The 72,089-nt window shown below is 45.4% G+C and overlaps 1 protein-coding gene across 1 annotated transcript; it reads left to right on the top strand.

Annotated features, from left to right (window-relative positions):
* The first annotated feature begins 32,846 nt into the window (after window positions 1–32,846).
* On the top strand, window positions 32,847–45,809 carry ARRDC4 (arrestin domain containing 4). The gene is made up of 8 exons (XM_054042532.1): window positions 32,847–33,177; window positions 36,356–36,425; window positions 36,893–37,040; window positions 40,277–40,379; window positions 41,055–41,311; window positions 42,317–42,476; window positions 42,830–42,984; window positions 43,110–45,809. Exons 1-8 carry the CDS (start codon window positions 32,850–32,852, stop codon window positions 43,164–43,166), a joined length of 1,278 nt encoding a protein of 425 aa, XP_053898507.1. The 5' UTR covers window positions 32,847–32,849; the 3' UTR covers window positions 43,167–45,809.
* Window positions 45,810–72,089: the final 26,280 nt, after the last annotated feature.

Raw genomic sequence — 72,089 nt, 5'->3', positions numbered from 1 at the left:
GCCTCATCGGGGCTGGCTCCCCGTTTGTCACCAGATAACCTCCAGGACCCCTCAAGATCCAGGTTGGAATTGTCCTTCCCCCAGGTCGGCACCCAATAGACACCAAAAATTGCCCTTGGATCACCATCCCAAACCACTTTAGCTGCAAGCAACCACTGGGCCCGTTCCCTCTGGACTGCTGGAGTTATTCCAACCAGATCCTGTGGTGCAAGAACAGGACCTGGCACTGGTGCAGCAAACTGCCTCTTCATCCTCTCTGGATGACTCTACCACTCTAGAATCTTCCTCTTCCTCGGTGCCAGAGGATTTTAAGGCATATCAGGACCTCCTGAGATGTCACCTTGGGCATCCAGGCAGAATGCCTGCAGGAGAATACACATAAGCTGCTGGATATTCTCTAATCATCAATTCCAGGGAGAGTCCTCCTGATAAATGAGGCTATCTTGGAGTCTGCAAAGGCCCTCTGGAATACTCCAGCTTTGATGCCTCCCATGGCAAAGCATTCAGAGAAGCGGTACTTAGTTCCCAGGCAGAGTTTTGAGAGTTTCTACTTCCACCCAGCCCCTAAATCTCTGGTGCCAACTGCAGGAAATGTGAGGGCACAGCAGGGAAAGTATAAATCCACTCCTAAGGACAAAGGGTCCAAGAGGATAAACTTGATGGGGAGAAAGATTTATATCTTCTCTTCCCTGCAGATGTACATTGTGAACCAACAGGTATTGCTCTCTAAATATGACTTGTTCATTGGGCAGCCATGTCTAAGTTTGCAGACAAGTTGCCAGAAGCCACCAAGGAAGAATTTAAAGCATTCATTGTAGAAGGGCGTATGGTGCCCAAGACCTCATTGCAGTCAGCTCTGGACATAGTTGATGCCTCAGCCAGAATTATGGCATCAACTGTAACCATGAGGAGCAGCATGTAAACAAATTGGACTGGCCCGCCAGGGGCTTACCCTGGCAGGCCGCGTGTCAAAGGTTGCCGATTCCTGCACTAGAAGAAGAAAAAATGGTTACCTACCTGTAACTGTTGTTCTTTTAGATGGGATGCAGATGTAATTATATGGCCAGGGGAGAGGCTAGGGCTGCAGGGCATGAGCACCGTCCCTACGGGTTCTGCTAGGCTAAATTCTCCAGCTCCCATGCACTGGGTGTACTCACACCTAAGTAGAATACACATCTGCCTCACATTTCAAAGAACAATAATTATAGCTAGGTAACAATTTTTTGCATGCACAATCACCATGTCGTGCATACCCATGGCAGATTATGGTCATTAGTATGCTCTCAGTTTGTTATATCCGTCTCATGTCTTGCCACGTACTTAGATTGGAGACTTTTTGGGGTAGGGGACATCTTTTCATTCTACATGTTTATAGTGTGTAGCAGTGGGCCTTGATCCCAGATTAATACCTCTAAGGACTGTTCCAATAGAAATAATATTAATGATGCAGCACATGCAAATTAGGCACATACTTTCTGCATGCTATTATTATTATTATTTCTATTGTGGTAGCACTTAGGAGCCACAGTCATGGACTAGGACCCCCTTGTGCTAGGCACGGTACAGACACAGAACAAAAAAGACCATCTCCACTCTCAAACAGCAAATCCACAGCTAAGCATCTTCAAAATTAGATCCACATCTGAACAAGTAAAGTATACAGTCTCATGCTGGCCATGTTTCCTTTGAACTAGGTCAGGGGTCGGCAACCTTTGGCAGGGTAAGCACCCTGGCGGACCAGGCCGGTTTGTTTACCTGCCGCATCCGCAGGTTCGGCCGATCGCGGCTCCCACTGGCTGCGGTTTGCCGTCCCAGGCCAATGGGGGCGGTGGGAAGCGGCGGCCAGCACATCCCTCAGCCCACGCCGCTTCCCGCCGCCCCCCTTGGCCTGGAGAGGCGAACAGCAGACAGTGGGAGCCGCGATCAGCTGAACCTGCGGACACGGCAGGTAAACAAACCGGCCCAACCCACCAGGGTGCTTACCCTGGCGAGCCGCATGCCAAAGGTTGCTGACCCCTGAACTAGGTCAATTCTGCAGACCCTGTTCAAGCAACTTTACATTTCAACATATAATAAGGGAACGTACTTCACGAACATTAATGCAGTCAAGAATTAAAGGCCATTAATGACTGAGACTGAGGGCAAAGGCTGATTTTTCTTTTCTTATTTATTTTTAATTTCATACCTTCAAGCTGTTTAAATTTTGCAATCTAACAACAAAGATGTAATGGGAGGTTACTGGAATATACAGGGGACAGTAGGAAACCCTGTGAACACTAGATGGCACTGCCAGGAAGGTTAGCAGAGCTTATGTAACTAAATGAAAACCAGATTTATGGATGCCACTCACATGACATGACTTTTCCCTTCCTTCCTCCCTCCCCATTTCACTGCTCCTTGTTCAGTGTAAAACATCCCTATTTCCCAGACCCATTCTCCTCCTTCCAAAGGGATGTGAGATGAGCAGCACTAGTTTGTACTGATACCATTCAAAGTACTTAGTGTTTTATATCAGGTTGGCACATATGCAGAGAACATCAGACTGATAATTGCTAGGCTGAATATTCTGCAAGCTGTAAATTCATACGTTTAAAAAAATGGAACTAGCATTGACCGTGTTTCCATGTAGTGGATTGAAGCATCAGAAACAGTTAATGACACTTTAGGTTTATAGATTTCCCCTCCCCCTCTTACGCAGGGCTGTGTGTGGTACTTCTTGGATAATTTCAAGAGGCCATATGTTGCCCTCAAACCATGCTTGGCTGTCCCCCGGATGTCAAGGGGAGCTGCACATGCCCAGTGTGGGTGGTGTGTTCCCCAAAGCATTTCAGCAACAAGAAAGAAAAGACAGTCACATCAGGCCACTCCAAGCCTTTTCTGTTTCTGATGTCACTGCCCTGCCTAGAACTGTAGGGGGGGGGGGGTCACAAAGGTAGCAAAACCAGCCTAATCCCCTTCCACCACCCATGCTGTCACCAGTTACCCTGGGAAGATGCAATAATTGCCTCAAATGTTTCTTGGGGTCCACGAACAAATCCAAGGGGCCTTTAATGTGACAACATTTGCCCTTTTTTTGTCAGTTCTGCCTATTGCACACTAATAAAATCACAGGGCTGGCTCCTCAGCTGTGCCAAGCTTGTGCTCAGTGACTAAGTAGGCAAAGGTCATTTTTCCCCACCACGTAGCACTGTGAGGAGCTCAGTGTAAGAGCACGGCTGGCTGAATGGGGCCAGGGTAAGAATTGGATCTGTGCAGCGTTTTCCCCATAACACACTCATGTTAACAATTGGAGGGGTGAGTGGAGATCTTTCACCTCCTCTTCTCCGGGCTGTCTCAGAGCATGGAATCATCCTTCTCCCAGCTGACCGCTTTAGCTGTTAACAAGGCCTGTATTTAATGGGTATGTGACCCCTTTATTTAGCCCTGAGGCCATGTGGGAGTAATAAACTTCCCCCACAAAGGGATGTAGCAGCTGGCATACAGCCTCTGCATGCCCAGCCGCTCCAGGAGGTCCTCTCACTTATACACAATGCCTCTTCTTTCTGCCCCCAGAGCAACAGTGCTCTAAATACCTTACCACAGGCTGTACCTTCAAGGTATAACAGAGCCCTTAATAACTGACTAACTTCCCTATAAGTTCGGCATACCAAAGGAGAGCAGACTCAGGTTTTAAAGACCTGCTGGTATTTAATTAGAGTTAAGATTTAGGGGTTAAGGTAAATGGACAGTAACTACATAGTAAACAGTGTGAGCCCTGTTCCCTGAAGACTAATGCAGTAATGGACTTGTGTTCCCCTGTGTTGTGTGAGGAAACAGTCTTGTAACATGCTCCACTGAGCTGCTGCTCCCTCCAGCCAGGTCATTGAAATCCCTCATTAGTGCTCATTTTCTCAGGAACTTTTTGATTTTTGTTATCGTCATCATCATCATTCTTTCGTCATGATGCTCTTTTGATAAGATGCCCTCCGCTGACTGACTTCCCTCTATTATCTAGCATTACAGCTGTACTGCTCCGGCACTGCCTAGGTTTCCTCCAAGGTATTTCTCAGTTACTTTCAAATCTTGCTTTACAGGTCCTCCACCTTCTGTTCTTTTATTACTTTCCACATTTTTAAATTTTTCACCTGGATTCTTTGTCCTTTAACATTCGTCTTTATTCTCTCAGTAGGTGCCATTGTGGCAGCTGTTTCACTCCTTAATATGATTTCTTCCCGCTTCATCCACCAGATCCCTTTACTGGATTCTTTTTTTTTTCTTTTCTGCAGGTGTCTGAGTGGACCCGACTTCCCAAATGTTCTTGCCCCCTTTCCAACACCTGGCTTAAACTCTCCACCACAGCTGTTCAGCTTCTGATTTAGCCTGAGCTAACTTCTGCGTCAGTTGGGCTATCTGTTAAAGTATCCCCTGTTCCAAAAAGAGCCACAATACACCACAAAACTCAACCTTCCTCCCAACTCACATTCAGGTTTCTCAGACACTGTTGTCTAGCTTCTCAGAAACGTCTTCTCACCTGCTTTGCTGTACCTTGTATGATACTTCTCCCCATAGGCCAAATGCTAAGGTCAAATTCCAGTTGAATGCAGTGGGAGTTTGGCCTGAGGAAGGACTGAGGAAGTCACCCCTGGATTTCACCCTATGTCAAGAACTTCACAGCACTGGCCAAATAGTGCCCATCATGATTAACCTTTAGATTCAATCTCATCATGAATGAAGCACAATACAAAGGAAAACATAGGCTTGGCTCTAGCAGTATTAGACTCATAGACTTTAAGATTAGAAGGGACCATCATGATCATCTAGTCTGACCTTCTTCACATTACAGGTCACAGAACCTCACCCCCACCCCACTCCTGTAATAGGCCCATAACCTCTGGTATGGTGTTGGTGCCTTGGGCCCAAATATGTTCTCTTCTCTACACGCACAGTCCTTGAGCTAGTCCTGAAGAGCCTGCACACCAGGTCCACCACCCCAGAATGTGGCAAAGAGCCATGCAGAATGAAGAGGAGAAACTGCAACTCCTGGCCTCCATTCTGGAGTAAGATGCAGAGGAGAACATTGGACTCGCAGCTGGCCCAAGGGATACTCCTAATCATGGAGCACCAGGAAGATCCTATGGAATGCCATGATGCCTCACTATTGCCAACAAAATATGGCACTCTAGCAATTCACCTAGTAGTGTCAAAAAAACCCTGGATGATAATATTCATGCAGTGGCCCATTCTTTTTCAACACATAGTGTAGCCCAATTAAACTAATCAAAAGGCCTCATTCTCTTTTTAGACTAGGAGAATTCTCTGTATTGTTTCCAAAGAGATCTCCCTTGACACACTGTTAGCATGCATTTTCTGCATGCAAGTTTTACCATTGCTTGAGATAACAAAGAATTACCCTTACAGTTACTGTTCTTTCCCTTTTTTAGTTTTATTTTTAGAGGATGCAACTGTTCTGATGGTGTTTTTCACAGAAGAGTAAAGCAGAAGCTGATGAGATGTGTATCTAAAAGAAACACAATGTGAATTATGCCATCAGAGAATGGGGAAGGGGCAGGAAATTGTTTTCAGTAAGATCTTGTGTCAGTAAAGTAGTGAGATGGAAATGCAGGGTCTTACTCTATTAAAAACGAGCAGGAACATATTATTTTATTTAATGGAACAATAATGTTAGCCTCGTCCTAACAGGCTGAGGGTTTGATTAAAAAAAGAGGGGGAAAAAAGCAATTTGGCCGTTCGTGTTCAAAGTGTGTGTTCCTCAGTGAGGAAGAGCACAAAATGCATGCATTTTCGTTAACCCCTTGGGTGCCAGACCTGTAAAGTTCTGGAGAGGCAGGGCCAGTGCCATGATAATGCATAGGAAAACAGTGTGTGGTACACATGTTAAGTCACCTGAGTACACACTTTTTCTGAGCTTAAAGGTACCACAGAGGGAGGCAGTGCGGAGCACTAGATGGTGTCTGGGAATGGCAGGCAGGAGACTTGTATTGTGCTCTCACTTCTGCCACTCACCATGTTGCCTTGGACAAGTCACTTAATTTCTCCAACTAGTAGATGATAGAGGGATGGTTCAGTGGTTTGAGCATTGGCCTACTAAACCCAGGGTTGTGAGTTCAATCCTTGAGGGGACCACTTAGAGATCTGGGGCAAAAATCTGTCAGAGGATTGGTCCTGCTTTGAGCAGGGGGTTGGACTAAATGACCTCCTGAGGTCCCTTCCAACCCTGATATTCTATAATGATGCCATCTATTAGCATTATCGGTGGTTTGTTTATTAGTTTGTCTTATATTGGTGCTCAGGAACCCCAATCAAGACTCAAAGCCTGGAGATGAGCAGGGTTTTCTGAATGAGAATCATATAATTATTATTATTATTAGATTGTCTGCGGGATTTAAACCTCACAAACAGGAGGGCAGGGCCATATGTTTGGCCCAATGAGCTGCACATGCATTGGAAGGAAAATCAACGTCTGCCAATGTGCTTTTTGAAAAACAGCACAGATTATGCTTTGGTGCACCCAATCAGCTCCATTGAGGCTGGACGTGGGGGGAGCGGGGCGGGCACATGAGTATAAGAGCAGAAGGTGATGCAAAGTCATTAGAATACTCATGGCCAGCCCCCTCCCAGGCCTTGCACGCTGGCACAGGTACTGCATAGGACAGCCATGGGCACTGTGTAGTCCAAGCCCTCAAGTAAGGCCTGGTTGAGAAGGGTGTCCCCATATTATAGCAGCAACAGTGATTCCAAGATGCTGCCCAGTAGCCCATAGGCAGCCCAGGAAGGAAGAGAGCTATACATTAGAGTAGCTCCTGCCTGCTCTGCTTTACTTCAGGAGATGCACTAGCCCAGACTCAGCCAGGTGTTTGGAGCCTCCACTTCCAGGAGACAGAGCACAACTGGGCTATGACGCTTTAAGGGATTTTGAACTGGGCCAAGTTAAGTATGTCAAAAAAAATGGTTAAGCACAGTTGTGGTCTCCCTGTGGCAAGCAAATCATCCAATATAGCCAGCCTGGAGCTTGAGTTAGACACCTGCAACTGACTGCATCACCTAGGAGAGTGTGCTGAGCTGGGAAAATGAGGGGCAGCAGGGAAAAAACTGAACCTTTGAGCAAAGCCTAGGGAAGCAGGCCTTGCACTGGAGATGTGGTAGCGCCTGTGATTGACAAGTCCTTCCTCTCCCTCCTCATGGGGTTTTAGCCACTGGATCAGCATAGTCATAGACCCATTGGCCATTCTCCCTTATCTTTCCCACTCCATCCTCTGCGCTAGCATAGAAAGAAACACTGTGGAACAGTGACCTGGCCATTAGGGTCCTGTCTATACTAGAGAAATTTATCATGCTAAGAGCCGTGTGGTCCTCACACATCACGTCTGCACACAAGAATGCGCCAAATGGTTTCCAGGCAGGATTAGACTTGCTGTCAGTAGGGTAAAATACCCTTTCAGCGTGCACTTGTTTAGTGCCAGGACAGGGAACGCTAAAACAGCGCAGATTGAAACGGTTCTGATAGTTGTCCCACTCCTGTCCCACGGTGCACCAGCAGCCTTTCCCAATCTCTCAGGATGTGCTTCGGAACTATGAGATAGGACTTCAGAGGGCATTGCAACTGGAACAGTTTAGAACAGCACTAGTTTAGACGCAGGGCACAGCAGCAGTGGACACGTGGATGCAATGGGCACATCAAATTGTGCTTAAACCAGTGGAATCTCAGTATACCAGTGAAGATGCAGCCTAGATGGCCTGACTCTTTCCCAGTAGAGGAGGGTCCACTGTGTTGTGGCCCTTTTCTGCATCCCCTATGGTGTGGATGGGAAAGGATCTAGCCATAAGAAGACTCCTGCATACATTTTTGGACTGCTCCCACAATCGGGGTGGAGTGGGTGATGCGGAGAAGATTCAGTCGAGCAAGCAATCAGCTTGGAGGAACCGTCTTACTGCAGGTGCTTGAAAATAAAACCAAAGCCTTTTGTGATATTACTGGATTCACCCCTGGGTGATAAGAGAAATAACACACATATTCCTAAAGTACATTGCCTTCTGCTAAAGCAGGAAACCTCACACCGTGGTGATACATCTTTAAAGCAGTTCTGCAATGCCTAAGACTATCCATATATAGTTTCAGTGGTCACTGAAATTGTGTGTGTGTGTGTGTGTGTGTACTTGAAATCTAGTCATTGTATAGAAAGGAATTAAAAGATCCAGATCTGCATCTGCCTCAGAGTCCCTCTGACAATTTTGGAGACTCAATCTCTCCTAATTCATTGAAATCTGTCTCTCTGTCTGTGTCCTGTTACTGATTCAAAGACCTACATGAACAATGAGGGGAAATGACTATGCAAATGCATCTTCATAGGTGGCCCCTTGTGCCTTGTTGATGTTAGTGGGGCTCTGTCAATGTAGATGATGCAGCAGGAAAATAACCTAACTGACTATACACAAAGTGCCGCCTTATGCACAAAGGAACCAGATTGGGGAAAAACAGAAAGAAATGATTTTGTCACTAATCTTGTTCAGATATAGTCATCTTGGGCTGTGTCTGGCCTACACGCTTTATTTAAAATCCTCCCTTTGCTACCACTGGTGCAGCATCAGTGAAGGGAGTGCCAGTATAGACCCACCACCAACATTTTAAGCTCCATGCCATGTAATCCTGGTTTAGAAAAGGTCTAAACAACATGGTGCTGAAAATGCTTGTGGCCCACAGCCCCTGGTCTATACTAGCACTCCCATGGTTGGCACTAACCAGTGGAGCTGTATTGGTGTAGAAGTCTAGTGTACGCAAGGTCTTAGGTATCACTTGTAGCAATAGTAGGTAGAACAATGGCAGATTGAAATGTGATTTTTTTAATAGACACTATCCCTTTAAGAGTACACAGCATCCATACACAGCACCTTAGGCTCGAAAATATGACATCATGCAGACTAGACCTTGGATGCAACCATCGGCTGGTGAAAAGTACCTTGGAAACTTTAATAAACAAAGTTAGCCGGGAAATATGACCTGCTGCAGATCCTTCTCAAGTCAATGGCAAAACTCCCTGTGAATTCTTTTGGAGAAGGATTGGGCCCATAAGGTTTTATGTCTCATCTTAAAGAGACATGTTCCTGAAGAGACAAGTACATCCGCTCAGGAGTCTTCCGAGAGAAACATTTTATCATATGGAATGGCTCTGGGATTCAGCCTTCAATGAGAACTGTGCTTAGATCACAGATGGGATAGTCGGAACTGTACTAAATCACAGATGCGATGTTTTTTTCCCATAATACACAAAATGGGCTATTTCCACCACTTCATTTTTCCCTTCCCTGATTTTTATATTTTGCACATTTTAATTGTGTGAGTAAAGGGGGTGAAAACCCAACAACCTTTAAAAAGGTACTTATAATCTTTTAATGGTGCTTATAATTTTTTCTGTTTAGTAAATACATCACTGAAAATGTATTCTTTTGAGAAATTAATGTGTAGTTAATTTTAATCTGAGCAATTTGTTTTATGTACTTTACACACTTATCTTTTCTGTTTTCTCTGACAAGCTATAAAATTCCTTGTTATCAATTGATTTGTTGCATCAGATCTGGGAGTACTTTCTTGACTCAAATTCGGCAGCTTCTGCTGATCATCACTGGTGGTCACGTTATTGGTTGTTTCGCTTTGTTTCCAGCTGCTAAGTCACATTAAACAAAGCCAAAAATACATTAACTACTTTCCTAAAATTGCTTTTCCCCGCGTAAGCCATTGCTGTAGCTGGCACAGGGCTGTTATTCTACTGCCAATGGTATAGATAGAAGATAGTCTATTCAACCACGAACAGGAGAGAAGGTGCCCGTCAGAGAATCTCTCTATTCAGTTGTGGTTCATGCTGTGAAAAAAGTTTGAGAGCCCCATGCCGGTTTATAATTTCATGACTGGAAATGCATTCCCTCAGCTAAGCCTCACCCAGTAGTCTCATGGTTGAAGGAAGGCCCATACCAACTTCTAGCAGTGATCTGGGATTCTTTTCGGTGTCAGTGATGCAGTTTCCGTCTCCTTTGGTATCAATTATTGTAAGCATTTTGGGGGTTTTCCCCAGTTTTTTATGTTATGGAATATTGAGCTTAGTTTAGGGGTCATTATACAGAACTTCAAACTTACTGCTCTACAGAGCAGCCCAGAAGTTCAAGTCCAAAATCAATATGGCAAATCAAAGTGCCTGATCAGACACTCCATTCACGCAATGGGAATCTTCCCATTGACTTCAGTAGGCTTTCAGTCGGGCCCTTAAGAACACTGATTCTAGATTACATAAAATGACAGATGAAAAACTCTTCACCGTAGATAAAAGCTTGCTATTCTGACAATACTGAATCACATTAATGCTGAATTCAGGTGGACGTATGTTACATTTTAACAGTCATAGTCTCACTGTTCAATACTCATTTATCTTATTCTCAGACCCTTTGGAAAATGTGCACCATCATCTTCCAGCTATGCTAACTTATACATTGCCCTACCCAGGTACATCTTCAAATCTTGTTGTTAATGCTCTTAAGTCTGAGATGTGATCACACTTATTAGCACATTCTAATTGTGAGAAAACCATACCCTTGCAATTAGTTTGTGCCAGCCTGGATTATACACAACTGCTTTTCTTAGGGTGGAATTCACATGTTGTGTGCAGGGCTAGCTCAAGGCCCTACACATTACTTAAGCCCCACATACAGTGTTGTGCTCGGGGTCATCTGGCATGTGCAACCCATACACACTACATAATAGTCCAGTGCAGAAGGCTGAAATATGGGCAGGCCAGGGAGGGAGTTGCACATCCACCTCTATGCAGATCCAGTGGCACTGGTACCTTGTGCAACTGGTGAGCAGGTACAGGGCCATCCTTACCCTTACACAAAGTACACAGCTGCGTAGGGCACCAGGAAATTTGGGCACCAGATTTCCTGGTGCCCTGCGCAGCTGCGTGCTGCTCCAACTCTTCCAGGGTCCCCGCTCCTGCTGCACCCCAGCCCTGCCTCTTCCCCGCCCCCACTCCCCTGAGGACTCCAGAAGCGGTTGGGCCTGCACTCACCGCTAAGTAGAGAGACCCGGCCCCAGCCTGCTCCGCTCCCGGCTGGGGCCGGGTTTCTCCACTTCCCACAGGAAGTGGCCAGCCCCCCACACCCGCGTCCCCCATGGAGGCCTGGGGCGGGGCCCCACACAGCCCCCCTGTGGAGGCCTGGGGCCAACCTCTCCCCCCCCACTCCCTCCCACTGAGGCCTGGGGCCCCACACGAGGGGCGGGGGCTACGTAGGGCACCAAAATAGCTAGGGACAGCCCTGAGCAGGTACTGTACCCGCTACTCTGGAATAGTAGTGAGAGCAAGCAGCATTCTGGCCTTGGAACTGCATTCTGGCCTTGGAACTTCACCTCCCAACCCCTCCGCATTGCACCCCCATAGAGCCCAGCTCCTCAGGCTTTACGAGGGTGGACATAAACCGCAGTGTTTTAGACGAAGTGAGTTTGCAGTCGTGCCGCCCATGATTTAATGCATAGCCGATGCAAAGCAAAAAGATGGCCGAGCTGAGAGATCTAACAGCTGTGCAAACAGGCTCAAGGATTTAAAATTCTGGAAGCTATATCATCAGGAAAGCTTTTTAAAAAAATCCCCAATACCACATCTGTTGGCATCAAATTGTCATTATGACATGATATTTAAGATGATTTAATGGGTTTATTGCAGAGTAAGAATCTTGGAGTTTGATTAAACGATGGTGCATTAAAGGAATGTAACCCTTTAAATGACATTCTGACAAACCGGAGCCAAAACAGTTTATTGTATAGCAGGAACGCAGACATATGTACGTGTGTGAATGTGTGTACATGTATATACATGAGTGCACACACAAATTAGTGGTATAATATAGTAGAGTCACATCCCTGTGCATTAGTTGTGCACATCCCCACGCATCCTATGTGCATTAGTTACCCTTTGGAAAAATTGATTCTACCCTCTCCTGCACAATATATCTTCATTTACTAGACACGGCTTCTTTCTAATTTAATTACTTCCCACCTAAGGCTTTGAATTAATGGGTGGCTGCAAAACAAGGGATTCTTCTATTAGAAACAGCCTGGTGAAGGTGCATGGGAAAGGTCTGACTCAGTTACTAATTGAGGGTGACTTCTAAGCAAAGGTACATGTAGGGAAAGGGTGATCCTTTGTGCACTGAATTTCCATGTGGTGGAGTGTATCTTTCACCTTCAGTTCCCTGTGTAGCTCTTGGTTTCCTCTAGACAGTCAGGCTTCTCATTGCAAATCTCCTTGGTCTTAATGACTGAATAGTCTGATAGAGATTCAAAGAACCCTTCTCCTTAAGCCTCTTTGCATGTTCTGGTTCTACAAGTTGGGGCTGATAATAGGATGGGTTTCTGTCAATGAGTCACATTCTAAACTTCCTTTTGCACTTCTCCCTTCAGGACCATATTATTATAACCCAATGTCTCATATGTTAATGTAAAGCACTAGCAAAATGTGTCTTTGGCTGATCCACAGAGGCTAGCTACCTGACGTGCTCAAGTCTTAATCCTATCACTCAGCTGTGCTCTGTAGCTGGAAGTTCAGGGCTCAGTCTCTGCTGATGTCTAAACTTCATGATTGTTACACAAAACAATGAGGTATGTTTAAGCTTTGAGATGGCTATTTACGGCAATTCTGCCTGTGCTAGACATTAAAATCCATTACCTTTATTTGGCTACATCCATAACAAAGCAGTTTTATTATTTGCTTTTTCCCTGCAAAATTCTGTTTCCTACAAAGGTGGGGAGGAGGGGGGCGGAATGGGAATCAATTACTTCTGAAATTAAGTAAAGTTTGTTTCCAAATTAGAAGGGACTTCAACAACCAAGGTTTTTTTTTTTAAAGGCTTGGGTAATAAAGAATAATTGGAAGAGAAAAAAAAATCACCGCAGGTTGTATATTGCCACTTCCTCCTGCATTGCAGTTAATGCAAACCTTTGATTAGCCTTCTGAAAAGACCACACATTGAATAATTTGAAGCAAAAGGTTAATGGTGTTATTACAACTATTACCCCTTTTAAAATCATTATCCTTTTGTTTTTTGTGTCTATATTACCTTCACCTTTCCATGAACCCACTTTACCAGCTGTTTCCCTCTGTCATAAAGTTTGCTGAACATCATCCTAGGAATAGGATAAATGCCATGTTTTATCAATCAAGCCTAAGGGAATTCTCAGCTTCTCATAACCCAAACTGTAAAGGGAGATTATTACAAAGTTTCTCTTTTGATTTTTAAATTGGCTATAAGTGAAATATGTACCTAATGTCAAGGTGTAAAATGATACAATAATGGCTGCTTTTGCTCAGGAAGTTTTACAGATTGGCAACGTGTGAAATTTAAAGACTTGTACAAAAATCAAATTCAATTCTTTTTTAAAATTACATATATAAGGGGAGACAAGGGAAAATTCCAGGCAAATAATCCCAAGCAAACAGTGGGAAAATACACAAAGTTTAAACAAAAAAGGGTACTAGATGGACATATTAATGGGTCAAACTATCAACAGCACTAACATGACTTAGGAGTCTTAAGTCTCATTTTCAAAAGTGATTTTAGGGATAATCTTCAAAAGAACTAAGTGATGTTGGATGGAGCCAAAGTCCCATTGACTTTCAGCAAGACTTAGAGTCGTAAGTGCCTAAAGTCCAGATCCTCAAATATATTTAGGCACCTAATTCCTATTGAAATAAGTGAGAGTTAGGCACCTAAATCTTTTGAGGCTGTAGACCTAAGACACTTCTGAAAATGTGTGTGAGGCCCCTAAGTCACTTAGGCCCTTCTAAAGATATTACCTATTATATTGAGACACTAAGGGCCAGATTTTCAAAGGAACTCAACTCCCACTTAGGCACCTAAATGAAGTTGCTTGTGAGAATAACGGGAGATGCTGGAGCTGAGTACTTTTGCAAAACTGGCTACTTCATGTAAGCACCTAAATGGGAGGTGAGCTCTTGAAAAACCCAGCCATAAAGGCCCAATCCTACCCACAACCTTCCTGTACCTGCACCAGTCCTGGATGCTGCAAAACTGATACAACTCTTTTGTGTGGGAAGCTGGAGAGAAGGGAGAGGGCGGTGCAGGATTCCAATGACAAACTGGAGTCTCTTTATTAAGATATCCTTTACAGATTCATAGGTTATAAAGCCAGAAGGGACCACTGTGATCATCTAGCAAGACCCCCTGCATAACGCAGGTCACATGATTTCCCTGAATTAATTCCTGTTTGAACTAGACCATATCATCTAGGAGAACACCCAGTAATGGAGAATTCCCCACAGCCCTTTGGTAAATTGTTCCAATGGTTAATTACACTCACTGTTAAAAATTTTACTCCAGGGAGGTAAAAAATTAAGCTCAGTGACAACTCTTGGTCTATGAACAGCTGGTTCAATAGGGAAGGGCGGGGCAGTGGTTGTCCTTGGTGGTGTTCAGCAGTATCACTGCTGGTTTCCTCAAGCTAGAAGACATAGACATATTACTGTGAACCCACTGATCCTGAATGTGGCTGAGCTGGCATGAATCCCAGGCCTGACACATTCACTCTTTTATTGCAAATACAGCAAAGAGCCTTGGATGTTTTCCCAGTGACACTGAACATTACAGAAGCAGGAGAGGTGGCATAACTGGGTGTAACTGCAATTGTGGAGGCAGTGGAACATAGTGCTAAGTCAGGTTTGGTTATCGTTACAGCACCTATGGGCCCCTATTAACAGCTGTGGTCACTTTTGTGATCGCCCCTTCTTCAGTCTGTAATGGTCTAGTTGCTGAGCTTTGTTCTGTCGTAGACACACTGTAATTCAACCAAGCATAGCCGATAAAAAGCACAGAGGGCCTGGGACTCATTTACTCCGGCACCACTCTACACCAGTGAGTCTCAAACTTTTTTTTTCGCGGACCACTTGAAAATTGCTGAGGGTCTCGGCGGACCACTTAATGACCTTTCCAAATGTTGTTTGTACCGTTAGCTAACTATTGTAAAGCGCTTTGGATAAAAGCATTATATAAAAACAAAAAATTAATAATAATTAACTTTTTTTGTTCTACAAATAAAAGCACACAACTCATATTGTAATATCAGTAGTCTTACCTTTCTAATGCGATGGATGTGCCCTGTCCCCCCGCTGCAGCAGCCCCCAAGCTGAGGCTGGGAATGAAGGGGGTCTCTCCCTCTCTCCCCTGCTGCGGCAGCCCCTGAGCTGGGGCTGGGAGGGAGGGGGGGTCTCTCCCTCACTCCCCCACCACAGCAGCCACAGAGCTGAGGCTGGGAGGGAGGGCCATCTCTCCCTGGCAGCCACAGCCCTGGAGCTGGAGAAAGTCGCCTCTTTCTCTTGCCGCCGCAGCCCTGCATGTCCCAAATTCCCCCCACCCCCAGTTCTCACCCCACTGCCTCCTCCCACCTACCCCCTATTCCCCCAAGGCCACCACCTCACCTTACATGTGTGTTTTCTCCAGGGTCCAGGCACCTAATTAGTAGAGCCACGCCTGCGCGGCCGTTCATTCTCTTGTGTGTGGCCGCCCAGGCGCGCACCTTAGAGGGAACTATCCGCTGACCACCTGAATGGAGCTCGTGGACCACTGATAGTCCACAGACCACAGTTTGAGAACCTCTGCTCTACATACCACTACAATTACATTTACACCTACTTTAAGGCTCCTTTATGCTGAAAGAATGGTGGAAAGTGGCCTTCGGACAAATAAGTATTGGGCCCATGAGGTCTGATTCTCTACTGTTTTGCTGTCTGTGTAGTCATTTATGTTTGGGCACATCAGGTGTAAAATAACATACACTTCTGGTCTGGTCACATTTTATACTCACTTTGCACAGGAGGAAACACCAGATTTGTAAAGGTATTTAGGCACCTAAACCTGCATCTGCCTAAAGATACAGATTTAAGTGCCTAAATAGCTTTAAAAATCAGGCGCCTAATGGCTACCCAGGGTTCAAGGCAGAGGAGCAGCAGGCCCATAAACAAATGCTTTAAGGCCCTGACTAAGAAACTCAAGCATGTCTGTAACTTTAAGCATGTGCGTAGTCCCATTGACTTCAATGGCACTTCTCAGTTAGACACATGCTTAACTGCCTTGCTGAATGGGTGCCTCACTCTCAAAGAATGATGTTAACATGAAGTTAAAATATGGGGGTATCGGTGCCGAATGGCTTGTCAGATCTTGTCTTTTGAAGAGGTTTCTAGTTCAAAGACAGATGGGAGCTTTAAGGCTTTAAATAAAGGTCATAGTAAGGCAGGGGTCGGCAACGTTCGGCACATGGCTCACCAGGTTAAGCACCCGGGTGGGCCGGGTCAGTTTTATTTACCTGCTGACGCGGCAGGTTCGGCCGATCGCAGCCCCCACTGGCCGCGGTTCGCCGTCCCGCGCCAATGGGGACGGCAAGAAGTCACGGCCAGCACATCGCTGGCCCCAGCGCCAGGCAGGCGGCGCGGCTGGAGTGGCCCAGGCCTCAGTGCCAGGCAGGAGGTGCAGCTCCAGCGCCGGGAGGATGGGCAGCGTGGCACGACCCCAGGAGCACACCGCGGCCCCCAGCCTGCCTGCCCCAGGGAACAGCAGGTAGGATTGGGCCTGGGGGTGAAGCATGGGTGGAGGGGCATCAGGCTATTTGGGAAGGCAACGCCTTCCCATGCCTATGATACCCGCCGTCCATGCTCTGTGGATCATACAGATGTCACAGAAACACACTGTCTAACAAACTGAGCTGCTTTGCTTGGTAGTTCATTAACCCTCGTCTGAGTTCCTTTAGATAGTACTGGGTCATTTTAGTTAGGTCTGAATGTACGTGGTTTTAACGGTTCATGTGCATTCACCAAGTGATTGCAATAGTCACATTTTAGAAATTGAAAAACAAATCTTTGTAATAACTTCGCATTCCTAGATTATAATAACATTTACCTTCTCCTTGCCACAGCCTTTGGAGTTAGAAAATAACCATGTTGTATCATGGAGAACAAGGATTTTTTCTTTGTAACTAACTACTCAAGGTAGTCATTCGGCATCCTTTGTTATCCATTTCCACATTTTCAGATCTTGAAGACAGCATCAGTCAGCCTGTTCGTAGATTACATGTAGATCCTGATCTCACACAACACGGATACAAAATATTGTATCTGTCAGTGTTTGCCTACACAGGAAAATTTGCCAGTGTTACTTTACCAGTATAGTTATACTGCTGATTTTATACTGGCATAACTCCCTACATTGACACTTATTTGGAATAATAGAGGTCTTTACTCAGCATAGTAATTCCCCTGTGTAAATGGGCCCTATGTGTGAAGGAAGAAATGGTGAGCAGAAGAGGGAAGGCAGAAGAATCAGATGCTGTATTAATGAGAGCCCTCCTGTAAGGCCATTGCATTGTCTTGTAGCTTTTTGCTGTTGTAACAGCAGGAGTGAGGTCACTGAAAGAATTGCATCATCTTGGGCTTGATCACTTTGCTGTCAGTGGGAGCTTAGTCACCATGAAACCCTGTATCTTGAGACATACCCATTCCGTAGTGCAGACAGAACTTTAAACTGGCTATAATATTGGGGATGGGGGGAACTTTTCCAGCAAACTTGTTTAGGTAACTAAAGAAAATATGGGAAAAAATATAGGCTTTAAAGCAGTCAACTTTAGAACTTCTCAAAGCTTCCTTATGCCAAAATATTAACAGTCCAACCTTCCTAGAGTACTGAAAAGTATCTGTTAACAATAATGCCTCTACATCAGTGTTTCCCAAACTTGGGACGCGACTTGTGCAGGGAAAGCTCCTGGCGGGCCGGGCCAGTTTGTTTACCTGGCGCGTCCGCAGGTTCGGCCAATCGCGGCTCCCACTGGCCGCGGTTCGCTGCTCCAGGCCAATGGGAGCTGCTGGAAGCGGCGGCCAGTACGTCCCTTCTGCACAGGCATGGTCGTGAGGAGATTCCGTGGGTAGAATCCTGGCCGCACTGAAGTTTTGAAACTGACTTCACTGGAACCAGGGTTTTGCCCCATGATTTTAAACCCTCAGCATTACCTTTGAATTCTTCTGGCAGACGAAGGGTTTGCCGCTGTCATCCCCTCATCCCCACCTTCAGACCCCTTAAAGCCCCCAACATCCATCGGAGGAAAGGGGCGTCTGAACTACTTCCTCTACCCCCTGACTTACAGTGACTCCACAGCTTTCCCACAAGCCGAGTTACCACAAAACCTCCCTCAGAATTAGGGACGGAGGGAGGGGTCCTACTGCACACAATGTGAAGCAGCATAAGCTGCCACCAACTCTGCAGTGGCGTTTGCTGCTGTGCCCTGCAGTTTTGAGAGCTGGAGATTCTGCAGAGCTTGTACAACACCCCCAAGACCTCCTCTCTTCCCACATCCAACAAGCCTATTACACCACAGACCTAACTACTAGGAATGATCTGACATTGTAAATAACAGGGACCATTTTCCCTGTTTCCCTTTAATAACAGAGTCATTGCATATCCATTCTGCAAATCACATTGTAATGGTAGATATGGACCAAATGTTCTGGTATTAGTTAAAGCTTCTTTACTAAGTTAGACTGAGTCACAAAGGCTCCAGGGATGTTCCTCTCCTGCAGATCGCTCGTGCTGCCTCAGGCTGCTGACTCTGCTTGCCCATCCATCGTAGCTCTTCTTCTGCATTCCCTTTTGGTGTAAAGCAGGGGTCAGCAACCTGTGGCACACGTGCCAAAGGCGGCACGCGAGCTGATTTTCAGTGGCACTCTGCTACTGGCCTGGGGTTCCGTCTGCCAGCTCCTTGCCAGACGGGGTCCTGGCCGCTGGCCACTGGTCCCAGGGGCTCCACTGCCAGCCTGGGGTACCAGCTGCCGGCCCTGCTCAGCCCGCTGCCGGTCTGGGGTTCCGGCCGCTGGCCCCCTGCCAGCCGGGGTCCCGGCTGCCAGCCCCGCTCAGCCTGCTGCCGGCCTGGATGGACGGAACTTCAGGCCGGCAGCAGGCTGAGCGGGGCCGGTGGCCAGGACCCCGGCTGGCAAGAGGCCAGTGTCAGAACCCCAGACTGGCTCAGCCCGCTGCCAGTCTGGGGTTCCAGCCACCAGCCCCGCTCAGCCCACTGCGGGCCTGATGTACCAGCCACCGGCCCCACTCAGCCCGCTGCCAGCCTGGGGTACCAGCTGCCGGCCCGGGGCTTTGCAGCCGCCCCCAGCTGTGGCCCACTGGCCCCAGCCTGGGGCAGTGAGGGGTGCAGACAGGGGCAAGAGGGGGCACAGCTCAGCACCCCCACCTTAAAAATTGTTCCAGGCCACTGGAATATTTTTAAGTCCTGATTTGCTGCTTATATCAGGCCATGTGGAACAGCACACTGTGTTTGCAATTGTGCGTGCCCTTTATCACCATTTTTTTTCCACTGTGAGTTGCGGGGTACATTTGACAAAACATCAGCTCCTAAGAAAGCAAAGTCAGATGTTCATTTCAGCCTTCTTGGACAGACACATTTGGATTTATTCAAAAGAAGGACCATGCTGTTTGTGCTTTCTGTTGTGAAAGTGTTGTTTGTCACACATCAAGTGTTCGACGACATTTTGAAACAAAGCACGAGAAAACCTTTCTTGACGAAGCAGACGACAGAATCGATCAAAAAGGCAGTAGCAGGATATGAGAAGCAAAACAGTGTTTTTAAATGCTTAAGTGTAAGTAAAAATCAAGTTACAGAAGGAAGTTACAAGATTGCACAGTGCATTACAAAAAAATGAAAAACCATTTACAGAATGGGGAATATATAAAAGCAGTTTTTCTCAGCAGTTTGGTGGTTTTGTTCAATGATTTGCTAAATGAAGATATGATCATATCTAGAATAAAAGAACTGCCTGTCTCTGCCAGAACAGTTGAGAGATGCACAAGCGAAATGGCAGAAAACATTAACGAAAAGCAGACGACTGCATTAAAAGACACAGCAGTGTTTAGCGTTGCAGTTGATGAGAGCGTGGATATAAATGACGTTCCACGTTTGGCAGTTGTTGCAAGATATTCTGCTTCCGATGAAATCCAAGGGGAACTTTGTTGCCTAAAACCCCTGTATGGCACAACAAAGTGGATACAGTGGAAAGTTTTGTAAACCATTTTGAAGAATGAGGAGTTGACATCAGAAAAATATTTTGTGTGACAACAGATGGTGCTCCTACCATGGTTGGAAAACAGAAGGGATTTGTAAAGTTACTTGAACATCAAATTGGCCGCCCGACAATCAAATTTCATCGTATCATCCATCAAGAAAACCTGTGTGCTAAAATTTCTAATTCGGAGCTTAATAATGTGATGAATACAGTGGTGCGAATTGTGAATTTCCTTGTTGCTCGATCTGCTTTGACTCACAGACAGTTTCAAGCACTCTAGAAGAGATGGACAGTGCTTATAACGACATTCCACTTCACAGCAACATTCGGTGGCTAAGTCGTGGCAAGGTTTTGGTGCGCTTTGTAAACTGTTTTGATGTAATCAAGGCTTTTTTGTCGGAAAAGGGACAAAACTACCCCGAACTGGATGATGATAAATGGCTGTGTAAGCTCACGTTTCTAAACTGACATCACCGCTCACCTAAACGATCTCAACCTCTGTCTCCAGGGTGCAGGGCAAATGGTTCTGAATCTTTATGAAGCCTGGAAGGCATTTGTTGTAAAACTAGCAGTTTTTTCTCAGGATATTCGAACTTCTACTTTCTGCTACTTCCAACACATAAAAGAGCTATCGACACATTGCACTGTCAGTGTCGATGAGATTGGAATGTACATGCAAGAACTGGAATCAGAATTTTCTGACAGATTTCAAGATTTCCAATGATTTGGCCCAATGCTTCTTTTCTAATTAAACCTGAAAAGTTCAATGAAAGCGACTTGGATTTGTCTGTATTTCAGTGGATGGGTGTTGAAGATTTCAAAATGCAGCTCATTCAGTTAAAAATCTCAGAATTGTGGGCATCAAAGTTTGTAGATCTGCGGAGTGCACTTGAAGCTACCAAGAGAGATCATGGGGCCTCTATTCTGACCTGCTGGACATCCATGCCAGTGAAACGTAACTGTTTGAAGAAATTGTGTTTGCAATGCTTTCAGCATTTGGATCCACATACCTGTGTGAACAGGTATTTTCACACATGAAATCTGTCCTCTGTCCGTCTCGGAGCAAGTTAACAACTGATCACTCAGAAGCCTGTGTGGAGCTTAAAGTATCCAAATACGTGCCAGACATTGGAAAACTCAGCAAGGAAAAGCAAGGGCAAGGATCACACTAAACTGATAAGATCTGCATCTTAATTTAATTTTAAATGAAGCTTCTTAAACATTTTAAAAACCTTATTTATTTTACATACAACAATAGTTTCGTTATATATTAGAGAGAGACCTTCTAAAAAAGCTTAAATGTATTACTGGCGCGAAACCTTAAATTACAGTGAATAAATGAAGACTTGGCACAACACTTCTGAAAGGTTGCCGACCCCAGTGTAAAGCATTCGATTGTTTCTGCTTTTTGCTGAACCCCCCTGTCTTTAATAATCCATAGCAACAACAGGGGCAAACAGAAGCAGGCAAATGAACGCTCGGCCACCGTGCTGCAGAGTAGCTGCTGCACATGAACGTTTCCGTTGCATTGTTAAAGACTGTATTGTATTGGATCGTGTTGAGAGTCGTGTGTGGCCAACAGGCAGCTCTTCAGTCAGAAATTATCTAGCAAATAGTGCACTTCTGATCTTTTCAAAGAGTCTGGAGATGCCACCAGTGTTTACCTGTACATAAGAGGCCAGATTTTCAGCAGGTGCAAACTGGTGTCCTTCCAGTGAACTCAAAGGAGCTATGTTGATTCACTCCAACAGAGATTCTAGTTTATAGTAATGTCCTAAACTAAAGATTGGACCAGATCCAGTGTGTTCTGATCTGAGGTTTTGGTGTGGGTCTATTTCTAGGCCTAATTTAATTTATGTCTCAAAAGAGCTCTCCATATGAAGCTATGTAAATAGAGTTCAGACCAGGAATTGTCAGGAGGAAAGAATCCTCCAGCCACACCCATTTTTCTCCATCCATGCCCTCTGAAACTGTACACCACTCAGTGATTCCCCTGGGCAGGGAGAATCTATCCTTGAGTGGACGTGCTGGGTATACGGTAGCTTTGTGCCAGGGGCTCAGCACCAACAGATCCAAGAATCTAGTCCAATATATACTAAATAATACATTGACAGCCCCACTAGTAAATTACCTTCTAATTCAAAGACTTCCTACTGTTGGCCAGATTTCTCACATATGCAACACTACTGACATTTGTCATTTGAAATTTCAAAGCTTAACCTTGTATTAACATTACTTTTTTGCTTTAAATACTGTTAGGCCTTGTCTGGAAGGCTGCAAGAACAAACATCTGTCAAGATAAAATGTGCACAATTAAATTTTGAGGCCAATAACTCAATATTTGTCTTTCTAAATATACCAGGGATAGTGTGACACTCAAAAAGATGATCTGTGACATTAGCACATTGTTGATGGACACATATCAGACCAGATGGGCACAATGTATTTGCTTCAGCTTTTGAAAAGGCACATACTAACAATCTACAATGTGTAAATGTCACCTTAATTGTCTGAAAAATATTTGACTGGCCTTTCAGTTACCAGTTACAGAATAAAAGTAATGAAAGACGGTACGTGATAGGAAATGTCACCAATATTCATTATTCTTCACATGGTGCTCAGCTGGGGATGTCTCAGAGGACTGACACTTCATTCCCAGGGCAAAATTTTGACAGATCAGTGCTTAGTGAAAACTCACATGCAGCAAAGGGATAGAAATTTTCTGCCCCATCCCAGGTCTCCAAAATAACCTGTGGAGGGGCTCTTCTGCAAGCCTGATACAAGGTGTGGACCAGGAATCGGAGGACTTATGTGGAACCTAAACAATGCATAGTTAGGACTTCTGTTTATTGGAGTTTATTAACTTCATTTTTTGAAGTTTATTTTTAGCAATTTCTGAGTTTTATGTAGCTGTCAATCAAGGTTTTTTGGACTTTCTCTTTGTATATACTGTAATGTGTAATGGTTATTATATACATCATGCATTACTGTAGTACATACGGTAATGAGTACTCTCTTTGTAATGTGCCCTAGTGCACTTTCATGTAGTACTGTTTTAAACAGCAATACGGTAAAGCATACAAGGGACCTTACAGAGCACACCAGCCAGGTCTACATGGCCCAATTAATATGGAACACGTTAGTGTGTTTAAGAAATCACACTTTACGCTCCAGATGGACAAGCCCTCTGATACAAGTAACATTTTCTAAACACTGATTTCTTCTTCTTCTTTTTTTAATCGGGATGTTTTATCAGTGTTTTTCAGTTAACACCTAAAATCAGAAGCCCTATGCGTAGCATTTGTGCTCACTTTCTGCAGCGGGGTGAATTTCTCCATGTGGTCCAATTCTGCTGTCCTTACACTAGTATGCTACAGACATTCCCACTGAAACCCATGAGACTGCCTCCAGAGTACGGTACTACTGAACAGACAAAATTCACCCCTGTGCAGAGATTCACATGAGGCTTATGCACCATTTAAGCCCTATTTTGAGGTCTTAAGTAGGAACAATCATGCCTATCCCTTGGACTGACTTGTTTAAGTAAGTAGACCAGATTCAGTCCCGCCTTACTGGCTTCCTATTTCTCTTGTGTACTCTGTGCTGTACAGAACACATGGGAAGACATGGTCCCTTAGGGTGACCAGACAGCAAATGTGAAAAATCGGGACAGGGGTTGGGGCGTAATAGAAGCCTATATAAGAAAAAGACCCAAAAAAGCGGGACTGTCCCTATAAAATCAGGACATCTGGTCACCGTATGGTCCCTCCTCAATACTAAAGCAAAAAAATTCTGCTTTCTAAAATCAGTAGTCTGGCTATCCCAAAGAACTTGAATCACTCTCTATGTAATAGTTTTGTATATTCAGTTAGTTTGCTTGTATATGAATGATACTTAAGCATAAGTACACGTGTTACAACACAACAAATCCAATTATGAAATCCAGATTTCTTGAATTAGCATTTAGCAGTTTTTAGGAGCAGTATAAATTATGTTTTGCCCTGTGTAGAAAATCCTGATCAATTTCTTTATTGATAGGCTATTAATTAACATCAGAAAGGCTTTCTTGGCAAAGGCAACCCCCTAGTGCAGTGTTTCCCAAACTTGGGATGCCGCTTGTTTAGGGAAAACCCCTGGCGGGCCGGGCCAGTTTGTTTACCTGCCGCGTCCACAGGTTCAGTCGATCGCGACTCCCACTGGCCGCGGTTCACTGCTCCAGGCCAATGGGAGCTGCTGGAAGTGGCGCGGGCCAACGGATGTACTGGCTGTCCTTCCCGCAAACTCAAAGTACACCGCTACCCCGATATAGTGTGACCCGATATAACATGAATTCGGATATAACGCGGTAAAGCAGCACTCCAGGGGGGCGGGGCTGCGCTCTTCAGCGGATCAAAGCAAGTTCAATATAACACGGTTTCATCTATAACGCGGTAAGATTTTTTGGTTCCTGAGGACAGCGTTATATTGGGGTAGAGGTGTATTGATAACTTATTCTATCTGGGCACTGGAACTGAATCCAAGATTATTGAACCATCTTGAAACTTACATTGTCAGATCCATCTAAATTCAATGGTTTGATCACAGAAATTATTTCCAAGTTAACAGATGACAGTGGGGCTATTAGCAGCTGCTGTTGGGAAACTGTCCCTGTGGTGTTTTTACCTTGCTTCAGAAATAGCCTGAGACCAATTGTTTTGTGGAGTTTCCCAAAGAAGAAATGATCTTGGGTGAAATTTTTTTACCATAAGTTTTTGGGGCCGGGTCAAAACAATAATTACAACTGTTTGTTTGTTATAGCATTAGCCCTCTATTTAACAGGTTAACTCATATATTGAGTGGATTTGGTCAAGCAGCTATTCCCTACACATGCCAAAATAAATATGTAAGAGAAGTGAAAGGAAAACCCAACAGTCGTGCGGTAATGAATACCTTCTTGCTTCATTGATCATCTCTCTGACTTTGTACTAGCACTCAGCACTTGCTCTTTCTGGTTTCTAAAGCACAATTAAAACACAGTGCTACAATTTTCAACATTCATGTTATAATTTCAACATGTTGTTCAATTAAACTGTCTTATGTGCAACCAAATATTTGCGAGGAGAGTTTTTTGGTGAAGTTGATAAAAGGGTCACTTATCACATGGTAATTTCAATTCAGGAAGGACTTGCCGATGGATCCGTCTGAAAAAAATATTAAAAGGTAATGATCTAGAATAAATAATATTTGGTCACAGATGAGCATTTCCCATTGATTTTATATCCTGTATGGTTCTAATTATATTTATTCAAGCCCCGTAATACTTACTTATTATATATGGTATCTGTTCATGTTTGATTGTCCATTTTTATAATGCAATCTTATTTTAATTAATTTATACCAGCAAAGAGCAAACAACTTGCAAATTTTGATCAAACTGCATAATATGCGTAACTGAAACAACTTTTTTTCTATGCTATCTAATACATAGAAAATGTAGCCAGCTTTTTTCTCTTTTATCATGCCTGGGGCATATTTTCTAAGTCAGATGCATGAAATTTCAAAATATACTTGTACCTAAGTGTAACAGGGTGGCTCCAGTCTCCAAAGAGGTGGATTTTTGATCAAGAAAAAGACAGAATTGAAGTTTATTTGAACAATCCAAGAGGGGAAATTGAGGCAGGCTGCCTGTATTGTGACCCTAGGCCAGTGAGGGGCAACCTGTGGCCTGCGGGCTGCATGCGGCCCATCAGGGTAATCCGCTGGCGAGCCACCAGACAGTTTGTTTACATTTGCACGGCCGCCCGCATCTCCCATTGGCCGGGAACGGCGAACTGCAGCCACTGGGAGCTGCGGGCAGCCTTGCAAATGTAAACAAACTGTCTGGCAGCCCGCCAGCAGATTACCCTGACAGGCCCACAGGCCGCAGGTTGCCCATCACTGCCCTAGACCATGAGGGGGCACACAGGAGGAAACTGGCCTGGTTACAGTAATGTAGGCAGGCAAATACTCAATGTGCATGTGCAATCAAGTATGTGCATGTGCAATCAAGTATTTGCATGAGGCCATGGTTGGTTAAGTCTGAATTGGTCACATGCTTGTGCAAATATCTACTTGTGCACAAATGGTTCATTGTATTTGATATCAGAAATTCAAGCTGTGTTGATCTGTTTTGATGGTGGGTGCCAGGACTGCAAAAGTGCAAGTAACCAAATGTGGCCAAATTTGAGTGGCATTACAAGTTATGGCCAGGTTATGCACCAGGTTGGAATGCCACTCACTCAAATTTGGCCTGGCCACCCTTGCATCATGCCAGCAGGGAAGCGGCTCCACTGTTATGCCATCCAGCCCCAGTCAGGAGACAAGGGGCGCCTCCTCATTGTGTCCCCGCCAAGCTCAGGTTCTCAAAAGTGTGGGGAGGGGGCCCAATGGGCCGTTGTCCCCTGCCCCCATCTCCAGCACCTGTAGTTTTGATTGGCTATGTAGATGATGAGATTCAAACATTTAAAGCTTTATTACCGTTAAAACTCAAATTGTCAACATTACAGGTCAAAATATACAAAGTAAACTACTAAATTCTCAGTTTCTCAGATCCTTGGCCTATCTGTAGATTTTGACTACTATTGATGGAAATATTTTTTCATCGGTTTGTGGGTGTACAGTGAAATTGAAGTTTACCGACATTTACCAGTAAAAAACTAATCCTTCCAAACCTAGCTATAGTCCAATAGAGTTTTGAGTTATAGTGATGTTCTGGGACATCTTGAAGTAATCACGTCAGAACATCTACCTGAAAGCCAGGGCTGGCCATTTGAAAGACATTTTTTCCTAATTTAGGTAACTGACTGAGTCAGCTGGGAATATGGCATTTGAGCTAAGATGCCCCAGTTGACTTGGACGTTTCACATGAAGCCAAGCAGGTGTTCTTCAAGTCTCAGGAGTGACTGAAGGACAGGTGTGGGAAGAACGTGGACGGTGTTGTAACCCTCAAGGATATTTACTTCTTAAATTGCAAAACTCCTTCCTGAGGACAAAATGGGAAATGAAGTATGATCACTGAGGTGCCTGGATCATCAGGTAGACGCACAAAGGGCAGACTCATGTATGATCTAAAAGAGATGATGTGAATCTATCTAAAATTACATTAATTGTTTTCCTATATATAAAAGGTGTGTCCTTTTGTATTGTTGATAAATAGTTCATGCTCCTAGTTTTCACATATCTGCTGTTGTTTTTGTTGTTTTTACTTAGGCCTGGTCCACACTGGGAGGGGGGGGCGAGCTATGTCGGTCTAAGTTACACAACTTCAGCTACGAAAATAGCATAGCGGTGTCTTCACTGCGGTAGATCAACTGCTGACACTCCCCCATCGACTCCACCTACGCTTCTCGCGCCGGTGTCGACGGAGTTGACGGGAGAGCACTCGGCAGTCGATTTATTGCATCTTCACTAGATGCGATAAATCGACCCCCGCTGGATTGATCGCTCTGGAGGTAAGTGTAGACATGCCCTTAGTCCCCACTTTTAAGAGTTAAAAACAGCAGCAGGGCTCCCTTTTAAATTTTATTCCTTGTATCTTTCAATTATTACCTTACATGATAAGTAATTGTAGGGAAGGATTTAGCCTTATGGTGATCTGCTCTGGGTATCATGCCACTCCATTACATTTAATAGAGAGGGATTGGTGCACGAAATTTTTGCACGAAAGGTAGTGGGGATTGGTGTCAATGTCAACCCAATTTGATTACACTTAAGCACCTTTAGCTGTTAGCCTCATCTAGGAGCCAACTGATAACTTAAGAGCATTATGAGTTTTCCTGCTTGCAATCTATTTTTTTCACACTATCAATTTGTGTCTTAAATGTGAGAACATTTTTATAAATGTATGCTGCATTTTGCAACTAATTTATGTTACATGCATTTAAATCACAGCTAGTTTACTTGTAATTGATATAATCTTCTCACCAGTATTCTGCCTTGACTACCTCTATATATGGCTATATATAGTCAGACACTTTTTTTAAAGCCACCATTAATGGGCCAAGTCCGGATCTTCCATTTTACTTAGAACCAAGCTTCTGGTGCAAATATTCATGTTTCAGATACAAAATTCACCTGCACTGAATATTCTCCAACATTCATTTGTTTGCTGGGATATTCACAGAGAGCAAAGACAAAAGGGGGTGTGAACACAGGCAATGCAACCTTGCTTAAAAAATCCAAAGGAATATCTGTGGGTAATTTAGTAGTATTGCCCCACTCTGTTTAACATTCCAGGTGACTAAAAACTGGCTAGTTGGCGAGTGGGGAGTGACAGGAACAATAATTCCCATTCAGCACTTTTTTTGATTGGTACAGAGACCAAAACGAAGAGGATAAAGTCAAATATAGGGCAAAGCTCCTGGTCATGCACATTTACTGCAAAGAGGAAATCCCACACACTATCTGGTTTTTGGTGGCTATAATAGGAGTGCTAGGAATGAGAACATAAGAATAGCCATACTGGATCAGACCAATGGTCCATCTAGCCCAGTATCCTGTCTTCTAACAGTGGCTTGTTCCACATGCTTCAGAGGGAACGAATAGAATAGGTCGATTATTGAGTACAGTAATCCATCCTCTGTTGTCTTCTCCCAGCTTCTGACAGTCAGAGATTTAAGGACAGCCAGAACATGAGGTTACCTCCCTAACCATTTTGGCTAATAGCTATTAATGGACCTATTCTCCATGAACTTTTCTAATTCTGTTTTGAACCCAGTTATACTTCTGGCCTTCACAACGTCCCCTGGCAGCAAATTCCAAAGTTCTGTGCATTGTGTGAAATATTTCCTTATGTTTGTTTTAAACCTGTGTGACAATACGGTTCTGGCGGAACCCAACTGAGAGTGCCAACTCAGGACAAATTGCTCAAATAGGGCAGTTACAGCCCAAGGCTGGGGTTTTTTCCACCTCTAAGGCAAACCAAACCAGCCAGACTAAGAGGACTTCAGTCTCACCCCACTGGCTAACTGCAAGTCTCACAAGCAATCTCCTTAGATACTCCAGTTTCCCAGTATTACCACCAGTACCACTCGTTATGGGGACAAATGGTTATGAAAACCAATACCCCAGTAAAAGAAAAAGGTTCTCCTGATCCCAAAGGACCAAGCCCCAGACCCAGGTCAATATACAAATCAGATCTTACCCACAAATCACGCTGTTGCCAATCCTTTAGAATCTAAAATCTAAAGGTTTATTCATAAAAGGAAAAAGATAGAGATGAGAGTTAGAATTGGTTAAATGGAATCAATTACATACAGTAATGGCAAAGTTCTTGGTTCAGGCTTGCAGCAGCGATGGAATAAACTGCAGGTTCAAATCAAGTCTCTGGAATACATCCCCCGCTGGGATGGGTCCTCAGTCCTTTGTTCAAAGCTTCAGCTTGTAGCAAAGTTCCTCCAGAGGTAAGAAGCAGGATTGAAGACAAGATGGAATGAGGCATCCGCCTTATATAGTCTTTTCCAGGTGTAAGAATACCTCTTTGTTCTTACTGTGGAAAATTACAGCAAAATGGAGTCTGGAGTCACATGGGCCAGTCCCTGCATACTTTGCTGAGTTACAAGGTGTATCTGCCTTCTCTCAATGGGTCCATTGTATAGCTGATGGTCCTTAATGGGCCATCAAGCAGGCTAGGCAGAGCTAACACCAGTTTGTCTGGGATGTCACCCAGAAGCATAGCATAAGTTTGAAATACAGACAGTATAGAGCCAATATTCATAACTTCAACTACAAAAGTGATACACACATATAGACAGCCTAATCATAACCAGCAAACCATAACCTTGTCTTAGACACCCCATTTGACCCCCTTTATACAAGATTTGCATGCCACTACAGGACCTTGGTTGCAACAATGATCTATATGGTCCCAGATTATATCAATAACGTCACAACCTGTTGCCTATTAATTTCATTGGCTGACCCTGGTTCTTATGCTATGTGAAGGGGTAAATGCCACTTCCTTGTTTGCTTTCTTCACACCAATCATGATTTTATAAGCCTCTATTATATCCTCCCTTAGTCATTTCTTTTCTAAGATGAACAGTCCTTGACTTTTTTAATCTCTCTTTGTATAGAGGTTGTTCCATCCCCCTAATCATTTTTGTTGCCTTTCTCTTTACTTTTTTCCAATTCTCTCTCTTTCTGAGAGAGGGCAACCAGAACTGCATCCAGTATTCCAGATGTGGGTGTACCATGGATTTATACTGTGGCATATTTTCAGTCTTATTAATGATCCCTTTCCTACTGGCTCCTAGGGTTGCCAACTGTCTAATTACACAAACCCAAACACCCTTGCCCCGCCCCTCCACTGAAGCCCTGCCCCTGTCAGAGCTCGAGGCAGCACACGGAGACCCCCTGGTCCCCCGCTCCCTGGGACCACAGGAATGTGTAGGCCGCTTCCGGGAGCGGCACAGGGCCAGAGCAGGCAGGGAGCCTTCTTTGCCCCGCTATGCCCCCGGACTTCTATCACCCTAAAATCTCCTGGATTGGCTTCAGTAGCCTCTGGGAGATAAGTCCTGATTCCGGAAAACTCCCGGCAAAACCGGGAGGGTTGGCTAGGGTTACCATTCGTCCGGATTCCCCTGGACATGTCCAGCTTTTCTCAGTTAAAAATAGCGTCCGGGGGGAATTTGTAAATGTCCGGACTTCCTCCCCATGCAGAGTGCGCGCGGCTGACAGGGCAGCCGGCCGGATGGTGCCACTTGCATGGGGCTCCGGCAGCCAGAGAGAGCCCCTCCTCCGCTTCCCCTTCCTCTCCCCTACAGCTGAGATCACTCCCCTCCTCTCGCTCTCTCGCTCCCTCCCTCCCCGTCCCTGCATTGGCAGCCGGTGGGTCGTTCGCAACGGGCCTCCGGCAGTCTGGAGCTCCTCCCCCTGCCCAGCGCGCCGCTCCGCAGCACTCTATGAGGGTGGGAACCGGGCTATGCGCTCCGTGGGGGAGCACGGCAGCGTGTCGGGCTGCATGTGGAGCCCAACACGCTGTTCTGAGTGGCACGGTAAGGGGTCCAGGGGGTCGGAGAAGAGGCAGGGAGGTTCTGGAGGGGGCAGTCAAGAGACAGGGAGCAGGAGGAGGGTTGGATGGGTCGGGAGTTTGGGGGGGGGCTGTCTGGGGGTTGGGGGTGTAAGGTTTTGGGCAGTCAGGGGACAGGTAGGGGGTAGGATCCTAGGGGAGCAGTTAGGGTGGGAGGGGGAAGTTAGGGGACAAGGAACAGGGAGGCTTAGGTAGGGGGTGGAGTCCTGTGGGGCAGTTCGGTAGGGTTACCATATGTCCAGTTTTTCCCAGACATGTCCGGCTTTTTGGTCCTCAAATCCCCGTCCGGGGGGAATTGCCAAAAAGCCGAACATGTCCGGGAAAATAGCTTTGCCAGCATCCCAGCCCCAGTCCCCTGCTTACCTTGCGGCTCCCGCAGGCTGCGAGCTGCAGGCGGATTCCCCCGCGGCGGCTGCTGCTGCTCCCCCCAGACACCTCAGCTCTGTGTAACTGAAGAGCCGAGCTGCCTGAACGCTACCGGCTTCACGGTTTGCCGGGCAGCCCCCAGACCTCCAGACCCTGCGCCCCTGGCTGGGCGCTTCCCCTCCCAGGCTCCAGCCGGGAAGCGCCCAGCCGGGGGCAGGGTCTGGAGATCTGGGGGCTGCCCGGCAAGCCATGAAGCTGGTAGCGCTCGGGCAGCTGTTTCGCGGTTGGGAGGGAGGAGGGGGAATGCGGGGTGCTCAGGGGAGGGGGTGGAGTTGGGGCGGGGACTTTGGGGAAGGGGCGGGGCGGGGCCTGGGCCCCATGTAGTGTTCTCTTTTTTTTAATGAGGAAATATGGTAACCCTCGGGTTGGCAGGTCTCCAAAAACCAGGCACCCGGCAACCCTCGGCACAGAAGTAAAAAACCAGAATGTCCGAGGAAAACCCGGACAGGTGTCAACCCTAGCTGAACAGTGAGCCAATGTTTTCCAAAACTATCCACGATGACACCAAGGTCTCTCTATTGCAGGGGTTCTCAAACTGGGGTTCGGGACCCCTCAGGGGTTCGCAAGGTTATTACATGGGGAGGGGGGGTGTCGCGAGCTGTCAGCCTCCACCCCAAACCCCCTTTTCCCTCCAGCATTTATAATGGTGTTAAATGTATAAAAAGTATTTTAATGTATATGGGGGAGGGTTGCACGCAGAGGCTTGCCCTGGGAAAGGGGTCACCAGTACCAATGTTTGAGAACCAGTGCTCTATTGCACAGGTCGCAGGACCTGCTGCCCACCAGACATTCAGGAGCTTGTTTCAGACTCCCCCCCCCCTGTGGTCCTGCAGCTCTGCGGTTTCCCTAGTTCTGACTGGGCCACATGACACAAGCTACCAACAAGCTTTACCCTGTATGCCCCGCCCCCTGTCGTAGCCCCGCCCCCTTGACTTCCCCTCCCAGCCTGTTTACCCACAGCTTGGGCACATGGTAGGTGTGCCCGCTGATTGGCCGCGCTGCCGCCTGTCCTCCAATCAAAGCTTTGTTCACGCGGCCCTGCTGCCACCCTATTGGCCAGACGTGGGTTATCACGCAGGGTGACGCACACGAGGCGTGTGCCGGGAAAAGACCCATGACTGAACAGGGAGGCGGCAAATAGTGGGCCAGGGAGACGGAAGGTGACCAATAAGACGCAGCGGTGGGTGGGACTTTCCCCAGCTGAGCGCCAGCCGAGTCGGACGGGTTTAAAGCGACCGGCGGCAGTTGGTTTCCCCGGCAGCCGGGGGGCGATGGCGGGGGAGGCGGCCGGGCCCGGGGCCGGGCGGAGGGTGAAGGCGCTGGCCCTAGTGCTGGAGGATGAGGCCCGGCGGGGCGGCTACGCGAGCGGGGACACGGTGTCGGGCCAGGTGCTGGTGGAGCTGGCGGGGCCGCTGCTTCTCCGGGCCCTGCGCCTGGAGGCCACGGGCCGGGCCTGGGCGGCCTGGAGCAAGGGGTCCGTCCGGGTCTCCTCTGCCCGGGCCCGCGGGGGCGCGGGGCGGGGCGTCCCGGGGCCCCGACGGGAGGCCGAAGTGCGGTATCTGGACATCCGGCAGAGCCTCCTGCGGCAGCCCCCGGAAGGTGAGGGGGGGGGAAGGATCGGTGGGGGAGGGGAGGGGTGTCTCTGGAAGGGAGGGATCAGTGAGGGGGGAGGGGAGTGTCTCTGAGGGGGGAGAGGAGGGGGTGTCTCTGAGGGAAGGGAGGGATCGGTGGGGGGGCAGAGGGGTAAGGTGCTGGGGGAGGAAGGGGGTATGTCCGAGGGAACAGGACGTTGGGGAAGGAAGGGGAGTGGGAGGGGTTAAAGGAATGGGGGGGGCTAAAGGGAGGGGGTGGGAGGTGCTGGGGGAAGGAGATATGTCCGAGGGAATGAGGGGGGTCTAAAGGGAGGGGGTGTGAGGTGCTGGGGAAGGAGATATGTCCGAGGGAATGAGGGGGGTCTAAAGGGAGGGGGTGTGAGGTGCTGGGGAAGGAGATATGTCCGAGGGAATGAGGGGGGTCTAAAGGGAGGGGGTGTGAGGTGCTGGGGAAGGAGATATGTCCGAGGGAATGAGGGGGGTCTAAAGGGAGGGGGTGTGAGGTGCTGGGGGAGGGAGATATGTCCGAGGGAATGAGGGGGGTCTAAAGGGAGGGGGTGTGAGGTGCTGGGGAAGAGGGTCTGAAGGGGTGAGCAGGGAGGGGGTTCTGTAGGAGGGGTTGGTCATCATGTTCTTCCTGCACAAGGGTCTCCTTGTGGCGCCAATAGTTCCCTCTGGTGACGTCTCGGATTTTATGTTGGTTTGTTTCTGTGTCTTCCTGTTCGCCTTCTCTGCCAAGCCTGTTGGGGAGCCAACTGCTCTGGGGAGGTAGTTTCCCTTAGCGATAGGGCTCTTAGCAATCTCCAATTAGCATGTCAAGCTCCCAGTACTCTAACTTTTGCAATAGTCATGGGTTAGTTGCAGCCTCTTTCACAGCTTGTCTTTATTTTCAGTGTATCATCAGTTTGAAACTCAGGAAGTGAGTTCCCAAAATAAGTGTGAGGTTTCATGGGTAGTTGAAGCTGGGGAAGTGAGAGATGAGGCTCCTGAGCTGCCCTCCTGACTCCTTGGGGATTTTTGCATTTCTGATATACTTCTCTTTCAAGCTGCTAAGAAGTATCTAGTAAAATTGAGTAAATGTGTTTGTTTGATAAATACAGATGCTTTGATTAGATTTCTAAATTAACTTTTTAACAGTTCAGAGCAATATCTGATAGAAGCCCTCCTTTCCCACTCCTTGAGTGTCTGTAACACTGCAGAAAATTGCCATTTGACTTTCTCTGGGTCCATAGAAGTTGGAAAAATCCTGTCTGCCTTTTGGAGGGATTTGAGGTTTAATAAACAGTAGCTTGCACCTATTGAGAAACATTTTATGTGCTGTCAGCTTCTGTTTGAAAAAGTCGAAGTTGTGTTTGACTTGGTCCTCATTGACGCAATTTAAGGAGACTTGTTCAAGTGACTGTGTTAGGTCAGTGTTTCCTAAACTTGGGACGCCGCTTGTGCAGGGAAAGCCCCTGGCGGGCTGGGCCGGTTTGTTTACCTGCCGCGTCCGCGGATCCGGACAATTGCGGCTCCCACTGGCCGTAGTTCGCTGCTCCAGGCCAATGGGAGCTGCTGGAAGCAGCATGCCCTGAGGGACTTACTGGTCGCCGCTTCCAGCAGCTCCCATTGGCCTGGAGCAGCGAACTACGGCCAGTGGGAGCCGCAATTGTCCGGACGCGGTAGGTAAACAATCCGGCCCAGCCCGCCAGGGGCTTCCCCTATACAAGTGACGTCCCAAGTTTGGGAAACACTATGTTTGAAATGCTGCTTTGTATTAACTATTTTTGGGTGTATTTGGAGCAATACACGCAAAATATACTTAAGAATGGCCATACTGGGTCAGGCCAAAGGTCCACCTAGCCCAGTATCCTGTCTTCTGACAGTGGCCAATGCCAATTGACCCAGAGGGAATGAACAGAACAGGTAATCAAGTGATCCATCCCCTGTCACCTATTCCCAGCTTCTGGCAAACAGGCTAGGGACACTGTCCCTGCCCATCCTGGCTAATGGCCATTGATGGACCTATCCTCTATGAACTTATCTAGTTCTAAAGTCTGCCTCTTTAGTCTGAACTTTCCCTTTTTTCCCCATCCCTTTCTTGTGTTCCACCTGAATTTCTCCTGTCTAGCATTACATTTGTTTGATTATGTAGTCACTCGATTACAGTCTCAGTTCAAATTCCACGTGATTTGGACTTGGGCACCTTAGCGTGCCTTGTAAACATTTTTTTTCAAATCCTCAGTAAGGAGGCTCTCAGAGCAGCTGGCCTCCTTTTGATATCTTAAGGATATTTGATTATATATTACCGTGTTTGTTCAAGAATATAGGTCAAAACATATAGAAAAGCTTTATTTGGAAATGAGACCATGCTGAATGATTGAAAGTTTAAATATAAGGAATTTCAAACTTGTTGGATAGGCTCTTTAATGACACAAGAACCAAGTTCTTGTATATTTAATGGTATGGTATGGTATGGTTTTTGAACGAAAAGGATATTGTACATTTATTTGAGGTGATAATATGAGTAATTTTAAAAATGATTTTTCCGAAGCTACATTGGTTCAATTTAAAAGAATGCTTGAGTTTGGAATATTGAAACAAAATAGAAATCTTTCCATAAAATGGAGGAGGGGGAAATCCAATAGAAACACGTGTTCCCCAACAAATACGATGCTGCCATGTTTGTGACTCCGCAATTGCAGCATTGTGCTACCTCATGAGAATCAAAGTAAAGCTGGCATGTCTGTTTTCATTGTCTAAGCAAAGTGAAAAGTAAATATAAGGAGAAAATTAGAATTTTTAAATACTTTTCATATAAGATCTTTTGTAATAAAACTAATGTTTTAATATTAGTAACCTGAGTATATATTGAACTTTTGTGATCAAGCTTTTCTATCAATAAAAGATGGTTAGATTGCCAATTATAAAAGTGGATTAACCCTCTCCTCCCAAAAAGAAGAACCTTATATAAGTACTTATGGGAAAATTTTATTAGAATGTGGCTAGAGTTAAGTATTGAAACTTAAGATCTACAGATTTCCTTAGTTTCATTAGTTCAGCAGTGAATTTGGTGAATATACAGGGTCTGAGCCAAAGCCCATTGAAGTCGGTGTGAGTCCCTTTTGCAGCTGAACAAAATTCCATAAATTATATAAGCTATTTTAATAAATTTTTAAATAGAATATAACCTCATTCTTCTACAGGTGAAGATGGCTTATTCCTGTTAGAAGCTGGAAAACATGAATTCCCATTCAGCTTTCAACTTCCACAGGAGTAAGTAAAACAATGTAACTCAAATGATCATTTTGACAATTTTTGCTCTTGAAGAATAACTAGAGTAACTGGAGCAACTTAATCTCTTGGTTTTCATTTTTCCAAATCAGATTAATAAATAAACTTTTATGGTTATCTTGACCAGCCATCACATAGGCTTGCCTAATGTATTCTGATTTCCCCAAGGGCTTAAATAGAAATCTTCCCATAACATTGGTAGCTGGGGGAGAGAATCCAATAGAAATATAACACTGCCATATTTGACTCAACCATTGCAGCATTGTTCTAGTGTATGAGAATCAATGTAAAACTGGTGTGGTAGTTTTCGTTGTCTATGCAGGGCTCAAAGTAAATATAAGGAATAAGGGGGTGTGTGTGTGTGTGTGTGTGTGTGTGTACACACACAAAGTTTGGAATCCTATGATAAGCTTACATGTGAAAATGTTTTTTATGACTGTTTGTTTCAGACCTTTGGTGACCTCTTTTAGTGGAAAGTATGGCAGTATTCAGTACTGCGTGAAAGCAATTCTGGAAAGGCCTGTAGTACCTGATCAAAGTGTAAAGAGAGAACTTCAGGTTATCAGCCATGTTGATGTCAACTCGCCAGCTTTCTTGGTAAGAACAATTTTTTTTTTTCCCCAAACCTGTGTTCAAGAAGTATTTATACCGAGCTGTAACCAGTTCAGTGGTACCATGGTCTGTCGTTTGCTGGCTTCTGAAAGCATATAAGCTCCCTTCTAAGCTTTCTCTATAAATAGATGATCTTGGGTTGTGTGAATTGCAAACAGAGTGGCTTTTTTAATACCATTGATTTAATACCTCCCTGCCCACAGGGCTGCTTTTGCCAAAAAGTTATGCAGGCTTGAAATGCATTAATAAGGCTTAATAATAATTAATAAATAATGCACAAGCCTAAAGTAGTTACTTTTACCAGAGCAACTACATTCACAGGGCTGCAGTGTCCTAAACTCTTCAATAATAGTAGGTTGAGGAACAGTAATTACAGAAGAGTATTAATCATGCTGAGTCTGTCATTTGAGCTCTGGCCATTATGCTATGTATCCTTCCATTTTTGCATGTCATTTTCTAACTTAAGTGCATGCATGCAGCTGCTTCAGAGATCTTTTCAGTTATTTCTTATAACCGATTTGGCCACATTAAAGCATTGAACTTCTAATAATCACTAGAAATACTGTAGAGTAATGAGAAAGATCAGCCTCTAAGTAACAGAATAGGCAAGATGGAAGCTAATGAGCTAGATTCTTTTATCTAAACCCATATTATCAAAATAATATAAAATTATACCTTGCACTTTCATGATAGCGACTAGGACCTAATGGTTATTCATTTAAATATGAATGAATATCTGCTTCAGAGAAAAACCTAGGATAATGTTAACGTTCCATCATAATACTAATGAGACTAAGATGTGTTTTTATGTTGGATGATTTACTTTTCTCCTAATGTAGCATAGCCTTTGTTTCATTTTTCTTTTTTTAAAATTTAGAACTTGTATAAATCTTTTGGCAGTGACAACTGTAAGGAGTAGATCTAGTCCTTGCAATATACACAACTCTATTAATGGTCAAAAATAGGCAATATTGTCGTGTATGTGTGTGTGTGTGTGTGTATATATATATATATATATATATATAAATAAATGGAAAAAATTTTGAAAGGCACCTTTATTGTGTTACTATGAAGTCAGAATATCTTTTTTTTTTTTTTTTTTTTAAGTTAGTCATTTTAGGGCACCATAAAGAAGAGCTTGTTCCGCAGGAATCTAAAGTTACATAATTTAAATTCATTCTGCAAAGAATCTTCTAACACTGGGATTGTGCCCCTTTTATTATGTGTGTATATATTGTATAAAGAAAGCTGTATAGGTTTTTTTCCAAAAAGTTGTGTTTTGTGTGGTGGTGACTTTACTTTAGAAATACCAGGAAAGTAAAGTCTGGTCATCCTTGGTTTGCTAGAAGACCTACTTGATGTCTCGGACTACGTTTACTGTGGGCTTTCTCCCGTTTCTTTTACAAAGTCTGGTTTATCCAAAATGTAACTATCCATTAATGTTAAATAAATAGTTACAATCTAAAACTAAAATTCCAAACAGTCCAATTAAAAATCACATCTCCGTTGACTGATGTTTCATTCGTGACTTTTGTGATGTTGAAGTCGCAACCTGAATTTCTAATGTTAAAAAAGCAGATTTTTAAATTAAAACAAAGCTAACATTTTTTGGTTCATATCCGTACATCATGAAGAAAAGCACAAGCCAGTTTTTGTTTGTTTGTTTTTTCTGTGCAGTTCATCTTCTAAGCAATAGTCTAAAGTAGAGAATCAGACTTGAGCATCAGTATCTTTTAAATGAAATGTACAGTGACTGTGTGTTGATAGTGGTGGTATGAGGTTAAGGACTTGACGGTATTTGTACTATGTCCTCTGTAATTACAGAGGACAGGAATTTGGATATTTAGGACCAGATTCCTCAGCTCATTGCCCACAAGTGAAAGTCAATGAGACTCTGCTTGTGCTCAACAAGTTGCAAGATTGGGGCCTTTCAGTGGCTCCCATACTTCATTGATTCACATGCCACCATCTTAAAAATGTGTGGTGAAGTGAATGGATGGAACATCAAGCTCATGTACCGCACTGTGGGAACCCCTAATACAGTGTTTCCCAAACTTGGGTCACTGCTTTTGTAGGGAAAGCCCCTGGCGGGCCGGGCTGGTTTGTTTACCTGCTGCGTCTGCAGGTCCGGCCGATTGCGGCTCCCACTGGCCGCATTTCGCTGCTCCGGGCCAATGGGAGCTGCTGGAAGCAGCGCGGGCCGAGGGATGTACTGGCTGCCGCTTCCAGCAGCTCCCATTGGCCCGGAGCAGCGAACCGCGGCCAGTGGGAGCCGCGATCGGCCGGACCTGCGGACGCAGCAGGTAAACAAACCGACCCAGCCCGCCGGGGGCTTTCCCTACACAAGCGGCATCCCAAGTTTGGGAAACACTGCCCTAATATATAATTGTTTTTGCATTCTATTCATAGCTGCAGCTGGATCCTGACTTTGAGTTCTAGTAAGCTGGGATTCTATGTCAATCACCTATTTAGTTTACTTGCATTTTGCAAGCTTACTGTAGCAATCTTCTGGAGCTTTGCACGGGTAATGTAAATTTCACCTGACATGACAGTCGTACTGTGGGAGAGCTGTTTTCATCGCTTAGGTCTGAATTTTAATGTATGTTTGTAGTTTAACTTAGCCTTGCAAAATTGCTATGAAAATAGACCAGCTCAGGCACAAAATATACTCACCCACACTTTAATGTGATTGATGATACGTAAAATATAACTTACTTTTTCTTTATCTGCCAAATAGTTGCTTGTTCCAGGCTAATGGGTGAAATAAAAGCTAAACTAATTACTTTCATTTTCTTGCATAAAAATGAAATATTAATGTAAACTACCAAATACAATGATTGCCCTTCAGGGAAGATATTTTCTCTTAGCCCTTTAAAGGCCACGACTGTAAAACTTGGGTGTAACTTGCATGCTTTGAACTTTGCATACAGCTAAAATTCAAATGCATTGAAAATGTATGTTGGTCACTTTTTACATTTAATAGTTTTTATGTTGGATTCAATTTGGCTGGGTTTTTTTAAACTTGGAAATGACCACATCCTGGTTGAAGACCATGGGAAAACTCCTACTGTCTTCAGTAGTACTACCAGGATTTCATCCCAAATTGGTTCTGAGCTAGATTCCAAAATTCTCTATCCATTAACTTTAATTTCACAGTGCAAATAGCTGGCAGATTTTTGCCATTTGAAATTAAAAACTTTTTATCATTGTGTTTTTTGTAGATGCCTGTTTTGAGAAGCAAGGAGAAGCTGGTTGGCTGTTGGTTTTTCACCTCTGGTCCAGTCTCTCTGAGTGCCAAAATTGAGAGGAAGGGATATTGTAATGGTAAGAATTTTCTTCAACTCTGAAATACACTTGTGAATATTAGCATAATCTTAATAATCAAGCTATTTGGTCATGTCTTCAAACACAGAAGCAGTTCAAAACCAACACTAGTTTGTAACAACAGTTAAATGAATACTTCTCATTTAGCAGTTAGTGAAATCAGACGTGTGTAAACTTGGTGAAAAGATTACATCTGTTGGTAATGCAAATTGAAAGCTAGTGTTCTTATTCAAAAGGTGGCTTACATTTGACATACCAGGAGTGTAAAGGACAACAGAATAAAGCTGTTCGGCAGGCAGACTGTTTTATTAGAATGTTATGTTTAGCTTTTTTCTGTAGAACTCTATATTAAGAATAATACATATAATCTATCACCACTGTATCTACGTGCTTATCACAAGCCTTCTGGAAGTGCAAGTATTCTTAGAGAAACACTAGAATACATCTAGCAAACCAAGCTTTTACAACATGTCTAGCTTATAAACATTGATAACTTTAAAAAAAAAAAAATAAGGTGTTAACTCTGGACGCCAGTTTGCAAAGGTAGACTACATTAAGGGGATGAACAAAGCTAATATCATACATTACATATGACGTATACACTTTGTAAATTGTTATCCTCAAATAATGCTAGAAAACTGCACATTTATTTACAAGACCTTTTTCTATTTTTAGAGGAAGCCATACCAATCTATGCAGAAATTGAGAATTGTTCCTCTCGTTTGATTGTTCCAAAAGCTGCCATTTTCCAAACACAGACTTATCTGGCCAGTGGGAAGACAAAGACTTTCCGTCAGATGCTTGCCAATGTACGAGGAAACCCTATTGCTTCTGGGAGTACAGATACCTGGAATGGGAAAACTCTGAAAATCCCACCTGTAACCCCTTCCATTCTTAACTGTTGTATCATCAGAGTAGAGTATTCTTTAGCTGTAAGTACAGGGTTTTTGTCACAAATAAACTTAGTGCTTCAAAATAAGCATACAATTTGAACTTCATTAATAGTTATGCAGTTGTATGAATGTTTCATGATGTCGTTAAATCTTAAGACTTCTTTAAAGTAAATGTTAGTATGGAGATGGAAAACAGACTACAGGCATATCAGTGACTTCCCATAGACAACAGCAAGAACTGGGCACAATCTCTTTCCAACAAAGAGGACAATGTCCGATTGGGTATAGAGGATAATTATAGTGACTGATTGCTGTTCGTATTGGAGACCAGACAGGAAGAAGTTTCAGTGAACAGGGCATGGAAGAGTTTTCTCTTTTGGGACAGCTCTCCAGTATATTATGGAGAAGGAAACAGCAAGAATGGGACACGGTCTGCAGGCATGAGGGGGAAAGAGAAAGGAATTGAAGTTATTACCAGGATATTGAAACTGACTGACAGGAATTATTGCGATGGAGGAAGTGGAGAGAATTTAGAGGGATTAATTAATCGCTTGCCCATGCCGCTTCTCGCCGCCCCATTGGCCCGGGACGGTGAACTGCGGCCAGTGGGGGCCGCGATCGGCCGAACCTGCCGCGATCAGCCGAACCTGCCGCGTCAGCAGGTAAATAAAACTGGCCCGGCCCGCCAGGGTGCTTACCCTGGCGAGCTGCGTGCCAACGTTGCTGACCCCTGGATTAGATGGACGGAGACAAGTCAGAAGTGAAAAGATTAAACCTGAAAGTTATTTGCATCAAGATTCTGGTTGAAACTCCTTACAAAACGAGGAAAAGGTCATCTAGAGGCAGCCTTAAAACTATTGTCTTCTTTCTATGCTTTATCAAGTACTAGCTATACTTTTCTTAACTGGACTCAGTAAATTTGTTAATGGTTTTTTTAATAACTTACATAAAGGAAGTCTGTCTGCTTCTATGAAATCCAGTTACGTTGTATCTTCATGACTCCTCTCATCCTGTTGTATGTGGGGCGGGGGATTTGTCACACAGGTATATATCCATATTCCTGGTGCTAACAAGTTGATGATTGAATTGCCACTGGTAATTGGCACAATTCCATATACTGGGTTTTCAAGCAGGAACTCCAGCGCCGGCCAGTTCAGCGTGGACATGAGTTGGTTGGCACTGACCATGCCAGAACACCCTGAAGGTATGTATTTTGAGCTTATCTGGATTCATGATCTCTATAATAGAAGCAGGGACTGTTGTGCTAGTTTAAAGCTTCAATTCCTGTAATGTGCCTTTTGAATCACTTCAGTTTATTAATACCATAAAATTGGCATACCCTATGAATTTACTGTTCACCAGATGTCATTAAAATAAAATACCTAATATATTTGTAGAATTTTTCATTGTTTTATTGGGATATAAATTTCTTAATGTTCTCAGGAATTGAGATACAGACACAGTCTAGAAACAAGTGAATCATTCAATGAATTTATTATTTGACAGTGGCATCTCTCTCTCTCTCTCTCTCTCTCTCTCTCTCTCTCTCTCTTTAAGCACCACCAAATTATGCTGATGTAGTATCACAGGAAGAGTTCTCTAGACATGTTTCTGCTTACGCACAACCAGTTAACTGTGAGGAACAATTATGTGGTCACATGTTTGCCTATATACAGGAGTTCCGGTTTCAGCCTCCACCTCTCTATTCAGAGGTAAATAAAACAACATGCTGCTATTAGATTTGTAAATAAAAGTTCCATATCAAACTACATGAAAGGTTTAAATATTACATGACTGTATAGGAAGTAATCATCTTGATTTTTTTTTCGGTCTACAGATTGATCCACATCCTACTCATATAGAAGAGACCCAGTCTGTTTCATTCATGCTCTAAACAATATTTGAAATAGCTGTATTGTGATGAAATGGAATCCCTTATGCTTCAGCTGTTAGTAAAGCTAAAAGGAAACTGCTTTCTCATTAAGAGCTTAAGTTCAGAAACAAAGTGCAAAGGCAATTGGAGTTGGAAGTCTGAGCATGTTTGGCATTAAAAGAATCCCTTTTGGATTAGTCTGCAGAGGAGGTGTGGATGTCAAATTATGTGACTAAGTGGGAGCAGCCAAGATTTGAGGTGTGGGAAGTGTTTGAGAATATTCATGAAGAGATACTACATAAAGTATAAGCAAGAGTTTTAAGGATATATCAAAGAGGAATGAAAATGTACTTACACTTAAGGACTGCTTGGAAGAATCTGAATTAAAGTACATTTGTATCTCAAGAATGAGAGGTAGGATAGAATTTCCAAAAGATTCTCCTGTGTTCCAGGGGCTTCATTTTGCACTGTCTGTAATCAAGAAAAGGAACACTAACTAAAATCTAGAGTTCCAGCTCTAACTCCACCTACAAGCAAACTTTATGGGAACATATCCTTCTAACATCAGTCAAGTGGTACTATTTCATCATTCATGCTGAATTTCAAATGGTCACGGATGGCAAAATATAGCTATTACTGCAATATTATGAAAGCAAGAAGCTAGTCTTTATTGTGTGAAAGACAAACTACTTAAAAGAGAAAGTTGGACTTCGATAACAGCTTATGCACTATGTGTTTTTTGTTTTGTTTTTGGGGGGCGGGGGGGGGAATTATTCTAGCCTCTTGTGCTCCTTAAGATACACACACAAAATCAGTATAGCTTGTGGATAGCATGATAATGGGAGGCAAGGCAAGGAACAGAGAATGTCTTCTTGCTGATAGCAGATATATTTATCAAAGTGGATTTATTCAAAAGCCTTTTAAGCCTACCTCTGTTTTGGATACCTATTTAGGGTCAGACTGAGACCAAAAACAACATCTAAGACTCGCACTAATTTGAAAGGTTCTAAAAGGGACCCTAAATTTCCGCAGTTAACAAATAAAAGAGGCAAGGGGTTTGGGGAGGAGTATACACTTAGTTTAGATCTGAAGACAAAGTGGAAAGTAAACCATGTATTTTTGACAGCAGTCAACCAGCAAGGGAACAAAATCCTTCTGTAAAGGCACACATTTTTTTCATTGTTTTCTGTGGTTTTGTTCAAAGACCTAATCTGTCATTGGCGGCTGCACTGTTCATTGTTATCCATACTCTAGTATTTTTCCTGTCTGTAATTTTTTGCTTTGGTGCAATATTTTATTATTTTCTTCCTCAGGTCACTTAGAACAGTGAGATTTTTCTTGCTGCTAAGGATGAAGGTACTGCCCTTACTGCCTTCATCTAGAGTAGAATGTTTGCTTCCTACTAAGCATAAATTTGTGTAGGTAATCTAACCGATGACCACACTGTCAGCAGTTCACTTGGAAAAAAAAGCAGAAAAATAGTATTCTCAATGTGCAAATGTCCAGTTTATAATAGTGTTAGATATGTTTTTTTTGAACTGCTAAAACTACTTTGTATATCTGACTAAAGGGTTTTGGGTTAGAAATGCTAGTGCTTCATAGGGTAGAACACTGTATTTTTTTTTGGTGATTAAAAGTAAGTGCCATTGCAACGTCTATCAAAAACTGCAGTTTTAAAAAAGTGTTTAAATGGTTTTATATATTACTTAAGTGAATAAAGTGTGGCTTTTTTTTTTTTTTTTTTGGTAACAGGATTTTTCTGCTGGCATATTTATTTTCACTTTGTGTCCATCCTTTAGTATGACTTTCTCCTTTAATTTCTTGCTTTTGAGTTAACTATTGACTCACCATTGTGTATAATAAATGTGGTACTGATGCAGATATATGTATTTTAAAACTGCAGGTTTTTTCACTTGCAATTTTAAGTATGGTCTTCTCTAGCAAATGCAGCTTTAACCAAAATTTGACTCTTCTTTTAGAAGACACTTGGCGTTTTCTTAGTCTCAAGTTGAATGTAGCTGTCATGCATGTTGATGGCATGCCCATTTAGTCAATGCAATATTTTAATTTACAGCACCTTAAAAGGGAACACACACCAATATTGTCCTCACTAAAATATCATTTGTCCTAACTAAACTGATAGCCACACTACTGCTATTTAACTTTCATGTCAGTCATACAGAATATTAACCTAAGAAATATGAGGTGCTTACAATGACTGTAAAACCTAATGGTTGATGGGTAGTATGTTGGTACAAACATGATCATGCAAGCAAGAGTGTGTGTCCATGAAAGGTAAAGATGCATCTCTAGTTTTAAAAAAAACAAACAAAAAAAACCTTGGGTTGCTTTTTGGTTTGCAGGAAAACTGTGGCCTTAAATTGTGGCAAAAAAAGATTCTTAAGCGCACAAGGCTTTTAAGGAAAGGATGAAAGTTTGAAGGCCCAATTCTGCTCTGCGATACCTGGTTTAGAGGGTGGAATCTGGTCCTTAGTTGTGTACTTTGCACAATAATGAATTCAGCATGCACATAGGTTGTGTTTGATAACTGTGAAACAGGTCTTTTTAAAAAAAACTTAAACTTTAACATACAAGGATATGATTGTATTTTGTACTTATATGAGCCCTATGGGTTCTCCTTGTTTAATAAAAATGTAAAACTTACGTTGTAGTGATTATTTATAGAAATTGATTACAACTATAGTATAATATTTCAGAGCTAAGTAACTCAAAAGCTGGTTGTAAAGTCTCTTGTCGAACAGACATGTCTACTCCAACATACTCAGACAGGAGGAGAACCTTTTTATACTTAATTTTTAAGATTTTGAACTGTAATCTTAAATATGCAAGGGTGTCTTACTGGAGACTTCAGCACTATTTCCCATCCCACAAACCTACCCATATAGTCTCACTTAGGGTACATCTACACTACAGGGGGGAGTCGATTTAAGATACGCAAATTCAGCTACGTGAATAGCGTAGCTGAATTCGATGTATCGCAGCCGACTTACCCCGCTGTGAGGATGGCGGCAAAATCGACCTCTGCGGCTTCCTGTCGAGGGTGCTTACTCCCACCTCCCACGGAGTAAGAGTGCCGATTTGGGCATCAATTGTCGCGTCCCAACGGGACGTGATAAATCGATCCCCGAGAGGTCGATTTCTACCTGCCGATTCAGGCGGGTAGTGTAGACCTAGCCTAAGAATTGGAACAGCTCCATCAGTACAATAAATTTAAAGTAACAAGACTCAATCCTGTATCTCTTACCCATAATGACATAAGTAGAAGGATACATTTTAATTGAATTTTGTTGGTCATATGCCAGCATATTTTGAAATACATCTGAAGTAGTAGCCTGTCTGACTGCTGTGGTTTTTACCACACATTGCCTTTATGCAAGGCCTCTTGTACTAAGCAGCTCATTAGAACTAAATAATGCAGCAGGGCTGCACTGAATTATGTGGCGAAGCTTAACTGACTACCAAAAGATAGATGTCCTTTACAGGAGCCACACCACAGGAATCATCCGAAGGGGGTGAAGAATTGTCTTAGGGGCCAGCTGTCATGTTATCTTCCTAAGCCACAACAGAGTTATGTTTCTGGGAAGCTTAGCAGTTGTTCTGACTAGGAAGGTGTCTGCTCTGCCACTATCCTAAAAATAAGGTTCTAGACAGCTTAAACCCCTTCACAGCAGGTCAAGGGTATGACAAGACTTGGGAAGCTCCTAAAATTGCAAGCTGAATAGCTGGAAAACAGCAGTTATTTTTGTGTGGTTGCACATGGTGCACATCTTGCACAAGTGCTGCATTTATTTTCTTAGCAGCCTCATGATTGTATCATGTATGGAGCCTTGTCTTTAGAGGAACTGTTGCCATGGAACGTGTGGTAGTGAAAAAGTCACGTTAAGGGCAACGGATTTAATCTTTTCCCAAATACTTGTATTCTGGTTTCACTGTCCTATACATTACATGTAGTAATGAGAGAATTCTTTCAGTAGCACTCGGTGGACAAAAATAAGTGAAGCTTTTCAGCTCTTTCTGCGAGGCCATCATCCTAAAATATCCAACTGCACTGAGTAGAGTTGTGCTCCATCTGGGTTAAAATGCAGCCATTTTTTGTTGAGCCCTGGGGGGGGGGAGGGAATGAAGACAAATTTATTTTTAAACCTAGTTTTAATGTGCCCTTTAAACAAACTCCAGCCACTATTGATTTTAGTAAGAAAGAACAGTGTATTCTAATATATTGGGTTTTTTAAAAAGGAGAGGATAGTAGCTCTTCTGTGCAATCTGCAGTTCAGCATGACAACACAGAAATCCAGATCTCATTTAGTGTATGAAATATGTACTATGCCTTCATTCTACCCCCTCGAATTTTGCAGATACGCGCATGAATTCAATAGAGTTGTAGCTGCTTACACCAGTGGTGAATTTGATCCTTAGTCTTTATGCTGAGGGCCTTCTTAGTAACACAACACGTGTGATTACAACTATTCCTGACAAATCTCAGCAACCATCTCTTCAGAGAACAAGAGGAAATACTTAGTTTTGGATTGTGTTCAGCTACTTGGACTTCTTTATGGCAAGAAAAACCTAAACCTACAAGGTAAGAGTAGAAACTGCTGATTCTGATATACCCATTAGTATCTCCTGAGTCAAACTGGGAAGTGGATAGTTACTTTAAATATTTGCTGAGACTTTGTAATTTAGTTGATTGATCCCTAATTATGGTTACAAAGAGGGAATGATTTCAGGGAGACCAAACCAGCAGTCAGTCTAGTTTAGAATTTTAGGCTGGGATAACTAAAATAGTGGGGGCTTTTTTGTTTTGTTCTGAGGGTTTTTTCTTTTTAAAGATTTTTATCAAAACTGGTTGAGCGGCATAATTAGAGCTGAGCTTTTAACCAGAACATGCTTCTATTGTTGAATAGTGAAGCGTACATAGGATTTGCTACATAGAAATAACTGTCAACAGAAATAGAACAAATAACTTATCTACTAACCGGATAAAGTTAATATTCAAAAATAATGAAATCTGAGCCTGGAAAACCAGAACAAGGTTGCAGAACACATAAGAGGCAGATTCCCACTGACGGCAATGTCAATTTATGCCAATTGCGAGTGTGCTGATTTTACACCAATCAAAACTCTGATTCAGACTCTGTCTACACTTGTAAAGTATTCTTCATACAGGACATCTGTGATTTAAAAAGCACTCCACAAATTATCATGCAGTGTATGCATGTCAGGGATATGTATAGTCACAGTTGTGGTAGAATGCAGCACCGTTCAGCAGCATGCAGAAGTAACGTGCAATATTGCTGCAAGGAATCCCCTGGAATCTACAAGGGCCAGGGATTGCTTAGCCCCTTGGTTCTATGTTTTCCTCTCACGTCCTTTAACAATCAATGGAAGCACCATACTGCAATACAAATGCTACATTCTCAGGCTAATACATGCACTTGATCAATAGCAAAGAAAGATAAGAAATTAGTATACACCATCCTGCTTAAGCTATCAACTGTGTCATCTATTGAGGATTTTGCTATTTTAAATAGGGTTACCATATTCTAAGGGTCCAAAAAGAGGACACTCCACGGGCCCCAGCCCTACCCCAGCCCCACCCCTTCCCCAGCCCCGCCCCAACTCCACCCCCTCCCCTGGACGCTTCGCACTGCCGGCCCGACCCCGGCCCCGCACCGCTGGCTCCAGCCCCGGCCCCGGGCCGAGCACCGCCCGGCCCGGCACTGCCGGCCCCGGGCCCCGCACCGCCAGCCCCCGGCTCCGCACTGCTGGCCGAGCACCCCCGGCCGAGCACTGCTGGCCCCGGCCCGCCCCCGGCCGAGCACTGCCGGCTCCAGCCTCCGGCCGAGCACCACCGGTCTCTCCCTCCCTATTTTCCCGGACATGTCCGGCTTTTGGGGATTTCCTCCCGGACGGGGATTTGAGGCCCAAAAAGCCGGACATGTCTGGGAAAATCCAGACGTATGGTAACCCTAGTTTTAAAATATTGCCAGGTGCATTTGGAGACTCTGTATGATCACTTTTTGTTGTAAACCAAGATGGTCTGGCTTTTCTAGGCATGCTGTAATCTCATCTATTTTTCCACTTCTATCCCATCAGCCAGTAATTTGAAATGCTCAAGTGTCAGAGTCCTCATTAGGTGGTCTCCATTTGTTCTCTTTTTGTGTATGTTTTTTATAAGTCCTACCAAAAAGGAATGGTATTGTGCTGCATTAACATGACTGTTTAGCCAGGCAGGTGGTTAAGTATGTGTATATTAGATTCAGAGAGACTGCTAATTTTCAGTAGAATTGTCAACTGATATTTTAAAAATTCTTACTATGTAAACTACACATTAGCTGATTTAGAGTGACTGAGTGTTGTTTACTGTTTTGTTCCATGTTCAACTTATCTCCAATTTCAAATGAATCTAATGTTTATTTTGGCTGTTCAACCTTTACATCATTTAATTAGTAAAATGCAGAACTTCCCATGAGGATCATTGTCCTGTTGCACACAGCGCTGTACAAACAGAGAGAGAGAGAGACAGTTCCCACCCAAAATTATAACTTGATTTTCACAGACAATCGGGTATTTTCATAAGTCAGTAGCTGGTTGTGTAATATCAGGCAAAGAAAAAAAATTGACATGACTTTGGCTACCTTGATTATGAGTTTTCACAACTGTTGGATAGATCACATAACCAACAGTAGACCTGATCATCTGTCTTTATATCCTAAAGTCTGAAATCTGCACCTCTACTAAACCTGTCTAATAAACAATGATATTCCATATTTAAGATGGAGAAAAATTGTTCTTTCCTGCCATAGAGGGCAAGACAAGAGGCAATGGGTTCAAACTACAGCACAACAGATTTAGATTAAATCTCAGGAAAAACTTGCTAACTGTAAGAACAGTAGGACAATGGAGCAGACTGCCTTGGGAGGTTGTGGAAGCTTCACTGGAGGTTTTCAAAAGGAGGTTGGAGCCATCTGTCTTGGATGGTTTAGACCTAACGCATCCTGCCTCTTGGCAGGGGTTAGACTAAATGACCCTTGCAGTCCTTTCTAAGCCTATAGTTCTATGATTCTATGTTTTGGTGAAACCAGGAGCACTTTTTCTTTATTGTCCAAGTAGCCAGCAATTTTGAAAGAAGAAAAAATGGAAGAGTTAAAAATGCAAAATTGATAATGGTCAGAAAACAAAAGGGCAATTTTTTGTGTGTAAAGTTGGCCTGTTTTACATTGCAATCCTTGTCTGCTCCTCATCTGTTTTGTCATCTGTTTTGATTGTAAGCACTTCAGTTCAGTGACCCTTCATTCTCGGATGGCTGTGAAGGTCCTAGAACACTTCTCGGTACTATATAAATAGCACTGTTTGATCTCATACCTTGTATCTTGCTCGTATGTCAGTCAGATTGAATTAGGCCTCAGAATGGGAAGAAAGCCACTCTCCTTTTTAAAATACCCCATATATACTCGTTCATTAGCCCATTCATTTATAAGCCGACCCCCCCTCCAAGATGGATAAGTAAAAATAGCAAAAACTGTATGACCCTTTCATAAGCCGACCCTCTATTTCAGGGGTTGGAAAACTTTGGCTCCCAGCCCGTCAGGGTAAGCTGCTGGTGGGTCGGGACATTTTGTTTACCTGGAGCGTTCACAGGCACGGAGCCCCTCAGCTCCCTGTGGCCGCGGTTCACCGTTCCCAGTCAATGGGAGCTGTGGGAAGTGGCGCGCAGGTCTGAACAGTGGCTTTCCCCTACATCATTCCACTGGCAGCAACACAGTTCTAGCATTTTGTAGAAACTGAATTAATGACTGAATCATTCTTCAACCCTGAGCCAGAGGCTGCAGATTCAATCCTTCGTCTCTGCTGAGAATGGTGACGAGGCAGATAACTGCAGTATGGACACTTACCGTATCAAACAGCAACAAGTAATTTGGTGGTAGGAAAGGAGTATAGCTGGGTAACATATATATTTTTAGTGAACAGATTTTTCTTCTGAAAATGCAAAAACTTCCACCTTGCGCCCCCCCCCCCCCCCCACAGCCCCGTGGCAGCTCCCCGCCTCCGCCCTGAGGCGCCACCCCCCCGTGGAAGCTCTCCGCCCAGGAAGCCATGCAGCAGCTCCCCACCCCAGCTCACCTCTGCTCTGCCTCCACCCTGAACACGCCGCCCCCGCTCCAATTCTCCTCCCCTCCCAGGCTTGCTGCACCAAACAGCTGATTGGCGCCAGAAACGTGGGAGGCAGGAGAAGTGGAGCGGCCGCTGCGCTGGGAGAGGGAGTCTGAGCCACACGTGTCAGCGCACCACCAGCAGCCCAGCCCAGGAACACTGTAAAAAAAAAAAATTGGGGGCACCCCTTTTTGGCGCTGCCAAATCTTGGCGCCCTAGGCAACCGCCTAGTTGGCCTTAATGGTAGCACCGGCCCTGCTGAAACTATTCATGAATTTGGGTTGAATTTGACAAATAGTTTCAGCTGAAAAAAAACTGAACTGAAACATCCATTATTTGCTCAACTCTCCCCAGGAAAGATATCCTGAAAAAGGCAGAGACTATGTGAATGATGAATGCGGGTTTTTTATTGTTATGGGAGATAGTCATGCCAAAGTAAATGCCTGCAGAAGATCTTCAGAGTTCATTTGAAAGCGTTTCTTGCAACATCAGAAATTCTGAGTAGCGCAAACCAGTCTAAAGCATCAAATATCAAAAGACAAAAATGGGCATCTTTAGGATATGCTTTAAGGATGCCAATAACACAATTTCAACAGCAAGAGACCATATGGACACTCCCTGGAAAGAGAAAAAGAGGGCAACCTAGAGAAACATTACACAGACCAATAGAGAAAGAAGCCAAACCCATCAGCATCACACTTAGAAACCTAAACAGACCAGCAAAAGACCAAAATAAATGGTGGAAACTGGTGGATGCCCTATGCACATGAGTCATGGGAGGATAAAGAAAATGCGGGAGAGATGTCAATTAACAATAACCATACAACTTTATATTATGTGTCTGGGCGGTGTCTAGCACTGTGGGGTCCTGATTTATGACTGAGGTTCCTTGGTGCTATGATAATACAAATACATTTGTAATATATATGGAGTGTACAACAGGAAAAGGGAGAGATTATGGACCTACTTAGGTGTGAGTGGGTCCACGGTGGTAGTGGAGAGGTAAGAAATATTAATAAAAGTGAATATGGTACTGATACCTAGAGACTTTTTGCATTTGGTTATTTTAAAGCAGGTCACTTTTCTCCAAAAGTTTTTCACATTTTGTTAATTTTTCGCTCAAATATATTCCAATAATTGTTTTCTAGTAAAACTGGTCCCCTTTCTTTGCTTTTCTTAAAGCATGAGATGGTTTTGAAAGGTGAATTTTCATGGCTTTAGTGGAATTACGTCAGGGGTGAATTTGGCTCAATGTTCCACATTTTTGCCTTCCTGATGCCCATGGTCAATGATGTTATATCAGTATAACTCCTGGAAGCAACATTAAGCACATACAGCAGGGATCGGCAACCTTTGGCACGCAGCCCGCCAGGGTAAGTCCCCTGGTGGGCCGAGCCGGTTTGTTTACCTGCCGCGTCCGCAGGTTCGGCCGATTGCGGATCTCACTGGGGCCCATGGGAAGCAGCAGCCAGCACATCCCTCAGCCCGTGCCCGCCCGCCAATTCCTGTAGCAGAGCAAATTTCCATCCCTAATCATTTAAGGATCACTCTAAAAGCACTGCCACTCTTGGGGATGGAATATGGCCACTGGTCAGCATTGCACATCAACTCTGTATGACTGTTTCGGACAGGAAGTGAGTACTATATGATTTTATTATTATTATTTTGTATTACCATAACACCTAGGAGCCTTAGTCATGGACCAGGACTGCATTGTGCAAACACAGAACAAAAAGACATTCCCTGCCCCAAAGGGTTTCTAACCTTTGATTCTAGCTTTTAACTCTGGACAATGCCCAATATACTGTAATTATTATTTATATAGCACCTAAATTGTGCATGACACTTTACAGAACATGGAAGAAACACTGTCATGGCTGCAAATCTAAGTTTAGGCTGTCATCACAGCCTAAAATAACAGAAAAAAGGGCAGGTACAGGGAAGATAGAAGGGGTATGCGTGACGTAATAAATTTGCTTTTAACAAAAATAAATAAATAAAACGCAATATAGATTTCACTTCCATACAATTGTTATATGTTGTTTCTACCTCTGTCTACCTGTCCGTCCTTCGATCATGAGCTGTCTGGGGCAGAGTCAGTTTCTACAGGTCTGTCTGGAAAAACAATCAACCCATTGTGGGTGCTTTCATGCACAAATAAGACTACAAACTGTGTACTAGGGAGCATTACACAGTTAACTAATACATGTGAAATATATGCAAATAGTGGATGATTTTTGTTTAATAGTTTAATGTAAAACAGAAAGTGAAATTTCAGTTGTATAAAAATAAGCAATCGTTTTCTCCCTAAAATATGCATAATATCTAGCCTGTTGCTAGTAGCTGAGTGGATGGGACTAGGTCAGGGGTCGGCAACGTTCGGCACGCAGCTCGCCAGGTAAGCACCCTGGCGGGCCTGGCCAGTTTTATTTACTTGCTGACGTGGCAGGTTCGGCCGATCACGGCCCCCACTGGCCGCGGTTCTCTGTCCCGGGCCAATGGGGGCGGTGAGAAGCCGCAGCCAGCACATCGCTCGCCCACGCCACTTCTCGCCGCCCCCATTGGCCCGGGACAGCGAACCGTGGCCAGTGGGGGCCGTGATCGGCCGAACCTGCCGCGTGAGCAGGTAAATAAAACTGGCCCGACCCACCAGGGTGCTTACCCTGGCGAGCTGCCTGCCGAACGTTGCCGACCCCTGGACTAGGTGAAGCTATTGCAGCAGTGAAGGAAGGTCTGTGTGCATTATATAATGCATAAAGGGAATGCACTTTCTAGTGAAATACAGTATAAAAAAAATATAGTGTGGGAATATAGGCTGCAGGACTCTTTCCCTAAGTAGAATTGAGTTAACGGTTTTACATGCATTGAGTTTTAATTCTCAGCTATATAACAGATTCTCTTAGCTGACAGAGGTCAAGGTCATTTAGTGTATGACATGAGACCCTGCCACAGAAAATCCAAGTATGGCCATGCAACAGGGCCCTTTCCTCTAGCTCCTGGCTCTGGGTGAGCAAATGCCGCTAACGGTGGGATGAGACTGGCAGCCTAAGATGTGTCACACTAATATTTACGGAGATAGCATTTGCACATCTCTATTTACCCTATTGGCCAATTAGAAGCCAGCCCTCTAGTTGGCTGTAATTTACATACCGCAACATCACACCTTCTGTCCACCTGTTCAGCTTGATCACAGCTGAACATCCCTTACACAGCCCTGGCAAACACATTGATTCCAAGTAGGGCAGGAAAATGAACTTCAAGAATCTGTACAGCAGCCCCATTCATTTCTACACCGTCACCTGTGGCTAGTGTCTGCCGTGGGGACCTTGGCTTTGATTGCTGCGTCTCGGTACTCTCGTACTACACATGATAATAAAAATAGTCACAATTCTAGAATTTAACCCAGAGGTCGGCAACCTCTGGCACGCGGCTCACCAGGGTAAGCACCCTGGCGGGTTGGGTCAGTTTATTTACCTGCTGACGCAGCAGGTTCAGCCGATCGCGGCCCCCACTGGCCGCGGTTTGCCATCCCAGGCCAATAGGGGCAGCGGGAAGCCGCGGCCAGCACATCCCTCGCCTGCGCCGCTTCCTGCCGCGTGCCAAAGGTTGCCGACCCCTGACTTAACCTCTTTGGGCCTGACTTCCTTGGAAGTGGATTAATCTAAATCAGAAGAAAGCATCCTTAATGCACAATAAGCGTGTCCACAAGGGGAACGAGTGTGGAATAGCTATTCCATACTAGCTATGGGGGCTATATAGACAAGTATAGACATAAGCCCCTATAGAAACATCTTTAATCAGTGCCCTATTTTTTCCCAACTGGTAGGGCCCGCCTATTAGCGTGCCCGTTAACAGTAGTTCTGGCCTGGGCAATCTTCCACAAGGAATTGGACTGGGACCAATGCATTTCACATAAAACACTACTTCTCTTAGCTAGAATATATTAATTTACGGGGGGGGGGAGAGGGGGAAGTGGGTGGAAACTGCTACCATTTTTGGCTTAATAGTCTTTTATCCCTACTTTCACCAGTGTAAATGGTCAAGGGCAATGGGGACTCACGCCCACTACTTCAGTTACACGTTACCTAGAGTGCCTTTTGGCCAGGGTGAACACCTGCCCCTCCTTGTTAGCCTTGGCTGGATTTTAACTGTGAGCAGCAGGGGAAAGGCCTTCTATCTCACTACCAGTCCCTGGAACTGTCTGCTCCGCCTTCCCTCCCCCCGGCCCAAAGAAATGCAATCATCTTAAAATCCTAGCCTATACGGTGGGTGATCTAGCAGAGAGCTAACCCAGGGAACAAGGATTGCTGGGAGCGCAACGCAGGGATTTTCCATCAGACCACTCATCTTGCCAGCTTGATTCCTGTGAGCCAGCCAGTGAATGAAATTAACAAGATTGATTCCTGCACTCTGCTGTGCTGAGAGTGGAAATCTTGCCAAGCTTTGGCACGCTCTCCTGGCTCTTATGCAAACAGAGCAGGGGGGAGAATGCCACAGGTTTGAGCGCTTCAGTTTCCCATATGCCTTCAGCGTGATCACAACAAACCCTGTGACTGGGAGTGTGGCGCTAGGCCATATGGGTCATAAAGTGGGATGGTCACACTGGAATGCTAACAGTCTGAAGCCAAACCATCCAGCAAGGCTGACGTCTCCTCCCGCCAACCCAGACAGTGCCCTTTTAATTGGCTATTAGGGAGGGGATTTTTCAAAAGCTCCTTAATGATTTAGGAGCACAAATCCGATCACTGACTTTCAACAGGACTTACGCTCCCTTTAACTGACTTTCAATGGCACTTGAGCTCTTGGGCCGCTTATGCCCAGCTCCTCAAATGTATTTAGTGACCTAGCTCCCTTTGCAGTCAATGGGAGTTAGGTGGCTAAACACCCTTGAGGGTCTGGGCCCTTTTGCACACCTCCTCCTATAAGTTTTCTTATAAACTTTCAGTGGCCAAAAGACAGCCATTGGTTTCTCTCCTCAAGCCACTCGGCAACCTGTGATGAACCAGGCCTGCAAGGAAGAGTTCTCAGAGTTCCTTTTTCTGTTCTGGTTTCTGGCATGTTCTCAGGACCCATGGAACTCAGGGTACATCTACACTACAGGGGGAGTCGATTTAAGATACGCAAATTCAGCTACGTGAATAGCGTAGCTGAATTCGACGTATCGCAGCCGACTTACCCCGCTGTGAGGACGGCGGCAAAATCGACTTCTGCTGCTTTCTGTCGACGGCGCTTACTCCCACCTCCGCTGGTGGAGTAAGAGCGCCGATTCGGGGATCGATTGTCGCGTCCCAACGGGACGCGATAAATCGATCCCCGAGAGGTTGATTTCTACCCGCCGATTCAGGCGAGTAGTGTAGACCTAGCCTCAGGCAAACACAAAGTCAGTAGCTAAAGCATGCTAGTGAGATGAAGACGGTTTTTTTTGGGGTGGGGGGGAGGATGCACCTTTGGCTCTGATTTCAAGGCTGAAAATTTGCCAGGAGTAGGGTGGAAGGATGAACTCTGAAAGCCCCCTGCAAGCTCCAAGTGGTGGAGGGAGCCCAAAAGAGGGTGGGGCCATTTTAGGCAGGGATGGTGGCCAGGCCAGCCAGATGATGGGCAGGCAGTCTCTGCAGGCAAAACTCCTGACCTATATTAGTCTGGCCAGGTTTTAAAGACACCCACCCCTGTGGAACCAGGGCTTGTGACACTCCTGTTCCCCTTCCCTGGCACAGGGATGCAAAACTACTGTCTGCCCCCCTCCCACCCCCACACACACAGGGACACATGCAAATGTCACCCGTCTCGCCCATCCCCATATGGCCTATCCGTTTGTAGTGGACATTTACAGTCAAATATTGATGTAACTATTAAACCAAAGCCCTGATTACTGACACTATTCCATGGGGGAATGAAGCAGTACTAAAACCGGGAAAGAGCAGGGTGAACAGGCTTTGACCTTGAGCAAGATGAGTCATGCCCCCAGGCAGGGCATTCTGGTTTTCTACTCTCAAGGTCCCTGTGAGCCAAACAGAAGCCTACGCCGCTGTGCAGCGGGCACGAAGGAGCTCAGGAGCTAGAGGTTATCATCTTGCCATGTTAGTCTCCATATTTTGGAAACGGTGAAGGAAAGAGGGCGGGTTGAGGGGGAAACCCATGTACTTGCTGGCACTGCAGCACAATAGACAGCCATGTTGCACTGCGCCTGTTTTCAGGCCCATCAGGAGAGGCCATGTTGAATGACCAAAACTGCAATGTTCTGAAAGTACTGAGACCATACAATAGGCGCAATAAAAACTGCTTGGCGTCTGCAATCTGTTGGCAATGGCCTGAAAATGCTGGGTAGAGTCTGCATTACTCTATAGAGCAGTGTAGCATTAGTCAGAACAGCAGCATTCACTATCTATCAGTCATAATTCATTAGATACTTCCCTACCCCACACATGGGTAGCCTAGTGTCACACCTTCATTTACAAGGCACTGACCAAGCTAATCCTCCTTGAATCACCCCTTTTAATGAGAAACGTTAGTATTGCGGCCATTTGACACATGGGCATCTGAGACAGGGCAGGTACATGATGAGACCAGTGTCATATAGTTAGTGTTAAGGCTACGTTTATGTCACAGAGATCACAGGAGTCACAGAATCCATGACTTCCGGAGACCTCCACAACATTCTCCACTTCAGCCCCAGAGCTGCAGGACTCTGGAGCTGGCAGCAAGCGGGGGCCCTGGCAGGGTTCCAGCGACCGGGGACCCCCTGCAATGTTCCAGCGAGGGGCGACAGCCTCGCACGGGGGGGAGGGGGCAGTGGGAGAGGGGGCCATCTCAGGGAAGCAGCTTGGGGGTGTCCCATTTTCTCTTTTGGAAATATGGTCATCCTGCAGCTCCCAGCCGCTGTAAGCGGAGGAACCCCCCTTACAGCTTACAGCTGCTGTGGGCAGAGGGGAAACCGGCCCCACAGCTCCCAGCCACCACCGAGGCCCCACAGCTCCCAGCCACCACCAGCAGCAAAAGTCACAGACAGGTCACGGCTTCCGTGAATTTTTGTTCATTGCCCATGACCTGCCTGTGACTTTTACTAAAAATAACCAGGACAAAATCTTAGCCTGAGTTATTATTCTTTACTTAGTTGCAGAGAGAGATTATAATGCAAGAAACTTTGGCCCAGGTTTTTAAAGGCATTTAGGTGCCTAAACTCCCATTCATTTCAGATGTGTACGTGAGCTGCATGTGCCTATCCAAATTTCACACATGCAAAATCTTGGACATAAAAAATGCCTCTTTTAATTTTACAAGGGCAATGTTTTGAAACTCAGACCTTAATGTCTCTTTGTTCAGTAAGATCACTTCCTAGCTTACTGACAAAAATAAATGGTGCTACCAACTGCCTCTTATCTCTAGCTGTGGAAGGCACGAGCTGTGTTCCTTGGTGTCTCATTAAACCAGTTGCCAACCAGTGCAGAGGATTATGCGCTGTTGCAGAATGGGGACAGTGCACAAGACAAGAGCGAGGATGGTTGAATTCCAGCTCCGGGTTTGGGCTTGCAGTGATGGCTGCTTGAGGAAAGGAAATCCCATTTGGATGTGTACAGTGAGCATCTCTTCACTTAAGTTTCAGGACACCCCTCCCCATCACCAATTTGTTATGAAAAAAAGGAGGGTGATCATGACTAAGGCTAAGATTTGGTCATGGGTATTTATAGTAAAAGTCACACACAGGGCCGTCTCTACTTTTTTTGCCGCCCCAAGCAGCGCGCCGCTGCGGACGGCGGGGGCAGTCCAGTGTGCCGTTAGGGCGGCACGCGCGTTTCCGCGGCGGCAGAAATTCGGCGGCAGCTTCTGTCTTCAGCCGGAAGACAGAAGCCGCCGAATTGCCACCGCGGGCAGCTGAACATAGAAGCTGCCACCGCCGCCGCGGAAATACCCGTGCTGCCCGAACGGCACATGGACTGCCCCCACCGTCCACGGCAGCAATTCGGCCCTTGCAGATTGCCGCCCCAAGCACCTGCTTGCAATGCTGGTGCCTGGAGCCGGCCCTGGTCACAGACAAGTCACAGGCAATAAACAAAACCTCACAGCTGGTGACCTGTCCATGCCTTCTACTATAAATACCCCTGAATAAAGCTTACTGGGAGGCCGCTGCGCTTCGGGGCGATGGGGCAGGCACTGCTCTGGGAGTCCCCGGGGCCAGCTGCTTGGATGGCCCTCGGGTCAGCCACAGTGGCCACTGCAGAAGTCATGGAGGTCACGGAAAGTCACAGAATCAGTGACTTCCATCACCTCCGTGACAGACAAGGAGCCCTAATCGTGGCTTCCTGACAGCTGTCCTCTAGGCTGAGAGCCCATGAGGCTAGTGTTTCCCCTAGTTCTCCACATCCTCTGCTGTAGCAACCTGCATGGAACTTAGAGGGAGGACCACAGGCTGCAGAGGGAAGAGTTTTGAGGAGGCACCAGAGAATCACCCTGTGTGCACATGGCTTCAGTGCTAAATGCAATTGGAGCTTAATACAGAACAAGCTTAGTTTTAACAACATGGAGGCCACTTATGTTATTGCCCAGCGTGTGGTACATGAAATAGGTATCTCACGTAAGTCTAATGAGAGATCCTTTTTGGGAAGAACGGCCAACCTGCTTTCAATTGGTAGAATTGACCCCCTTTGTACTGGGAGCTCCCTGCTCTGGAGTAAGGCTGCACAGCACCCGTCAGTGGAGGCGACCATCTCATTCCCGCTACGCTTCATGGAAAGGCACCGTCACCACTATCTTTCCAGCCTCTTTTTCCACAGGCAGCTCCTCCTTAGCAGACCACATTCGCCAATGGCAGATGCTTTTGGGGCGAGCCCTTTCCATCTTCTCCTTCCGCCAGGCCCAAGGTATCCAAAGGCAACCTCACCATTGGCGCCTCATGTCGTGGCTCTCTTCAGTCTTCCCAGCAGCACCCTGGGCGTTCCCTGTTTTTTGTGCCCTACAGCAGTGATTCTCAAACTGGGGCCACCGCTTGTTCAGGGAAAGCCCCTGGTGGGCCGGGCTGGTTTGTTTACCTGCCACGTCTGCAGGTTTGGCCGATCGCGGCTCCCACTGGCCATGGTTCGCCGCTCCAAGCCAATGGGGGCAGCGGGAAGCGGCGTGGGTCGAGGGACGTACTGGCCACCACTTCCAGCAGCTCCCATTGGCCTGGAGCACCTGGCTTTCCCTGAACAAGCGGCGGCCCTAGTTTGAGAACCACTGCCCTAGAGCTCACCACTTCCTTGCATCCTGCGGCATATCCTAGGGCTTCAGGAGTATGCAGTACATCTGCTCCTTAGTAACACCTGACTCCACAACCTGTGGGTCAACCAAATGTTCAAGTTTGATGCGGTCAGACAGCTGCCTGGGTTTGTGGGGGTGATTTGCTGTTGTTTTCTACTCTGCCATCCACAGTGGCTGTCTCAGGCTTTCACTAAACATCAAGAGAAAAAGCATACTACAAGGAGAAAGCACGGTGAGCTTTGTGGTGTTTAATCAATACAGGCCATGTTACATGGAGCCAGCAGCTATGGAACAAAAGGCCTACAGTGTAGTGTCACTGTGCCTAACATGACGTACTGGCGAAGCGCTTGAGAGCTAGAGGGCTCATTAGTCTAGCTATGAAAGGAAAACCCAGACAGTAGGAGACCACCACACAAATCCTGGCACTTTGTACCTATGCTGCTTGATGCTGGATTTAGGCCGTGGTTTCAAGCCACTCCTCCCATTTTTATTTATTTAGACTTCTGAATGCAGTAAATAAGGTACACAAGACTGGGGGGACGCTGATATGGAAAGATGAAATGAAATGCAGGGTTCTGCGTTTCCGATGAGGCAGTGAGCAGCTTCTGCAACAGGACCAGGGGCAGAAAGGTGATGCTTCAGAGTTGTGAATTGCGGATTAAAAAAAACAAATGTAATAGCATGCAGGCAGGGAGAGGCGGTATTGCCTAGTGGTAAAAGGAAGGGCTTGGGAGGCTGAACTCCTGCATTATGTTCGCATCACTACCACTGAGTCAATGGTAAATCACTTAGCTCCAATTTCCTCAAAAGTGACCACTTATTTAGGGGACGTTACTTTTTCAGACCCTCAAGCTGGCCATTCAAAAACTGAGGCACCCAAGATCAGTAGCCCCTTTATGCACGTTTGACCTAGATCTCTGTGCCTAATTTTAGTTGTCTGGCCAAGTAATCCCTCATAGATGCGCTGTGAGGTTTAATGCTGAGCGGAAAGACACCGGAGATGAGCTCTTATTAGGTTCTATAAGGCCAGTTCAAACATGTTATACTCCAGCCAAAGCACTGGCCACCCATATTCCAACACTGCCTTCCTAGCTTGAGGACAGGGGCCTTAGAACTGGGAGACATATAGGTTTTTTCTTTTGGAACGTGTTTTGACTACCCCCTTACAGATAAATCACTGGGAGCCACGCTAGCCTGTGTCAATGTGGGAGAAGGGCAACGGCTACTAGCAGACTCCCTGTGAAGCACCTGGTGGCAAATTTACAGCTAGTAGAGTGTCTTTTTTCTGTAGTTTCCAGCTATACATGAGAAGCAACTGTTGTACATTCCTGAGCGGCCATAACAAGATGTTAAAAATGGTCCTGTCCTGTCTTGGGTTCCCGTTTCAGGCCACAGTTGCAGACAATCTATTATTTCTGCAACAGGTATAAAAGGAAGAAAAGAGTCCCATTAGTAGCCAGATGGCGATGTGAAAGCGATGCTAAAATATCATGCATTTCATAGCATGCTCTTCTACAAAGCCTACAAAGGGATCCTTCTCCTGACCGTGTGGCTCTTGCTGCAGGCAGAACCACTGCTGCTGCTTACTTGCTTAGGAGACCAAAAATTCCCATGTGCTAGGTGGTGTGCAAACATAGCATAAATGATGTCCCTGTGCCATAGACTCCTATGGTGTCAATCATAGAGGCCCATTGTCTCCATCCTGTGCACAGTTGGCTTCCAACGTGAGCCCAGCAAGATCAAGTCCGAGTTGCTTTTGCAATGCAAAGGCACGACCTCCTGGTGTGAAGAGCAGCAAGGTTTGCTGGCTCCAATGGAAACAGAAAGTAAACACTTGTCTACCCTTACCAAGGAAGCTCAGTCATCAGATTGAGGAAAGATCAGGTCCCTTGTTCTGCGCCGAGCATAAAGGTGTTAAAACTATTAAGTGAGAAATATAAAGATATTGGCAGCAATATTGAAGGACAAGGCGACTGGGGGACATTAAGGTTCAGATCCTCAAAGCAGGAGCGGCGGAAGTGCCCTAAAGGTGGGGGGGGGAGGTGCCCGAACCGTGACCCCGCCTCCTCCATGCCGCACCAACCCCCAAGGCCCCGCCCACATACTTCCCCTTTCCCCCCAAGCCCTCCCCCCACTCGCTGCTCTCCCACCCCTACCCCCCTCACTCGCCCTTACGGCCAGTAAAAAGTGGGAGGGCATAGCCTTCCTGCTTTTAAAAGCGGGGGAGAACATGACCTTCTGCCCCCCCCGCCCCTGCCCCGTTCCAGCGCCCCTGCCTCAAAGGTATTTAGGCACCTAACTCCCATTGATTTCAATGGAAGTTAGGAGCCTAAATACCTTTGAGGATCTGGGCCTAAGACTTCTGGATGGAGGCTTCCCCAGGCTGCACTATGCAAGTTTTATATTCCTGTGTGACGACAGCATGCCGTAACCCTTAATTACAGAATCAGACCATCTCCTTTATTAACTCCAGCAGCGGGAACAGCAAATCTGTAGCAAGAGGGCCGGTGGTGGGGAAATGGTCTTTGTTGAGGGTGAAGTGCCAATTTGCAACTCAAAGGATTTAGCCTCACTAGAAAAAGCTCCTAATCCTCACAGTGAGGATATTTTTTTCTGCACTGGCTCGGAAATGAGGAAAAGAGCCTGCTGCATATAAGTAATTACTCAGTGCAGTAATCCAGAGGCCTGCATAACTAACTTGTACAGAGCGTTACACATCCACAGAGGCTGGCTGCTAGCTACTGCTGCCAGCTAATGGACTCAAATGGGCGAGCATTGTGTTTTGGTGGTAAAGGCCCTGGGCCTTTGATCGGGGTCATTGAACAGAGACGCAGAATGAGCGTCCCCCTGTTGGATGGAATGTGTAACATGCTTGTAACCTGTGTTATGTGCGTGTCGCCATTGGTGGTTGGTCCACAGAAGATAATGGACTTGAGCCCATGCTCATGGAAGTCAATGAGGAGTTTTTCCATTGGCTTTAATGGGGGCTGGATCAGGCCTTCAGTTCAAGTGGTAGAGACTGGCGCTACCCGTCTCTAGTTCCACCCTGCTGATGGCCCACACTGGGACAGGGGCGCATGTATGCTTAGGCCCAGACCAATACTATTTAGATACCTAACTCCCACTGAAATCCCTTTGAGGCTCTGGGCCTGTGTTCCAGGTGAATGGGAGCTGTCAAGAGACTCAGAGGTGCACTTTATTGATCACATTTGCATATTAGGTAGGAGTGTGTGTGTGTGTGTGTTTTCGTTCTTCCCCTTGAAATAATTGACATTCCACACAGCACTGACTAAACGCCCCAAAAGTCCTACTCCCAGGTGCATTTGGCCCAGTCTGAAACCTGTAAAGAAATCTCTAGAAGCAGTCTCTTCTTCGGCTGTTCCAAAGTATGGGCCAGAAATCTAGAGGGTACGTCCTCAGGACATTATTATTATTATTAGTTGTAACTCGCCATGAGCCTTAGACTGTACAATCTATGGCACAGGGACAGCTCTTATGCTCTGTTTGTACAGCACCTGGCACATGGGGATTCTTGACTAGGATCAGTAGGCACAACTACAGTATAAACAGTAATTATTATTAATAGAAGATGCAAGACACTACTCTTATGAGTAAGGCTGGCCCTATGTGGAAACTGGGTTCCTTACGGTGAGCTTTTTTAACGTGGCAGATTAGTGTAGTGTGGCACTGACATCAGAGGAGAGTGTAGCATGTGGAAATCTTGAAGGAATAGCTCCTTTGTGGGACAGCCACTTAAACACACTAATTTTCTTCTCTTTAACAATGAGTAAGAGCAGGGCCGCTAGAACGGAAGCCATTGTTTTAGGCAGTAAACACATACCTAAGGAAACCTGCTATATAAACTTCTGAGAAAACCAGAGGTTGGAGCTATGGGCACTCCACACCTCACAGGATTAAGCCCAGATGCCATCATGGAACAGCTGATGTTGCTTTTTCAGAGATCAGCCATACCTTGACAAGCGAGGGAAACATTTCCATGAAGTGTCTCTGGTGTGTTTTGGAAAGATTGTTGTCAGCCAATGTGAGCACACACCTGTCCCACTGCCATGCCTACCCTATCAGTAGGGGAATCCCTAGCAGAAGTTGGCAACCTGCCCAAGCAGCGGGACTGCTTGTGTGATATGAGCTTCAGCTGCTTTCCCAATAATGGATCTTGCTTTTTCTTTGGGTAAACCAAGCCAGACTGATCTGCAGTTGGGATTGATACCCTTCTCTCTGTTGATTTCTTGGCTGAATGGGCCATTGGAAAAATAAGCTGAAACTGGTTCAAATTTTGCAACGGGCCATTTTGTTTTAACTGGTCTGACCCAAAATCCCAGCTCCGAGCAGTCCTGAATTTTGAGATCTCAATGTTGCAGCATCAGCCCATCTCTAAAAAAAAACTTATTTCTGACCAGTTTTGCTTGTGGGGAGTGTGACGTGTGCAGTCTATATGGTTTTATAAAAATATGATAAGTGAATATAATGTAACCGGAATATGCTTCATGCAAAAGGTCTCTTGTTAGGTATCATTACAAAGTTTATAATCTACTGAGTGTGATCATGCTATTTGTATAAATGTACCACTCTTGTATATAAAACCAGAAATATGAAATATAACTCTGAGGGAGGGCCTATTGTAATTATGTAAAGTGTGGGCCATTAATGATGGTTTGGAATCTTGATGACTCCTATTAACCAGGACCATTGTCTGCAGATGGCTGTGTTTACCTGTTAGTCTTCCTGTATATGTGTGCTGGCAAGTGGGCAATGAAGTCTTGCAGTGACATATGATCATGTCACCTGAACTGGAATCCATCTTTAACCTGGTGCTTTTCCAGTGAGGGGGGGTGGAAACCCAGAGGGACAAAGGGTTCCCGCCTTATGCAAAAGATATATAAAGGGGTGGAAGAGAACACAAAGGGGAGAGGAGCCATCATAAAGAATCCCCTAGCTATCACCTGAGCTGCAACAAGAGCTGTACCAGGGGAAAGAATTGTGCCCAGGCCTGGAAGGTGTCCAGTCTGAGAAAAAACTTACTGAAGCATCTCTGAGGGTGAGATTATCTGTATTTAGTTTGATTAGACATAGATTTGCGCATTTTATTTTATTTTGCTTGGTGACTTACTTTGTTCTGTCTGTTACTACTTGGAACCACTTAAATCCTATTTTCTGTATTTAATAAATCACTTTTTATTTAGTAATTTACTCAGAGTATATATTAATACCTGGGGGAGCAAACAACTGTGCATATCTCTCTATCAGTGTTATAGAGGGCGAACAATTTATGAGTTTACTCTGCATAAGATTTATACAGGGTAAAATGGATTTATTTGGGTTTAGACCCCATTGGGAATTGGGCATCTGAGTGCTAAAGACAAGCAAACTTCTGTGAACTGTTTTCAGGTAAACTTGCAGCTTTGGGGCAAGTGATTCAGACCCTGGGTCTGTGTTGGGGCAGACGGGAATGTCTGTCTCAGCAAGACAGGGTGCTGGAGTCCTGAGCTGGCAGGGAAAACAGGAGCAGAGGTAGTCTTTGCACATCGGGTGGCAGCTCCCAGGGGGGTTTCTGTGATCCAACCCGTCACAGGGAGATTTCAATCTCCGTTCGCAGTGGGTCAGTGCAGGTGACGAGATAGCAAGTGTGAAAAATCGGGACCAGGGTTGGGGAGGTAATAGGAGCCTATATAAGAAAAAGCCCCAAAAATCAGGACTGTCCCTATAAAATCGGGACATCTGGTCACCCTAGTGCAGCATGCCCGTTTCCATTCAGAACAGAAATTGGCTCCTGGAAGCATGGTGTCATTGCCAGGAAGTGCATAGGCAGGTATATCACGCTGAGTAGGGCTCAAAAACCTCAGAGCAGCTTTTCATTTGAATCTCTATACCCTTGTATCAGAGAATAGGAACACAGACACTGGTCTGACTTGTGAGTAATATCCACAAAGTTCACAGCCTTGTCTGGGGCAGAGCTCTAGCTGTACTCTTCAACACACAATGGTTAAGGGCCACGGGGGAAGCTGGAGTTGCATAGGTCAGCATTTTGAAAATGTAGCAAGTCAGGTGAGCTTAGCTTTTTGGACCCTCAATAGCATTGTGGAGTAGCACATTAATCCCAACCAAAACTCACGAGGGTTCTAAGCTCTAAGTGGTTGCATAAACTAAACGATGACCCGTGTGGCATTGTGACCTCTAAAATCAAAACTTTTTCTTTTCTTTTCTGCCAAGCACACTTCATTCCTAGACCGCTCCCGTAGAAGACCACAAAGCTAAAGGGAAAGAGTGCTTAAAAATAAGACAAAGAATTCATGATCAAGAACAATCTCATTATTTTCCAGAATACAGAACAAAAAGACAGGAACATTTAATGTCTATCAATTACCACTGAGCAGGCATTTTTTTTACTACATTTGTTTGTGTCTCCATAGGCAATTGACTGTTTCATTGCATATTACAGAATCTCTGTATTGTTCTGTATCAGCAGAGGAATATTTGCTGTCCCAACGTATTTCTGAATGTTTCAAAATCATCTGCATTTTCTGGCTGGCTGGGTCATGGTATGGCTCAAAAACTCATTTTGGCTAAAGCCCCCCCTCTAACAGGAGGAAGCGCTGTCTAGTGATTAGAACAAGATGCTAGGAATCAGGGGTTCTAGCACCAAATCTGCTACCAGTCACTAAGGGGCTCAACTCTGCAAACTTTTATTCATGTTGAATAGTACCATTTCAATAGGATTGCTGCTGTTCTAATGTGTCTGAGTACGGTTGGCAAAATCTGGCCCTTAACTACGCGTCTCAGTTTCCTCATCTGTGAAATGGGACTAATAATACTTCTCCTCCACACTAGTGCTTTGGGATCCATGCATAAAGTGCTATAAACATGCAAAGTGATTTTTAAGGGCTGAAGTGTGCTCAGCTCGCTACAAAGCTAAGAAAGGCACAGTCCCTCCCTGCTCCATGGAGCATAGCATCTAAACAGAGAAAACCATCAAAGACTAAATTCCCTGGGTGTTTTTGTTTTGCAATGTCGATTCAAAATGAAACTTTGAGTTTCAAAAGGCTGATGCAAAATGAAAACTTCCCTTTAGACATGTCAGGTGGTTTTAATTAGAAAACATTGACGTTTTCTGTTTGACCATTTCCAACTCAAAACTTTGCAGGGTGTGTTTGTTTCATGAACCCTTGTGACAGTTCAACTTTTCATTCTTTGGAACAGGAATTAACTTCAGAATGTCCACATTGCCTCATGTAGGCAAACTCCCATCTCTGCTGGTGAAGCTGCTCCAACGTGGATAATAACTAATAATAAACAAAGCCAGTGGAGCAGGGGAATTGGACCATGTGTCTCCCACAAGAGGCTGTAAGCACCAGGCTACAGAGTCATTATCACACTTGTTCTCTTAGGCCTGGTCTACACTACGACTTTAATTCGGATTTATCAGCTTTAATTCGAATTTACCCTGCAACCGTCCACACGACGCTATTTATTTCGATGTAAAGGGCCCTTTAAATCGATTTCTGTACTCCACCCCGATGAGCGGAGTAGCGCCAAAATCGATTTTAACATTTTGAATTAGGGATAGTGTGGCCGCAATTCGATGGTATTGGCCTCCGGGAGCTATCCCACAGTGCATCATTGTGACCGCTCTGGACAGCAATCTAAACTTGGATGCACTGGCCAGGTAGACAGGAAAAGCCCCGCGAACATTTGAATTTCATTTCCTGTTTGCCCAGCGTGGAGAGCACAGGTGACCACAGATAGCTCATCAGCACAGGTAACCATGCAGGCTGATAATCGAAAAAGAGCACCAGCATGGACCGTACGGGAGGTACTGGATCTGATCGCTGTATGGGGAGAGGATTCAGTGCTTGCAGAACTTCGTTCTAAAAGACGAAATGCCAAAACTTTTGAAAAAATCTCCAAGGGCATGATGGAGAGAGGCCACAATAGGGACTCAGATCAGTGCCGCGTGAAAGTCAAGGAGCTCAGACAAGCCTATCAAAAAACAAAGGAGGCAAACGGTCGCTCCGGGTCAGAGCTGCGGATATGCCGCTTCTACGCCGAGCTGCATGCAATTCTAGGGGGGGCTGCCACCACTACCCCACCTCTGATTGTGGATTCCGGGTCGGGGATAGTCTCATCAGCTACACCTGAGGATTCTGCCGATGGGGGAGAGGAGGAGGAGGAGGATGAGCTTGCAGAAAGCACACAGCACTCCGTTCTCCCCAACAGCCAGGATCTTTTTCTCACCCTGACTGAAGTACCCTCCCAACCCTTCCAAGCCAGTACCCAAGACTCTGACCCCACGGAAGGGACCTCAGGTGAGTTTACCTTTTAAAATATAAAACTTGTTTTAAAAGCAAACGGTTTTTAATGATTACTTTGCCCTGAGGACTTGGGATGCATTCGCAGTCAGTTCAGCTACTGGAAAAGTCTGTTAACGTGTCTGGGGATGGAGCGGAAATCCTCCAGGGACATCTCCATGAAGCTCTCCTGGAGGTACTCCAAAAGCCTTGCCACAAGGTTTCTGGGCAGTGCATCCTTATTCCGTCCTCCATGGTAGGACACTTGACCACGCCATGCTTGCAGCAAGTAATCTGGTATCATTGCCTGACAAAGCCTGGCAGCGTATGGTCCCGGTGTTTGCTGGCATTCAAGCAACATCCGTTCTTTATCTTGTTGTGTAATCCTCAGGAGAGTGATATCACTCATGGTAACCTGGTTGAAATACGGGAACTTAATTAAGGGGACAGAGGTGGCCGTTCCTACTGGGCTTTTCGCGTTTGGCTAGCAGGGATCTTCCCTGTTACCAGCCACGCGGTGGGGGGGAGGGGTACCGTGATCATCCCAGAAAATTCATGGCAGGAGGGGGGCAGCGGCGGGGGGGGGTGGTTAGTTTGGTTCCTGCAGGGATCTTCTCTGATACCAGCCACGCGGTGGGGGGGAGGGGTACAGCGATCATCCCAGAGAATTCATGGCGGGAGGGGGGGGGGGTGGTTAGTTTGTTTTCTGCTGCTGCTGAATGTTAACAGAAAAACCGCAGCACTCTACAGGCTATGCTTGGTATGTGGGAAAGGAGGGCGCAGAAGCTGTAAGACAATGGCTTACCATGGCCGCATGCAAGCCGAATTCTGTTGCCCAGACCTGTGATCTCTAGCAGCAAAGCCACAGGCACTCAGCATTAAGAGGCAAAATGCAACCTTGCACAGAAATCACATGTGCTATGTAATGTGAATAGTGTTGGTCACCGTGAAAGAGTATAAGCATTGTTCTGCAAAATGTATCTTTTTAAACAATTCTCTCTTTTTTCCCCTCCCTACAGCAGCTGCAAATTCCTCAAGCCTCCCTCCTCCATCCCAAAGGCTATCACAGATAAGGCGTCGTAAGAAGAGAACGCGAGATGAGATGTTTTCTGAAATTATGGAATCCAGCCGCAGTGACAGAGCTCATCTGAATGAGTGGAAGGAAACAGTTTCAAAGTATAGGAAAGAAGCCAGTGAACGTGAGGACAGGAGGGACCAACGTGAGGACAGGAGGGACCAACATGAGGACAGGAGAGACGCTCGAGATGAGAGGTGGCGGCAGGAAGATCAGAGGAGGCAGGATGCAACGCTGGGGCTGCTGCGTGAGCAAACAGACATGCTCCGGCGGCTGGTGGAGCTTCAGGAACGGCTGCAGGAAAACAGACTGCCGCTACAGCCCCTGTACCCTCCTCTCCCCTCCCCATGTTCCATATCCTCCTCACCCAGACGTGTAAGAACGCGGGGGGGGGGAGGCTCCGTACACCTTCCCATTCCACCCCAGTAGACAGCCCAAGCAAAAGGCTGTCATTTTTTTAACCTTTTCTTAGTGGCTTTTTCCTTCCCAGCAATCCTCCTCCCAAATACCACCCGGGTTCCCTCCCTCTTTTTCTAATCTATTAATAAAGAATAAATGATTTTTAAATGATAGTGACTTTATTTGGTTTGAAAGAAAGCTGGGGGAAGGGGGAGGGTGGGTTCCTTACAGAAAATCAGTCAATAAAGGGGGCGGGTTTTCATGAAGGAGAAACAAACAGATATTTCACACTGTAGCCTGGCCAGTCATGAAACTGGTTTTTAAAGCTTCTCTGATGCACAGCGCTTCCTGGTGTGCTCTTCTAATCGCCCTGGTGTCTGGCTGCGCGTAATCAGCAGCCAGGCGATTTGCCTCAGCCTCCCACCCCGCCATAAAGGTCTCCCCCTTACTTTCACAGAGATTGTGGAGCACGCAGCAAGCAGAAATAACAATGGGGAGATTTCTTTGGCTGAGGTCAGAGCGAGTCAATAATGATCGCCAGCGACCTTTTAAACGGCCAAATGCACATTCTACCACCATTCTGCACTTGCTTAGCCTGTAGTTAAACAGCTCCTGACTCCTGTCCAGGCTGCCTGTGTATGGCTTCATGAGCCATGGCATTAAGGGGTAGGCTGGGTCCCCAAGAATAATTATTGGCATTTCAACATCCCCAACGGTTATTTTCTGGTCCGGAAAGTAAGTCCCTTGCTGCAGCCCTTTAAACAGAGTAGTGTTCCTGAAGACATGAGCGTCATGAACCCTTCCCGCCCAGCCCGCGTTGATGTTGGTGAAACGTCCCTTGTGATCCACAAGTGCTTGCAGCACCATTGAAAAGTACCCCTTGCGGTTTATGTACTCGGTGGCTTGGTGCTCCGGTGCCAAGATAGGGATATGGGTTCCGTCTATCGCCCCACCACAGTTAGGGAATCCCATTGCAGCAAAACCATCCACTATGGCCTGCACATTTCCCAGAGTCACTAACTTTCGTAGCAGCACCTGAGTGATTGCTTTGGCTACTTGCATCACAGCAGCCCCCACAGTAGATTTGCCCACTCCAAATTGATTCCCGACTGACCGGTAGCTGTCTGGCGTTGCAAGCTTCCACAGGGCTATCGCCACGCGCTTCTCAACTGTGAGGGTTGCTCTCATCTTGGTATTCTGGCGTTTCAGGGCAGGGGACAGCAAGTCACAAAGTTCCATGAAAGTGCCCTTACGCATGCGAAAGTTCCGCAGCCACTGGGAATCATCCCACACCTGCAACACTATGTGGTCCCACCAGTCTGTGCTTGTTTCCCTTGCCCAGAATCGGCGTTCCATGGATAGAATCTGCCCCATTAACAACATGATCTCCAAAGCACCGGGGCCCGTGGTTTCACAGAATTCTGTATCCGTGTCCGTGTCCGTGTCCATGTCCATGTCCTCATCATGCCTGTCGCTGCGCTGTCGCCGCCGCTGCCTCCTCGCCTCGTTTTTCTGGTCCTGGCTCAGCATAAACTCCACAAGAACGTGCGAGGTGTTTACAATGTTCATGACTGCTGTCTTGAGCTGAGCGGGCTCCATGCTTGCCGTGGTATGGAGTCTGCAGTGTTCACCCACACAGGAAAAAAGGCGCAAAATGGTTGTCTGCCGTCCGTTGCTTTCATGCAGGGAGGGAGGAGGTGAGGCTGTACCCAGAACCACCTGCGACGATGTTTTTTGTCCCATCAGGCACTGGGATCTTAA

This window comes from Malaclemys terrapin, chromosome 10, assembly GCF_027887155.1.
Source record: "Malaclemys terrapin pileata isolate rMalTer1 chromosome 10, rMalTer1.hap1, whole genome shotgun sequence".
Taxonomy (NCBI): Eukaryota; Metazoa; Chordata; order Testudines; family Emydidae; genus Malaclemys; species Malaclemys terrapin.
Note: the sequence above shows the minus strand (reverse complement) of the source record. Positions and strands in the feature narration are given on the sequence as shown.

What these genes read in the sequence shown, in the direction of transcription:
- ARRDC4 (XM_054042532.1), top strand. Translation starts at nt 32,850, where the DNA reads ATGGCGGGGGAGGCGGCCGGGCCCGGGGCCGGGCGGAGGGTGAAGGCG. An exon ending in GAGTAGAGTATTCTTTAGCT is followed by an intron (nt 41,312 to 42,316) that starts GTAAGTACAGGG and finishes TTTGTCACACAG; the next exon opens with GTATATATCCATATTCCTGG. An exon ending in CATGCCAGAACACCCTGAAG is followed by an intron (nt 42,477 to 42,829) that starts GTATGTATTTTG and finishes TCTCTCTTTAAG; the next exon opens with CACCACCAAATTATGCTGAT.